The sequence below is a fragment of the Mus musculus genome, chromosome 12 (genome assembly GCF_000001635.26).
Source record: "Mus musculus strain C57BL/6J chromosome 12, GRCm38.p6 C57BL/6J".
In the NCBI taxonomy this organism is placed as follows: domain Eukaryota; kingdom Metazoa; phylum Chordata; class Mammalia; order Rodentia; family Muridae; genus Mus; species Mus musculus.
Genome location: NC_000078.6, coordinates 59,482,590 through 59,554,678, shown reverse-complemented (window position 1 = coordinate 59,554,678; position 72,089 = coordinate 59,482,590). Strand labels below are relative to the sequence as shown.

The 72,089-nt window shown below is 39.0% G+C and overlaps 1 long non-coding RNA gene across 1 annotated transcript; it reads right to left on the bottom strand.

Moving 5' to 3' along the window:
* Positions 1 to 44,089: 44,089 nt before the first annotated feature.
* Positions 44,090 to 65,006, bottom strand: Gm51997. Its single transcript, XR_003950242.1, has 3 exons — positions 64,824 to 65,006; positions 62,621 to 62,806; positions 44,090 to 44,239 (listed from the first exon to the last, which is right to left on the bottom strand). It is a non-coding gene; the product is annotated as a predicted gene, 51997 (long non-coding RNA).
* Positions 65,007 to 72,089: the final 7,083 nt, after the last annotated feature.

Here is a 72,089-nt window from a genome sequence, read left to right as displayed (position 1 = left end):
TCTTCGTATTCACACACACACACACACACACACACACACACACACACACACCATATATAAAGAATACTCTTAAAAGCTGGAGTCGCAGTTCAGTCCTAATATGCACAAGTCCAGAATTCAAACTCTAACGTGACAAAATTTGCATGTTGAGATAAGGGACAACAGAACATGAACTACTTGTTACATAATCTAGAAAAATAAATGTTAGATGCGTTAGACATTTTGATGTTCTTGCCAGTATGCTATTTTAAAGCCTTGCATGTATTAGAGACACATATTTAAGCATTCCTGTGTGAAGTTATGGAATGCCTTGGATTTGCAGTAAGAGCCTCAGATCAGTTTAGCCTTATACACTAAGATGTACTAAAGCCCACATTTCAATGTAGACTGAAAAGATAGGGTAGATACTACAAAGTTTGGGATTTTTAGAACATACTCCATGGTTGATTTGCCCCACTGAATACCGTGTTACTCCTTATGGTCAACAGAATTCAAATATGCTGAATTTCTACTTCCCTCATGTAGAAAACATGCATATTATTGTCACTAACATATAAGTCTCTTTACAGTACAAGTGATTGTTATCAAATTCTACACACACACGGCACCACAGCCTCTCTCTCCTAACTCTATTCACCAAAAACTTAGAACATCTCAAGATAGCTTCAGTCCTGCACCTCCATAAAGGACTCCTGACATTTCTGAGATTCTAAAATAGGAATACACAGTATTGGTTAAACGAATAGTGGGTGTCTGTATCAGAAAATTTGAGGGCAGCTTTACTCCTTGTGTTTCCATCATAAGATTGGTAGCATCACTGTAGGCACTGTGAAGAACAATCTCATTGAAGGCTTGCTCATTTCCTGTCTGCTCTGTTCACTTTCTGTGCACATCTCATATGAGGTGGCAAGTGAGACATCAACAGAAGCAGAGGAGCCTTACATCTGAAGATGCTGCCTCTTGACTTAGTAATTTTCAGGTTGTCACACATGGTGATGGGTTTATAATACTTTTCTTTAAGTCTCATGGACTAAAGCCTGAAATAATAATATAATGAAAGCTTACTTTTGTTCACCAAAATCAGTTACAAAAACATTAAGACCCTGAACTTCTCACAGAAAAGCAATTTGCCATAATATTAACTACCTCCAGTTCAAAAAATCATTACTGTTTAATTACTGATCCTCTACTGAGCATTGATCAAACTTGAGCTGCACTTTCAGGAACTGAAAAATCAATGGAATGTTGATTGTATATTATAATATAAATCATATTTCAAAATATGTCTTCCCTTGGTGATTTCAGAAAAACATCAAGTATGCTCCTAATACACAGTGATCCTATGAGAAAAATACCCAAATATTTTTTCCTTTCTTCAGCAATTTTGAAATACTTATTGTTAAAAGATTCATGGTTTTGACAAAGCTTCTATTCCCCGAATCAAGTAAAAGCTAATAAAGCCTACTTCTTTATAAATACTTCTTTCTCAGAACATTGATTTAGATGTGTAATGTTTACTCAAGTATCATTTTCATCAGGCCCACCCAAACAACCCTACGAATGGAGTAGTATTCAGTCAGGCAAGCTTATATGGTCATTTTGTGTGGATATAATTTTAGAAGCAAAAATTGGGAATTGCTTCTTGTAAATTCTCTCCAATACCAGGTTTCATGCACTGTCTTCCTGACATCTTTACAGGCAGAGGCAGCTTCTATGAAAGAAACAGTCACGCTCATTCTCTTGGCTTGACTCTTTGTTTCCAGCTCTTCCCTTTCCAATATACTAATGATGTATGAGTCCTGGGAAAAAGTTGTTTTTCATGAATCTTAAAGAGCTGAGCTGTGTGGTAAATCACAAGGCTTATTGTAGAATCACCAGGAATGGTCTAGTCTTTCCTTCTTTTATATAGCCTTCTTCACTTTTTCTCTAGCTCAAGATTCAAACCTCTGTCTTACTTAACTTGTACTCTGGTAAACAAGCAGCCACTGCTTTTGTGTGTCATACTACAAAGGAATGAGAGTGGAATAGCTTCAAAAGTCATTCATGCTTGGAGTAGAGGAAGGCTACTGATTTGTTTGAGTTAATTTTATATCCAGTCAATTTGCTGAAGTTGCTTATCAGCTGTAGGAGCTCTCTGGTGGTATTTTGGGGGTCACTTAAGTATATGATCATAAGCCGAGCATGGTGGCGCACACCTTTAATCCCAGCACTTGAGAGGCAGAGGCAGGAGGATTTCTGAGTTCGAGGCCAGCCTGGTCTACAAAGTGAGTTCCAGGACAGCCAGGGCAACCCTTGTCTCAAAAACAAAACAAAACAAAACAAAACAAAACAAAACAAAACAAAACAAAACAAAAAATATATATATGATCATAGCATCTGCAAATAGTGATATTTTGACTTCTTTTCCAATTTGCATCCCTTTAACTTCATTTTTTTGTCTAACTGCTCTGGCTAGAACTTCAAGTATTATATTGAATAGGGAGGGAGAACATGGGCAGCATGGGTCCCTGATTTTAGTGGGATTGCTTCAGATTTCTCTCCATTTTATTTGATGTTGACTACTGGTTTGCTGTATAATACTTTTACTAAGTTTAGGTATGGGCCTTGAATTTCTGATTTTTCTAAGACTCTTAACATGATGAGATGTTGAATTTTGTCAAATGTTTTTTCAGAAGCTAATGAAATGATCATGATTTTTTTTTTCCTTTGAGTTTGTTTATGTAGTAGATTACATTGATGGATTTCAAACTGGCAGTTTCTCAGAAAATTGGACATAGTATTACCTGAGGACCCAGTTATACCATTCCTGGGCTTATACACAAAAGATGCTCCAACATATAACAAGGATACATGCTCAACTATGCTCATAGCAGCCTTATTTATAATAGCCAGGACCTGGAAAGAACCCAGATGTCCTTCAATAGAGAAATGGATACAGAAAATGTGGTACATTTACACAATGGAGTACTCAGCTATTAAAAAAAAATGAATTCATGAAATTTGCAGGCAAATGGATAGAACTAGAAGATATCATCCTGAGTGAGGTAACCCAGTCACAAAAGAACACACACGGTATGCACTCACTGATAAGTGGATATTAGCCCAAAAGCTCTGAATACACAAGATACAATACACAGACCACATGAAGCTCAAGAAGAAGGAAGACCAATGGATGGCTTCTTCAGTCCGTCTTACAAAAGGGAACACCCTCATAGAAGTAGGGGGATAGGGATGAGACAGGAGGTTTCTGGAAGGGGGGAAACTGGGAAAGGGGATAATATTTGAAAAGCAAATGAAGAAAATGTCCAAAAAAGAAAAAGGAAAGAAAAGAAGAGAAGAGAAAAGAAAAGGAGAAAAGAAAAGAAAAGAAAAGAAAAGAAAAGAAAAGAAAAGAAAAGAAAAGAAAGGAAAGGAAAAGAAAAAAAAAGAAAAGAAAAGAAGAGAGCCTTCTGTTTCTATTTTGTGGAACAGTTTGTGAAGAACTGGGATTAGATCTTCTTTGAAGGTCTGATAGAACTCTGCACTAAACGCATCTGGTCCTGGGCTTTTTTTGGTTGGGAGACTATTAATGACTGCTTCTATTTCTTTAGGGGATATAGGACTGTTTAGATCATTAACTTGATCTTGGTTTAAATTTGGAACCCGGTATCTGTCTAGAAACTTGTCCATTTCATCCAGATTCTCCAGTTTTGTGGAGGATAGCCTTTTGTAGAAGGATCTGGTGGTGTTTTGGATTTCTTCAGGATCTGTTGTTATGTCTCCCTTTTCATTTCTGATTTTGTTAATTAGAATGCTTTCCCTGTGTCCTCTAGTGAGTCTGACTAAGGGTTTATCTATCTTGTTGATTTTCTCAAAGAACCAGCTCCTCGATTGGTTGATTCTTTGAATAGTTCTTCTTGTTTCCACTTGGTTGATTTCACCCCTGAGTTTGATTATTTCCTGCCTTCTACTCCTCTTGGGTGAATTTGCTTCCTTTTGTTCTAGAGCTTTTAGGTGTGTTGTCAAGCTGCTAATGTGTGCTTTCTCTAGTTTCTTTTTGGAGGCACTCAGAGCTATGAGTTTCCCTCTTAGAAATGCTTTCATTGTGTCCCATAAGTTTGGGCATGTTGTGGCTTCATTTTCATTAAACTCAAAAAGTCCTTAATTTCTTTCTTTATTCCTTCCTTGACCAAAGTATCATTGAGAAGAGTGTTGTTCAGTTTCCACGTGAATGTTGGCTTTTTATTATTTATTTTGCTGTTGAAGATCAGGCTTAGTCCATGGTGATCTGATAAGATGCATGGGACATTTTCAATATTTTTGAATCTGTTGAGGCTTGTTTTGTGACCAATTATGTGGTCAATTTTGGAGAAGGTACCATGAGGTACTGAGAAGAAGTTATATCCTTTTGTTTTAGGATAAAGTGTTCTGTAGATATCTGTCAGATCCATTTGTTTCATAACTTCTGTTAGTTTCACTGTGTCCCTGTTTAGTTTCTGTTTCCATGATCTGTCCATTGGTGAAAGTGGTGTGTTGAAGTCTCCCACTATTATTTTGTGAGGTGCAATGTGTGCCTTGAGCTTTATTAAAGTTTCTTTAATGAATGTGGCTGCCCTTGTATTTGGAGCATAGATATTCAGAATTGATAGTTCCTCTTGGAGGATTTTACCTTTGATGAGTATGAAGTGCCCTCCTTGTCTTTTTTGATGACTTGAGGTTGGAAGTCGATTTTATTAGATATTAGAATGGCTACTCCAGCTTGTTTCTTTAGACCATTTGCTTGGAAAATTGTTTTCCAGCCTTTCATTCTGAGGTAGTGTCTATCTTTTTCTCTGAGATGAGTTTCCTTTAAGCAGCAAAATGTTGGGTCCTGTTTGTGTAGCCAGTCTGTTAGACTATGTCTTTTAATTGGGGTGTTAAGTCCATTGATATTAAGAGATATTAAGGAAAAGTAATTGTTATTTCCTATTACTTTTGTTGCTAAAGTTGGTATTCTGTTCTTGTGGCTGTCTTCTTTTAGGTTTGTTGAGGGATTACCTTCTTGCTTTTTCTAGGACGTGGTTTCTGTCCTTGTATTGGTTTTTTTTTTTTTTTCTGTTATTATCCTTTGAAGGGCTGGATTCGTGGAGAGATAATGTGTGAATTTGGTTTTGTCGTGGAATACTTTGGTTTCTCCATCTATGGTAATTGAGAGTTTGGCTGGTTATAGTAGCCTGGGCTGGCATTTGTGTTCTCTTAGTGTCTGTATAACATCTGTCCAGGATCTTCTGGCTTTCATAGTCTCTGGTGAAAATCTGGTGTAATTCTGGTAGGCTTGCCTTTATATGTTACTTGACCTTTTTCCCTTACTGCTTTTAGTATTCTATCTTTATTTAGTGCATTTGTTGTTCTGATTATTATGTGTCGGGAGGAATTTCTTTTCTGATCCACTCTATTTGGAGTTCTGTAGGCTTCTTGTATGTTCATGGGCATCTCTTTTTTTATGTTTGGGAAGTTTTCTTCTATAATTTTGTTGAAGATTTTTGCCGGTCATTTGAGTTGAAAATCTTCATTCTCATCTACTCCTATTATCCATAGGTTTGGTCTTCTCATTGTGTCCTGGATTTCCTGGAAGTTTTGAGTTAGGATCTTTTTGCATTTTCCATTTTCTTTGATTATTGTGCCGATGTTCTCTATGGAATCTTCTACACCTGAGATTCTCTCTTCCATCTCTTTTATTCTGTTGCTGATGCTCGCATCTATGGTTCCAGATTTCTTTCCTAGAGTTTCTATCTCCAGCATTGCCTCACTTTGGGTTTTCTTTATTATGTCTACTTCCCTTTTTAGGTCTTGGATGGTTTTATTCAATTCCATCACCTGTTTGGTTGTGTTTTCCTGCAATTCTTTCAGGGATTTTTGTGCTTCCTCTTTAACGTCTTCTACCTGTTTAGCAGTGTTCTCCTGTATTTCTTTAAGTGAATTATTAAAGTCCTTCTTGATGTCCTCTACCATCATCATGAGATATGCTTTTAAATCCGGGTCTAGCTTTCCGGGTGTGTTGGGGTGCCCTGGACTGGGCGAAGTGGGAGTGCTGGGTTCTGATGATGGTGAGTGGTCTTGGTTTCTGTTAGTAAGATTCTTACATTTACCTTTTGCCATCTGGTAATCTCTGGAGTTAGTTGTTATAGTTGTCTCTGTTTAGAGATTGTTCCTCTGGTGATTCTGTTACCCTCTATCAGTAGACCTGGGAGACTAGCTCTCTCCTCTGACTTTCAGTGGTCAGAGCACTCTCTGCAGGCAAGCTCTCCTCTTACAGGGAAGGTGCACAGATATCTGGCGTTCGGACCTCCCTCCTTGCCAAAGATGAAGGCCCAAAACAGGACCTTTTTTCCCAGAAGCTGTGTTGCTTTGGCCTGTCACAGAAACTATTAGCTTCTGTAGTGCACACTCTCACCTGTGCAGACTACTTTTGGCGGAGTCCAGGAACCAAGATGACTCCCATCGATGCTGAGGGAAAGCCCTCCTGGGCCGAGCAGACACCTGTCCTCTGGCCGGGAAGGTGGCCGGATGTCTGGAGCCCGAAAAGGGCGCTGCCTCAGAAGCCAGAGAAGAGGAGAGGAGAGGAGAGGAGAGGAGAGGAGAGGAGAGGAGAGGAGAGGAGAGGAGAGGAGAGGAGAGGAGAGGAGAAGAGAAGAGAAGAGAAGAGAAGAGAAGAGAAGAGAAGAGAAGAGAAGAGAAGAGAAGAGAAGAGAGAAGAGAAACAAAAGATGGTTAGAAAGGAGCCTTGGTAAGCACAGTGTGTTTGAAAAAAAAAAGTCACTCATCTCTGATTGTTGCTTGCTTTTCCTGTCTTTGCAGGTTCTGGCCAGCTAGTTTCATGTCATTTCTATCTCCCTTCTCTTTGTCTTCTATTCTCCTCGCTTTGTCTCCTCAGTAATAAATCCAAGACTCTGTCATGTTTGAAGTCTTTCAGCAATTCCTGATCTTCCAGGCTCTTTAGTTCTGTATACAGTACAGTAAATGTGTCCCACCTTCAGTTCACATTGCATGCATGCCTCTCAGAGCTTTCACTGGTCCCTCCTTACCCACAGGCTTATCTTTGTCCTCTGCCCTCTGGGAATACTTTCATATCTCTGTCTCTTTGCCCCCCCTTTCTCTGTGGGTGTGGGTATATGGGTCATAGTGTATTACTGTGCTGTTATATAACTTATCCTAGTGGATGGCAGAAAGTACTGGTCAATGAGATAAGTTCCTTGAAGATGAGGACTCAGAATTCTTGTATGCACAGCAATTGATGCCTGATGGATGCTGCCGAGCACCTGAAAAGAAATGACATCTCAACATCCATTACCTGTTAAAATATGGGAACTCTCAGCATGAGTCTGTGGCATTTGGACTTCAACTGCTAAGACAGATTTGAAACCTGAAAAAAAAAAAAAAAAACACTCCTAGGAAACAACACAGATCATGCTACTGCTAAGTCTGACATGAAAATATCTGGTCATCCTGAAGGCTGCCCTAACAAGTGTCTGCTTATAGTGGACCAAAAGTGACTCTTTGGAGAAACTAATTAAAGAAGATTGACCTTACGTGCCAGAAGGAGGTGATGGTTATTACAACTTATTCTGTCCACAGCAAAGTCCTTAGACTTGTTCTAGAAACGGAGTGCTACCAACGAAACTTAAAGGGGTGTTCACCCAAAACACTGTCAGTCACATAATCACAGCCACACTTGTTACCCCTTAAGTAGAAACACACACCAAGCATAAGAAAACATGATTTCCCATTTCTCTTCTGACCTAAGTATTATCTTGGTCCTGGTTGAACAGAGGAAACCATTGTAAAAACCACACACTGAAGTCTGTGCCTCAGGACCCCAAAGTCTGCTCAAACCCAGACACAAGCAACAGTAGCACCCAAGAGAGAAGGATGTTGAAAGAACAGGGGACTCTGTGAGGAAATCAAGAGTTCCATCAAGACCATGGTATGTGTGCTCACAGTAGTATTTAAAAAGCCCTGTTTGGGGAGTAACTAATGATGTAAAAAGAGAAGACATCATCTAGATACAAGCACTACAAATAGTACAACGAGCTGAGGAAATAACCAAAATTATATACGCCAAACAGTTTTGCTTTGTTTTTAGTGTATGGTCTGTGGGCATGTGTCTCTGGTGCATGTGCATCTGGGTGTGCAGGTTCACCCATGAGCATACCCTTGGAGACCAGAGAAGAGTGTTGGGTGTCTTCCTCAATTGCTCCCCACCTTAGGTTTTAAAACAGGATCTCTCACTAACCCTCAAGCTCACTACTGTAGCTAGTCTGACTGGCTAGGACTCTGGGGTCCTCCTGTCTCTACTCCTTGTACTGGAATTATGGATGTATGCAGTCATACTGGGTTTTACATGAGCACCAGGGACTTGAACTCCAGTCCTCTTGTTTTCATAACAAGCAGTTATGTCTTGAGACATTTTGCCAGCACTAATTTAAACTTTTGCTCATTAACCAATAACTTACTCTGTCACAGTGATCTTATCAAATACTTCTATTCATAAATGACTTTCAAGAAAACATTTTTTTTCTTAAAGAAAATTTTGGCAGGTACATTAAAAGCAAAGCAAAGTACTTTCTTATATTTGTTATATAAAGATTTAAAATAGTTGAAGTGGAGTAATCATCCTCTTGTAATTGGATCCTTAACTATTTGTGTTTGACAATGATCTTATGTCCATCATATAAAGTGATTTGTAATCATCTGAACATTGTATATTGCAGTTAGTAAATGTAAAATCATTAGCATCTGTGGTGGTTTGAATAAGAATGGCAACCAAAAACTCATATATTTGAATTATTGATCATTAAGGAGTTGCCTTATTAAGACAAGGATTAGGAGGTATGGCCTTGTTGGAGGAAGTTTAGCACTGAGGGTGGGCTTTGGGGTTTCAAATGTTCAAGCCCCACCTAATGTCTCTCTTTCCTGATGCCTGTGGCTCTGTATGTAGAACTCTCAGCTACCTTTCCAGCACCATGTCTGACTGCATGCTGCCCTGCTTCCTGCTATGATGACAATGGACTAAGCCTCTGAACTGAAAGTCAGTAATAATTAAATGTTTTCTTTTGTAAGAGTTGCTATGATCACAGCAAAGAAATTCTAAGACAGCATCTAAAAACACCTCTTGTACAAGCAATAATATTTTTACTGATAAGTTATACCTATCAATGGGTATATCAACCACTCTCCAGACAGGCCCCATACCCATGAGTATTTGACCTATACAAAATGGACTGTGTGGCTTTTGTGTGTGTGTGGTTTTTGGTTTGGCTTGGTTTGGTTTGGAAGGTTTCTTATCCTAGTGGTTTTTTGTTTGTTTTCTATTTTGCTTGTTTTTGAGAGAAACATGAAGTTATGTGGGTAGGGAGGTGAGGAGGATCTGGAAGGAATTACGTGAAGGAAAATAATATGTTAAAAATACATTGTATAAAAAGTTCTTTTTAAAATTAAAAAGGATACTCCCTACATAGATGCTGAAGTATTTAGAATATGTTAAAAATACATTGTATAAAAAATTGTTTTCAAATAAAAAAATATTCCCTACATAGATGCTGAAGTATTTAGAATATTCAGAGTTAAGATTTTCTACATGGAGAACATTCTCAACTCATTTTGCTGTTTACATCTTAACGTTAAATACTCCTCCCTGGTTCTACTGTCTCTCTGCATGCCTTGCAGGATCGCATTCGTCAAAAATGTTTTATTTAAAAAAAAAAATTTCCTGAAATAGGGAGGTAGTTCAGTGGATGAGAGCCCTTGTTCTGCCAACACAAGAGCCTGAGTTTGAATCCTTAGTACAGTGCTAAAAACCAAGTGTGGCTACATGTGCCTGCAACCCCAGCATAAGCAACCAGGGACAGAAGGATCCTAAGAGCATGGTGACCAAACAGCTGAGCTGAAATAGAGTTCACCATTCAGTGAGGGGCCTTTTCTCAAGGTAATAAAGCAAAGAGAAGTAGAAGATATTCTGTATCCTACTCATGTTCACAAGTGCATATATATATATATATATATATATATATATATATATATATATATGTCACACTCGCAAACATACACACACACACACTTTCCCTATTTATGAAGCATTTCACTTCTTATGGATACTACTATATTGTAGTCCCTGTTAATGCATTCTAATAAAGAACATAAATTTATCAAATTAAAATTTTTACTCTAGGGCTAGGCAGATGGCTCAGAATTAAAAGCACATACTGCTTTTCTAGAGGACCTGAGTTCAAGTGCTGGTACCCACATTAGTCTGGTCATAACCACTTGTAATTTCAGCCCCAAGGGATCTGACACCCTCTTCTGGTCTTTGCCAGCACCTGAACGCAACTCTCACACAGTCTCATTGAAATATTCTTCCCACATGTAGAGTTTTCTAAATTCAATTATAAAATTGCAGAATTATATCACATACAACATATGATCTCTTGTTTAGTTTTTCCAGTTTCTGTTATGTAAGATAAGCCATAGAGCCTTCTTGTTTAAGAAAAGGATATATAGACCAGGCAAGAGACAACTGATATTTAAAGCAGTCAACAGTATCAAATACATTGCCCACCACAACTCAAATGGGAAAAAAAAAAGCCACCTGTGTCCACATATGGTTAGTTTTATCAACTCAGAAAGCCATTTTTGAAAGAGAAATGTATTTTACAAGGAGTCTGTAAATGGTTGGGAAAAGAAAATGATCATTGGCCAAGCTTTAAGATGTGAACTTGTCTCCAAGTGAGAACTCTGTTACTTAGAAGAGATATTTTTAAAAGTCAAAGGGAAATACTTCTACATACAGAATATTCTCAATTCTAATTTTGTTGTTTACCTTTCAGTGTCTAAATATTTCATATTTGGTGGCTTCACATACTACCAGATAAGATCAAGGTTAGGTAGGCAAATAAGGTATTGTCCACAAACCCACACACAGGGAGATTTTAATGCCAGTGTGACAATATTTTGCTGCTTTTTTAAAATTAATTTCTATTTTTTACACTCCATATTTTACCCCCCCAAACACCCTCTGACTGTTCCACATCCCATACCTCCTGCCCATGCCTCTGTCTCCAAATGGATGTCCCCATGCCCACCCCACCTGAACTCTAAACTCCCTGGGGCCTTCAGTCTCTTGAGGATTAGGTGCATCATCTCTGAATGAACACAGTCCTGGACATCCTCACTGTATGTGTGTTGGGGGGCCTCATATCAACTGGTATATGCTTTCTGTTTGGGGGTCCAGTGTTTGATAGATGTTGGGGGTACAGATTAATTGAGATTTCTGGTCCTCCCACAGGATCGCCCTTCTCCTCAGCTTCTTTCAGCCTTCCCTAACTCAACATCAGTGGTCAGCTGCTTCTGTCCATTGGTTGGGAGCAAATATCTGCATCTGACTCTTTCAGCTGTTTGTTGGGTCTTTCAGAGGGCAGTCATGATAGGTTCCTTTTTGTGAGTGCTCCATAACCTCAGTAATAGTGTCAAGCATTGGGACCTCCCCTTGAGCTGGATCCCACTTTGGATCTTCATTGGACCTTCTTTTCCTCAGGCTCCAAAAATTCTACCAGAGAACTTCTCCAGCTGATAAAAAACATTAGCACAGTTGCCAGATATCAAATTAACTCAAATGAATCAGTAGCCTTCCTTTATACAAATGATAAACAGGCTGAGAAAGAAATTAGGGAAACAAATCCCTTCACAATAGCCACAAATGCATGTAAAATATAAAATATAAAAATATAAACTATCTTGGAGAAACTCTAACCAAACAACTTAAAGACCTAAATGACAATAACTTCAAGTCTTTGAAGAAAGGAATCAAAGAAGATCTCAGAAAATGGAGAGATCTCCCATGCTCATGGATTGGCAGAATAACATAGTAAAAATGACCATGCTACCAAAGGCAATCTATAGACTCAATGCAATCCCCATCAAAATCCCAACACAATCTTCAAAGACATGGAAAGAGCAATTCTCAAATTCATCTGGAAAGGTAAAAAATCCAGAATAGTGAACACAATTTTTAACAATAAAAGAACAGCTGGGGGAATCACCTTTCTTAACTTTACTATAGAGCAGTAGTGATTTAAAAAAAAAACTGCATGGTTTTTGTACAGAGGCAGACACGTTGATCAATGGAATAGAATTGAAGAGCCAGAAATTAAAACCACACACTTACAGACACTTGATCTTTGACAAAGATGCAAAAATATACAATGGAAAAAAGAAAGCATCTTCAATAAATGGCGATGGTCTAGCAGGCTGTCTGTATTACAAAAATGAAAGAGATCCATATTTGGTACCTTGTACAATGCTCAAGTCCAAGTGGTTCAAGGACCTCAACATAAAACCAAATACACTGAATCTAATAGAAGAGAAAGTGGGAAAAAGCCTTGAACTCATTGGTACGGGCTGGGGGGGGGGGGGTGGATTTCCTAAACAGAACTCCAATAGCTCATGCTCTAAGATGAAGAATTGATAAATGGGACCTCATAAAACTGGAAAGCTTCTGTAAGACAAAGGACATAGTCAATAAGACAAATCGGCAACCTAGAGATTGGGGGAAAAAATCTTCACTAACCCTACACCCAATAGAGTGCTAATATCCAAAAATATATAAAGAACTCAAGAAGTTAATCAACAACAACAACAAAAAAAACTAAACAACCCAATCAAAAAATGGGGTATAGAACTAAACTGAGAATTCACAACTGAGGAATCTTGAATGGCTGAGAAGCACCTAAAGAAATGTTCCAAGTACTTAGTGATCAGAGAAATGCAAATCAAAACGACCCTGAGATTCCACCTTACACCAATCAGAATAGCTAAGATCAAAGCCTCAGGTGACAACACATATTGGAGAGGATGTGAAGAAAGAGGAACAATCGTCCATTGCTGGTGAGATTGCAAACTGCTACAAACCACTCTGGAAACCAATCTGGAGGTTCCTCAGAAAATTGGAAATAGATCTAACTGAAGGCCCAGATATACCACTCTTGAGAATATACTCAAAAGGTACCCCACCATGCCATAGGGGCACGTGTTCCACTATGTTCATAGCGACCTTATTTGTAATAGCCAGAAGCTAAAAGCAACCTAGATGTCCCATGACAGAAGAATGGATACAGAAAATGTGGTTCATTTACATGATGGAATACTGCTCAGCAATCAAGAACGAGAACATCCTGAGTTTTGCAGGCAAATGGATGGAACTAGAAAATATCATCCTGATTGAGGTAACTTAGACCCCAAAGGACAGGCATGGTATATACTCACTAATATGTGGATATTAGCAAAAAAAAAAAAAAAAAAAAAAAAAAAAAGTACAGAATACCCAAGATACAGTCTACAGAACTCAAAAAGGAAATGCCCAAATGAGGATATGAGGATGCTTCAGTTCCACTTAGGAGGGAAAAGAAAGCAATAACAAGTGGGGAGAGAGACAGGGACCTGGGAGGGAAAGTGGATGGGGGATGAGGAGTGAGGGCAGAGAGGGGAACCTGATCTGGTATTGGGTGAGAGTAAAGAACTGAAGCCCTGAGGGCCAGCAGAAAAAATGGAAACAGGTAACCTCGAGAAAGAGGTTGGGGGACCCTCCAGAATGCACCAGAAACTGGGAGGTGAGAGACTCTCAGGACTCAAAGGAAAGGACCTTAGATGAAATGCCGGACAGTAGGGAGAGAAAACCTATAGAGCCCACCTCCAGCAGGAAGACAGGACATCAAGTGAGGGATGGGGTTGCCATCCCACAGTCATAACTCCGACCCATTGTTGTTCCTATCTGAAAGAATTACAGGGATGGGAATGGAGAAGAACCTGAGGAAAAGAAGGTTTGCTAGTGTTTTAAAATAGATCAGGCATCACTAAGTGGATTCAGGGTGTTTAACACAAAGCACTAATTGACTGGGGAAAGAGGAGAGGGGGGTCTGAAGGGGTGGGATTTAGGGCTGGGCTTATTCTAAACACATCACATGCATGTATAAAATCATCAACAATATATTTTAAAAATAAGGCAACCAAAACAAATTCTAAGCAAGCAAAGACACCAGGATAAAAGCATAAGCTATGATTACAATGTCCATTCACCACAATGACCAACACGCTCTGAAGAAAACTTTAAAAACTGAGGGTCTTAAACCTAGGCAGCTAGTGAGTTTGTTGAGAGCAGACTTGTGAGTGCTTAAATAATTGTTTCCTAATTTTGTCCAGACACAGCTTGAACTAACCAAAACGCATTGCTGAAGTATTTTCTATGTCCCTCTGAAAGGTGAGCACTAAACTAAAGTCAATGTACTTTAAAAGCAAATCCACTAAAGAAAGCAGCTCTCAGAAAAAGCGTTTTTTTTTTAATTCAGCATTTGCAGACTAGTTATATAATGGGAGGATGGTTAAAATTCCTTAATACTTGGATCTACACAAATCCTCCTCTTCCTAAGGGAAAATATAAACTGAAAGCCTTTCCCTTTCATGCAGAGAATAAAAGCATCAATCTAGTCTGAGGGAAGCAAATATTGTCCTAGAATTAAAATACATAGCCTTTGGATCTTGTGAGTGCCTCTGGTCTTGGTTATCTCTTGGTTCCTTTGCCTTTGATGATCCTCCAAAAATAGAGGGTACATGCAAGGACCTCAATGTACAGAGCTCCCCACAGATCCCTACCCACCTGGCAGCAGACAGCCTTTTTTGTAGGAATAGTCACACTCTTCCCCCACAATTTAGCAAGACTTATCATGAAATGTGACTGTGCAGGACAAGCAGGAGACTCAATTACTTCATCTACCTCCCCTGCTCTGCTTCTGGAGACACTGAGCCACAGGTAGCCTTCTTGAGTAGCATCTATATTATCTGCACAACGAGGCTATCGGCACTGTGGTTGTAAACAATATGCTCAATCCTACTAAATATAAATCCTAATGGATAAGACAAATCACTTGTGAATCCCATTAAGGAAATGGAGTTTCATCTTACTCAAAAAGAAAACATGATAGGGGGTTGGTGGAGTATCCTTGATCTCATATTCAGAAGTAAATGATCCTACATAGCAAAAAATAAAGGCTAGTTCAAATAACCTTAGTGTGTGTGCTTTTCTAGGTGAAAAGGGGGGAAAGGTCATTTTTGTTGGATGTCTAGATTAAGCAGTGAAGAAAAACACCATGAGCTCTTCAAATATGCTTTCATCCTCATCTTACTGGAAGTGACCTGTGTGAACTCCAGTTCACATGCTACTTAACTGAAAGCAGCTTCCCACTTGAAGGGTATTTCCCTATCACTAAATACATCTCAACACACAATCTTCCATTACTGTACCCTGCTATCTCCTCCAATGAAAATCATATAATTGCAGCTGTAGTACACAAAGGGAAACCCTGGGAACACATGTACATATCCAGTATCCGATTTATGACTTGAAATGCTAAAACATCAGATGCAGTTCACGGAGAGAAATTCCTTCCACAAATGGGAGAATCTTCCAGACATCTGATCCAAACGCTGGTCTTAATTTGAGACATTAAGTCATTCTACCTGAAAGAGGTGAATACCATTTACCAGGAAAATGCAGTGTATTCGTATGGTTGCCATTTATCTGTGTGGGTTACTTATAAGCCTGCTCTCATGATCTGCATTTGTCAGGCCTGCTTATCAAAAGGCATTGTGAGAAAAGTTGCTGTGAACACGCTGTTCTAGGAAAGCTTTCATTTAATCAGAGAACAATCCTAGCAAAATAGCTTCAGATGGAGTTCCTAGCTTGACAATCCTTAGATGATAACCCCATCTGTTTACTCACTTGTTCATTTTAAGTAAAATTTTAGTTTAAGTCAACAAACATATATATATATTGAACTTGGGATATTTGCAGTACAACCCCATGGAAGAAGGTAAATACCATAACATAAAGTATAAAGCAGAAATTTTGAATTCAACAGCTTTAGTACTGATAATCTGTCTTTGGTTAAATCATTCTATATTTAACGGGTTCCCCTCAAAACGGCCAATTGTGTCTTATGTTTTCCTTGCTCTCTCAATTTCAGAAATTAGTCTAGGCAAGATCAAAGTCAAAATGGCTCAGTGAAAGAATTCTCTGATGCTCTAGTGCTATGGATTGAATTTAGCATGTTTATTAGAAGCAGCATTCGGCTGGCTAGCACCATAATTTTTAATAGATTTAGCAACTCAAGGAAGTTATCACAACACCGCTTCTCTTGCTTCACTTTTGACTTTGATCGTCAGAAAATAAATTACTGCTTATGAACTCAGACTAATAAACTATAAATTTTGGTATTAAAAGTTCAAATGACTAAAATACAGGTGTGATCCAGTAATAGAATATGTTCATAGCATATGGGCTCAATCTCCAGCACCACTAGTAAAAGGATTTCTTTTACTATTATTTAATCATTATGTATAAATGAATATAATTGCATTTTTGTATTAAGAAAAACTTGTAAAACCTTATTGCAAAGGATACCTCACACTTTAGCTATGGCATATAGAGAAATATGGGACTGACCTGTAACTTCTGCCCCACTGGCTAGATTTTAGACTCTGCTCTGCAGGTTGCTGAAAGATAAAACGCTAAAATGAATATTACAGGGGTAATTGACCACTTTTAAGTTGGACTTGAGGCTCTGGGAGAAAACCCATGCATATTACTGTTAAGACAGGTCAAATGTCCATCACTGGGGATATAACTGACACTAGAGGAAACCCCATACCCTTGTTTGCTAACTGGAAATGCTGTCAAATTGTCTTCTAAACATTTATGTTTATACACATAAATTAGTGGTGCTCCAAACCTTGGTCAGAGAAGCTTCTTCTTATAATGGGATTCAGGCAGTTCAGAGACTCTGGATACCTGGTCAAAGTGTTGAGAATAAGTGAGTGTTGTGTGCTCAACCCTAAATGGAAAGTGTATAACTACTCCCACACCCCCTCAATGCTTATGGAACACCACGGAAGAGGGAACAGGAACACTGTGAAAGCCAGCAGACAAAGACTAACTCTATGAGATGCTATCACTATGACATGACATCACTGTTTTACCCGTGAACCCACAACAGCTATGATTACCCTCACAAGACCTGCAAAGGTTAAGCCAGTCAACAATCCATCATGGAGGAGAGAGGAGCATGTGGCCCCATACTCACCTGAGGAGCTACTGGAAATGTATGGCTTCTGGGCGATAAGGAGTTTTCTTCAAAGGTGTGCCATTGAATTGAATTGATTGTGCCCATATCCAGAACTGGGAGAGAGTAAGATCTGTGATCTTAAATTGACACTTTTGTGATAATTTATCAGAGCAGCCATCAGAAGCTAGTGTAGATCCATATGCTACAAAAGGTACTAACAAGCTCAAGGACCAAGACTGTACATTTTATAGAGAGCTGCTATAATTTAAATGTCTGCAAGTGAAGAAATTCTTAGATCATTTATACTATGGAATCCTGAAATCGTTTACATATAAACATCTGAAATCATACTCACAATTACTCCAGCTCATTTTTTTTTCTCAAAAAAAATAAAATGCTATAGAAAGTGTTGAATAAGGGTCCCCAATGAAGGAGTTAGAGAAAGTACTCAAGGAGCTAAAGGGGTCTGCAACCCTATAGGAGGAACAATATGAACTAACCAGTACTCCCCACCCCAGAGCTGTGTCTCTAGTTGAATATGTAGCAGAGGATGGTCTAGTCATCCATCAATGGGAGGAGAGGCCCTTGGTATTTCGAAGATCATATGCCCCAGTACAGGGGAATGCCAGGGCCAGGAAGCGGGAGTGGGTAGGTTGGGGAGCAGGGTCAGGGGAAGGTATAGGGGGATTTGGAGATAGCATTTGAAATGTAATTAAAGAAAATATCTAGTAAAAAAAAAGAAAAAAAAGAAAGTGTTGAATATTTCTCTACATAAGCCATCTCAATTCCATTCTTTCTTCTTCCTCCCACACTAAATGCTACCTTCAAACACTTGGGTATTAATTTCACATGCAGCTTTATTAATGATTTTAGACTCTGCTCTGCAGGTTGCTGAAAGAGAAAACGCTAAAATAAATATTACAGGGGTAATCGACCACTTTTGAGTTGGACTTGAGGCTCTGGGAGAAAAACCCATGCATAGTACTATTAAGACAGGTCAAATGTCCATCACCGGGGATGTAACTGACACATCTTGTGTGTCTGTATCACTCTATGTATTCACATCTGAACTGAGTTTGCTCCCAACATTATTTCTGAGGATTAGCCACTTCGGCTTTAGTTCACTTGTTTCACTCCTCTGTGATATTTTTGGTAAAACACAACAAAACAAAAATCTGTAATGCACTGTTATCATTCTATTGAACAATGCTTTTGTCCCCACCAATAACTTGCTATTCATAATAAGGACACAATAAACATCAGGATGAATGTTTTCTGATGCACAGGTTCACAGATCTACAGTAAAGACACAGAAGCGAAATGTGTGTATTAGACCACAACGCCTTTAACATTGCTAGATGTTGTCATGCTGTTCTACAAGGCAACTAAGATTGCTTTGAAATTCCCCTCAGAATTAAATACAATAAATTTGCATAAAGATGCTGCATTGGTCTCAGTGAGTTGAGCATCATCAGAAATTTCTCTGCCGTTAAGCTATCACCCCTGAGCTATCTTTCTGGTTCTAGTTAAAGCATTTTTAAATTATATATAGCAGTATCTGCTAAAGAGCTCTGATTTAAAGATAAAAAATTTATTTGGTTTTATAAGAAGCAACCCTTATGAGGCTCTGAAAATGTAAAAAATATTTCCCTTGAATTTACTGACAACTGGCCTAAAACAGATTACCAATATCAAAGTTAAGCTATGTTCCAGAGGGAGGTTGTTCGTCACTTTCAATGGTGATGAATTAAAAGAGCAAGAATAAGACCTGGATGTCCTCAGTACCAGAGCACTTTTATAGTATGTGCAAGGCCATGGGTTCAGTCCCCAGCACTACAAAAGTAATATAAGCAATGATGTAATCATCTTTGTCAGTATCGTGTCTGAAGTAAAACTTGTGTAAATCTTACAATTAATAACCATTGTAACTTCTATATTACAGATGAATAATTTGTCACACATAAAGATAAATAGTTTACTCAAAGTTACACAGAGGAGGAATCCAGAACTGCAGTCCATAAACATTTCAAAAAACCACCAGCTTTCTTTGCTTCCTGACAGCAATATGTTTCCTTCGACAGATAACACTTTAGAATTTGGTAACAGTTTAGAAATTTTTACTGAACAAGTAAAATAAATTATAACTTTAAAACTAAATTAAATAAGTGATATTAAATTTAAAATATGATAAATTATGTAAGTAAAGAGAAACTTTAAAAATAAGAAACCTAGAAAGAGGAGTCATTTTATTCTGTCAATTTTCTCAGCAGCTGGACAAATACAAGATTTCCCTTAGCCCAGAAAACAAATGAAGTTGTTCAGCATTTTCTCAAGGTCATAACAGAAACACACAAGAAGCTGTGATCACTTCATACTCAACTATCCACAAACAAAACTCTAGGAGGTTTATTGAGAATAACTTCAAGACATTCATAACTTCTAAGGTTGGTCAGAAGACCAAGAAGCTGCCAAGCCTCTACAGTACTGAAATTGAATCTTTGGATATAAAAACAAACTTCATTTGTAAAGGGATCTGTGCATCCCAGACTGGATGCCCACAACACAAATCTATATTCTTGCTGCCATGGAAATGAGAAAGAAGTCTAAGTTGATCCTGACAAGCCAAACTTCAATGTCAACCAGGACTCTGTCCTTTCTACAGGAGGGATAAAGACACTGTGTGTGGTGATTATTCTTGGTTATCGGTTGATTATATCTAGATTAACTAAAACCCAATGTCTATACACACCTATGCACGTTTGTTTTTCTTAATTAAATCACTTGAAGTGGGAAATCCACTTCTAATCAGGATCCCTGATATGGGAAGATACACCTTTAATCCAGATATTTTGAGTGGGAACACTCACTTTTCATCTGGGTCACACCTTCTGGTGGCAGCCTATATAAAAGGCATGGAAGAAGCCTGCCCTCTATGCTTCTTTGCTCTCACTCTTGCTAGCAAGTACTTCACTGGCAGTAGAGCCTACTTCTTTATGACTTCAGTGTATACTGAAGACTGGTGAAACATCTAACCTTGAAAACTAAACAACTATTGGACCCATGGACATTCATTTGATAGGCAGTCACTATTGGAAGCCATTCTAATAAGTCAGGATAGGAACTCTGAATAGGGCCATTATGGCCTTTAACATAATTGACTGGTGCTGGGAGCCAACCTGTAAACTTAACTTCTATTTTCCTCCTCATTGGTGCCTGTTCGGAAATGAAGTGCCAGGGGCAGGTCTGTAACCTGGAGGTGTAGATTTGTTGGGGAGTAACTAGAAACTGGTGCTAAACACTGGCTTGTTAGGGAATAACCTGGAAACTGATAGTGGATGCTGGTTTATTAATTAGCTTGAGTTCAACCTTAGGTCAGGTTCTCTAAGATGGAGCCTGAACCCGAAAGATCTGGTCTCTTACCTTTTTGTGAAATAAAAAGCTGATGACCCAAAGCTGGGGCAGTAAGTATGGGAGCAGGACTTCTGGGCAGAGAAAGTCACAAGCAAATGTGACAGACTCAGGAGTCTCAGAAAGGCAGACAGGAGGGAGATGGATGGAGCTGGAAGCAGGCAGTGAGAACCATGTGGGGAGACAAAATGGCATATACCAGGTTAAGTTAGTAGCTAGCTGACTAACCCCAGCAAAAAGCCAACAAACTGTAAACAGTGTAGAAGCCTCCATGTCTTAATTAAACCTGGGGTGAGGTGAACAAAAGTACCACAATAATAAAGGAATGTGATTGTGTATCAGCGACAACGGGGTGGACTTGTGGCAGCTATAATTTGTCAACTTTACTACATCTAGAATTAACTAAACCCAAAATGTGGGCACACCTGTGAGGGAGGTTTTTCTTAATTAAATCACTTGAAGTGGAAAGATCCATTTCTAATCAGTTTCATTGAGGTAGGAAGATACCCTTTAATCCAGATCTTTTGAAAGCCTCCTTTATTCTGGGCCACTCCTTCTGATAGCAACCAATATAAAGGACATGGAAGAAAGAAGCTTTATTTCTCTGCCTGCTTTCTCTCACTCTTGCTAGCAAGTCCATTCCTTCACCGGCAGTAGAGCCTACTTCTCCATGACTTTAGTGTATACTGAAGACCACTTAGACATCCAGCTTTTCAGACTGAACAACTACTGAGTTCATGGACCTTCGTTTGGTAGACTGTACCTGTTGGAAGTCATCCTAACAAATCTCTTTTACATAGAGAGAGAACCCTGACTGCCACATTACCTTTTTCAGCCTCTTGAAACCACTTCAGTTCCTCATCTCTTGTGCCATACCATCCTTAACACATCTATGGATACTGAAGTCATTCAAACTCAGGCCTGGATCAGCCCGTATCTCTTGTTCCTCTTACCCAATTAGCATCCCTGTGATTACATAGGTCTCATAGGTAATACAGGATACTTTCCTAGTATCAAGTTTTCCTGATTTCACAACAATATTAATTGTCTTTTGTCATATATACTGTATCATCATATTCACAATTCCTGGAGATTGGGACATGGGTAAATTTAAGAAGCCATTGCACCATATAGACACTATTTTAACTTCCTTGGATAAATGTACTAAATATAGGACAGTATCTCCCCCTCAAGTAAAATCAAATGTTAGATGAATAATTTTGTCCTTTGAACACCACTTTTTTTTAAAAACTAAATAAATTTTTTTCTTATGAATGTTCTTCCATAGCCACAAAATATAAGGAGCTATAAAAGGTGTAAGGAACATATAATTCTGCTGCTTTCTGATTTCATCCGGCAAAATATCAATCCTCTTGACAAATTAGTGTAGACAAATTGGTCATTTTAGCATTTTGCTTTCTGGTTTACCATGTTTAAGAATGTTTACCATGTTTACGAATCTGTTTAGAAGCCAATTTTTAGATAAATAATTTTTTGTTCTTGTAGTTTTTTTCCTTTGTTCTGAGAATGCATATACATTTAAACAACAACAAAAAAATCACACACATAGATTTTATAAAATACTTTACTTTCCCTTACTACTAACAATATTTTAAAACTCTTTAAAAGGCTAAATAAATGCATATGTTAAAACTGTAGAATTTCTTTCTCATTACTCCAAGTGAAAGGCTATAATTTCATATCTTGCCAAGTTAATATAATTTTCATCAACTGAAGTACACAGTTCAATCTCAAAGCCTTGAAAATAAATGAAACGATAAAGAAATGAACAGGCAGATCAATCCATCTGATCCTGGAAATTCATCAGAATGTCTAATTCTGTCCTTTGACATTAGCCTTTATTGACTTGGTCATCTGAACAAATGAGTTTCTACTCTCACACCTTCAATTTCATGCTTCACTATTTCCAGAACTAAATTTCTTTAATATTAAGCACATCCTTAGTATTTGCTCCAGTGGGGAGAAAATCCATTTTATAACAATCTTAACCTTAAAATTATTCTTTTATAAAATCTTTGGAAAGACCTTTAAAAAAATCTATTTCTATGGACCTGTTCAAACATGTCTGTAATAATACCATATTTATCAAGTTCTCAAAACTGGGACACATTTTTTTTCTCTAGTAAAAATATTTACCCTTTGTTTCCATAAGAAATATCTTTTCTAGTTTAGGAGATTTATTGCTACAAATACATCTATAAATTTAGGTCAATAATGTGGGTTTGAATAAACATGAATGCAAAAATACTTCAACCAAATTCTTATTTCATTATATACCTAGTATGACAAAAAGATTTCAAAATATAAAGTTTTATGGGTTTTATGACATTACAACTCATTTTACAATATCCTAAAAAATTAATATCATTTCTTAGGCTTTTATCTCAATACTCCAAAGATTAATGACTGTTTACAAAGACTGCCTTGTAAAACTAAAACATGTTCCATTAGATTAACAGCTATTGTGTTAATAGTACCATTATCCTTTCTTTTAATATGAAGGATAATAAAATATAGATTTAGGAATATTATAGTATAGCTGAGAGGAAAGTTAGCCGCTCTGTCTTGGAAGAAATCGTAAAGATTTCAACTGCATCAGACAATGAAACTTTCAACATATTTTATAGTATTCTTCTTCTAGGAGTGCCTACTGGGAAGTCACTTCTCATAAAGAATTATCTTTCATGGAATATTCATAAGATATAAGACTCACAGCATTTTCTCTACATGTAGGTATATTCCATGACTGTAGTTGAGGACTATTTACAAAATATATACAATATTTCCTAATTCAACCAATGTATATATTGTTTTTAATTATCTTGCCTTTTCCCAACTGTTCATTCATGAACCCAAGACCAGAATATAAAGTCTGGCAGTTGAATTTTAAAAGACACATATCCTTCTGTGATATCACTTGGGCCAATAAATGACTTGAACGTTCATTTAGATTTATGTGCCCTAATCACCATAGTGACTGTCAACAGAGTGATAAAAGGAATTGTGATAAAGATCAGGCCTTAGAAGAGGACAGCAGCATATTTAGCTACTTACACCATAACTGCAGAAGGACAGCAACATATCGCTTCAAGTTTGTGTTTCTTGCTACAAAAGTCAATGCTAAAATATAAAATGCTGCCTTGTTCCTAACAGGGACAGAAGATGAAATATTTAGGTTAGTGAATGTTGACAAAAATATTATACTGAAAAGCTAAGAATATAATCAATATAATCAAATATAAATATGCACTAATTCATCCATAATGAATTTATTTCATCAAATATTTGCGTGGAAATTATTTTTGTGAGATTGTGTCAGTACCTCGGAGGACACAAAGCAAAGGAAACAACCATGGTCTTAGGTACGGGAAGTGAAACCATTACTGCATTGTGGAGACATGACAGGATTTGTGTTATGAGTGTTAAATGAGTGAGCACGGTGGAAACACACAGCCAAACACTTAAGACAGAAACTGCCAAATGATAAAGGGCAAAGAAAAAAATTTTAAGAAGTTGGAGACAATGAATCTGCAATGTCATTTGATAAAGTACTAAGAAATAAATGATTAAAATAAAGGTACTTACCTAATATTGAAATGAGAGTTAAAAAGCCATTCAGTGCAGGAGAAAAAGTATGTGTCAATACGTTTTGCATAGGAGCAGGGAGAGAATCCTGTGTCAGTGATTGAAGGATAAAAGGCAAAGGAAACAATCATGTTCTTAGATACAGGAAATGAAACTGGATGCTTTATACCTTAGGTATGGCATGGAGAGTATAAATCCTTCCTTACTCCTGACACCTGTTATGTTACTGGGATGAGAAACATTTTGAAGAAGCTGCTAAGAAATAAAAAGAAGGAAAGGTGGTTCGGGGGTAGAGCAATCCCTAACTGGATAACATCTGAGGCAACTCGACTGTTAGAGTTTTAAATGTTTTTCAATCATTTGAGATGACTTTTGGCTTCTTATTGCCCCATAGGCTTTGTCTCCTCAAATATCCTTGATAGAACCTCAGATCTCAGCCTCTGATTCTTTCAGTTTGCTCATGTATATGACTCAATCCTGCCTGATGTACAATTCACATCATGTTGTTGAGCATATTTTCTGCTTTCCTGACCTCCTTCACTGAATGTCTTCAGACAAGATTTTATGCATTGATGGAATAATCCACATACCCTATTTACACTCTCTTGACTGCCTACCAGGGATACACAAGCTTTAGACATTACAAAGTCACTCAGTCATCTTCAAGGTTGACTCTAGAGCAGTATGCCCCAACTATTTATGGAAGAGCAACCCATCCCCTACTTAGTCTATATGCTTTTTAAATCATTTGAGATGAATTCTCAAATGAATTCTCAGTATGTGGGTTGTGACCCGTTCAGGGTTTAACAGCCCTTACACAGGGGTTGCCTTATACCATCTTTATATCAGATATTTTCACTATAGCTCATAATAGTAGGAAAATTACAAAGTAACAATGAAATAATTTTATGATTGGGTCATTGCAACATGAGGAACTGTATTAAGGGGTCACAGCATCGGGAAAGCTGAGAACCATTGCCCTAGAGAATCTCACAATCAGGTTTTGTAAATGGCAAATTTTTAATCTCATGTTTTAAATAAGCTTACTATTTTGTGCTTGGTAATACTGTTAGCTATCATTGCTACTAAGGACTACAAATTACAAACTGGACACAACAGCAGGCCCTTAGGCAATTGTGCTGACTGGTTAATGGGTTGAAAGTCTTACCTTTAGTGTCACCTCTTCCCAAGGATTTTCATTTTAATTTTTCAGAGTTGTTTCTCTATAGTATGAATTTGTCTACCCCAGTCTCACTAAAACCTTTAGTAAATCCTAGTTTACATAATCTGGGTCTCAGACATGACATGATACATGTTTTGTTTCTAATGCCATTGTTGTTGAAAGAATTTCATCTTACAATGGAAATAAATGGGAACAAATTCTTCATGAACCAAATCCAGGATTGGGATCAATCTTAAAATGCTAGCCTGTGGTTTGTAGTGCAACTCCAAGGTAGAGTGTATAGTTAGCATGTGTGCAAAACTCCCAGTCATAATGACAGTAACAAAAAAGTGCCTGCCCCAAATATGTTCTAAAATAATATGCTTCTAATAAATAAACATATTCCATCATCAATCACATTTCCAAGAGGCAAACATGGTCCCTTCAACTGCATAATTTTATAAGATTTCTATATAATCTCATAATTTTATAATTCTATATAATTGTTTTAATGGGACAGTCACAAAATAAAAACTATGCAAAGGATAGTCATGATGGTGAAAAGGTAAAGAACATTGCCAGGAAAAAACACAGGTTTTCTTTACAAAGAGAGGATGTATGATAAGAGCAATATTTATGCTCTGATAGTTGAAGGATCGTCATGTGGATGAACAAATGTGACAATTCTCTTCTGCTCCAGATGGCATACAGAGATTAAATTTTATATGAAGTTATATCTTAGCTTAATATAAGACAGTACATTAAAATAATGTTTGTCCAACTATAAAAGGGGCTTATGTAAAAGTAAAGTTTTGTAAAGTATTGATAAAGTTTGCCAAGTTTGTGTTCCAGCAACAAAAAGAGAAAAAAAAAAATCTCAGTAGTTCATCAAAGTTTCTTATTTACACTATCTGCCCAACACAGGTTCCCTCCCCCAAACAAAACATACTCATGGTAGCACTCTGAGACCCAAGATGACAGAGATTGTACCATCATATAATATTGCTATTTGAATACAGGTCTCCAGGGCTGCCAGGTCAGGGAAACATAATTTGGATCAAAATGAACTCAAGTGCTTCTGCCTGGAATGCATTCCTATCATTTGTACTTAAATCTTATCAGCCAAAGCATCCAAGAACATGTTTAACGTTAAGGAGATGGGGCACATCATAACCAAGTACCTGGAAGGAGAAAGATGACAGGATTCTTAGTGACTACTTGTAACGTTTACACAACTCTGTAGGATTTAAGCCAAGTTGAAATAACACTAGATATTTTGGGGGAAAAAAAGATTAGATTTTTTTTTTAGCTCTTTAATTCTAGGATTATAGAATTCTAGCTTATCACGTAGGTCCTTTAAGATGGAGGATGTTGCAGTCAAATAAATAACTCTGGAGTGTTGAAATGCCTCATAGGAAAATCACTATGCTCAATATTTGAAGGTACTGAGCTGAGCTTACAAAGATCTTGGCTTGCAAGAGCAAAATATTGACAGGTCAACAGCTCTAACTCTGTTTGATAAGCCTGCCATGCTCCATCTTTCTCAAATATTTACGTTTGGCTTCTGCATAAGAGTTGTTGATTTTCAGTAGAGGCTGCGATGAATGACAGTTGATAACTGTTCTCTGTGTTGCATAGAATTTACTTGCAAGGTTTCCAGCTATTTTTCCATCTCCCACAGTAAACGTGTAAGCTGAGTTAAACAGGTGGCTTTAAATGCTGTCAGCTGTATTCTAGTGGCTTGATTGTGTCTTTCACTATGTAAAAGCCGCTTCTTATAGGTTATGTTATTTATATTAGTCTCCTGATTCATATTACTGCAGATATTGCTTAAATTGAGAGCAATTACCCAGCTCATTTTTGCTCATTTTAAACCTGCTGTGGCCTCAATATTTTTTCTAAATTATGGATCAAATAAGGACAGCTAACCATTTTCTGCATGGTAGAGCTGTATAGGTACCCTAGAAGTTACTTTAGAGATGACCTAATTCACCCAGTTGTCTTACATGTAAAAGGTAATAATGTTGGACATCTATTGATAGTGTTTTATGTTCTTGTCACTCAGCTAATGGTTTCTTGTGTAGTATCTCAATTACTCTCTCCAGCCCAGTAGAGTAAGCATTGTCATTATTATTGTGAGCCTCCACGGGGACTAGGACACCTACTGTCATGTGGACATCCAAAATGATCTCCTCTCTCCTAGTTTCAAATTTCAACTCTAGTTATAACTGTCACCTACACATGGGGGGGGGGGTGGAAGTGAGCCAATAAGGAATCCCAACAGGAAAAAAAATATTTTTCTGGGTTCTAAGAAGCTCTGAAAATCCATTTGCAAATCCTCTTGTCGGCAAGAATGTGGATAAATGGGCCCATACCTTTAAACCATGTGACATGGTGGAAGAGACAAAAATCAGGGAGTTAGCAATGAGAGCTTGTCTCCTAGTAATGTCAGAAGCTGTACCCATAAAGCCTCACTAACGCAACTGCCCAAACATGAGCTGAACAACGATGACATCAGGACACATGCCAAAGTGATGGGGGAAAACCCATGATGCCTCAACCCTATACAGAGAACTACAGGCAATTACGGAATGCCAAGAAGAGGAGAAGTAGTCCTCCCCATAGAAAAGCGCACCAACTGGGTTATTCCAGATCATATAGTCAGCCATGAAAACACACATATGAGTAACATTATACATACTGATCAGATTATATTTAGGAAGATATAAATATAGATACAGATACAGAGAGAGAGAGAGAGATGCCTGCAATAGCAATTATTGAAAAAAGAAATCACAAATGTGAAAGAGAGAAGAGGGGTGTACAGGAGGATTTGGAGGAAGGAAAGGGAAAGGAGAAATGTAATTATACTATAATCTCAAAAGTTAGAAAATTGTAACATTTTGAGATACTGAGCTAAGTTTTGGGGTTTTGGAACTGCTTCAGTTTATCATAGTTCTTATGTATTAAATGAAAGGAAATGACAAGATATTAATATAGTCTAAGAGAAAAATTATGTAGTACAATTTATTCGTGGAACAAAATGTAAAGCTTCCAGAAGCCCTGAAATGTTACCTAACCCAGGAAAACAAAAAACAAATACTGAACCTATTAAGCAGTGAGATCTGAAAACCTACAATTATTTCTAGGTTCTTTTCTATAGCACTTTCTTGGGTTTTTTTATATCAATAATGCTTATCTGTTAGTGAGAGATTTGTGATTTATATAATTTTCAATTTTATTAATATTTTAGATATTGTTTAATTTTCTACTTCAATCAAATTACATTTTATAATACCAACAAGGAGATTTAACCCATTTGTTTATTTTTTTTCATAAACTGAAATCAGGAAAATTGGGGGAAAAGGAACCTTGTTCGATCCCATCCCTGAACCTGAAAATATATCTGTGGAGTTTATTTAACAAACTGTTGCACACTGGGATGAAGAGATGAAAGCATGAAGACCTGAGTTCAAATCCTTAGAACCCCCCACCCAAAATTGTGCCTAGTTGTTCATGGCTATAACCCAATGGAGGGAGGCAGAAACAGGAGGATTTCTGGGGCTTGATGTGAAGCAGCCTAACAGCAGGCTCAGTAGAAGACCTCTGATCTCTAGTACATTCACAGACACACACACACACACACACACACACACACACACACACACACACACACGTTATACATGCCAAGAAGTGAAGACACTTCTCCTACCAACATCTACTCTTTGATAGAGAGTTTCTGTCAACACACCTCATACAGGCTGTGATACAGTCCTTTGGTACCCAATCCCCCAAAGTCCAGTCTCTATCCTGAGAGAAACCTGTGCCTGGTTCTGCAGCAATTCTACATTAAAGACTTCCTTCCAAACACCATGATAGGAGTCTCCACCACCAAAGCATCTACAGGTGTAAGGTGTTGGAAACTCCACCTCCGCCCTAGTGCTCTGAGGGCAAATGGGGAGGGGGATGCAGTATGACAAGTACTTCAAATGACAGCTCTGCACTCTAATTCTCTAGCAGAAACAAAGGAGACAAGTCTATGGTAAGTATGGATAAGATATGGACACATTGTGGGGTAAGGGTTTTGGCAGGCTACGCTGAAGATATAACCTTTATTCCTCTCACAATTTCTCTGGGAAAATCTGTCCAACTCAAAACAATGAACCTACAAATGATCCTTAGGGGCATAACTCATCTGGAAGCTGGAGGCTGCGTTCACAAGCATCTTCTGCCTGTCAGGCCCAATAGATCAGAGCAGGGAACAGCACTGATTTACAGCCTTGGCCCTGTTGCCAAATTCATAATTCATAATCCTAATTCATAGTCTTTATCCTTAAATTGAGAGCTATAATATGTCTGCCCCAGATACAAGGTGGTTTCTAATGAGCATGGCCATTTTTGAATGAGTGCCTTTCAAAATCGACAGTACTAGTTCATTTACTCCACCATATTATGCATTCTGAGTTCATAGTATTGAATGTAGGAACTGTTTATAGGAATATGATTTCTGCGATTAGTGCAAGTACCCCAAAAGAAACATTATAAGCTCCGTCTTTACTCGGTTTCCTTGTTTATCTTGACCTATATATGATTTTCAGAATATTGGCATTGCCCAAAATCTTTCTAAATTTAAGGGTGTTAATTGAACATATTACAATGCGCATGTTAGCTGTACATTTTAGAATGCCTCAGAGCTGCTCTTAAGACATGAAAAATTGATTTCTGCAACACTGGGTGCAATAACAGGGTGGTACAAGCGCTTAAGACAAATGTCCAAAAATTAAAAACAAAGGTGGAAGGATACAGCGAGTCCCTTTCATGCTCATCTAGTGTATTATTTTGAAATCCACTCACAGATGAGATGGTAGACAGATCTATAAATGATAAGAGATATGCAGTGATACACATATACTCTTTGTTTCTCAAATACTCTTAAATGACTTGGATTAAATCATTGACAAATATTCATTCATATTTGAACAAGATTCACATTTCCAACTTTCTTTCTTTTTTTTTTTTTTTTCTTTTTTTTTTTTATTGGTTTTTCGAGACAGGGTTTCTCTGTGTAGTCCTGGCTGTCCTGGAACTCACTCTATAGACCAGGCTGGCCTCGAACTCAGAAATCCACCTGCCTCTGCCTCCCGAGTACTGGGATTAAAGGCGTGCGCCACCACCGCCCGGCTATTTCCAACTTTCTTAAAATTAAGCTTTGCCATATATTTTGATGAAAGCGGTGAGGGAAGAAAACCAAAGAGCCTCATGACTCTCAGGGAAAACAATGTTGACTATTTATAATCCCTTCTGGTTTGGTCTGATAAGTACTGAGCTGGTATTACAGCAGAGTACAGCCGGCATCTCACTCCTCTAACATGTTCCTCTCACCACAGACTCGTTTACTTTTATGTTAGAACAAGTGCATTTTGTACACCCTGTCCCTTCAAACCTGAGTAAAATAAGCAGGTATTTGTCCCTTGAAAAAGGACACGCTCACCTAAAGCAGCCATTGTTTTTCCAGTGTTTGCAAGTGAGAACAATGGAGGATAAAAAAATGCCTGGCTTGCCTGTGGCCATGATGAGGAAGGGGCATAGCATGGAGGACTCAAATTCAAGGGTGTTGGCCCCAAACTCTGCTCTCTACACTGTGCCCAACTGACACACAAGCCCCCAGTGCACCTTTACATTTCCTCTTTCAGTAAAACATAGTGCAGAAAACTCTTGTTTTGAAGTAAATCAAAATTGAAACGAAACAATAACCAGGTGTCCCTGTGGCTAAATCAGTTAAAGGGCCTGACTCATAACAGGAAATCCTGGGTTTAATTCCCAGTAGGACCTTCTGCCTTAAGCAGCTAACTCACTTTCCAGTTCTCTCCCTTGTAACACTCAGGCCCTTTACTTCTCAACATTGCTTCAATAAACAGAAGAAAAGAAACAAAACAACAAACTACTTCAGTGCAGCATTATCTTTGGCCTCAAATATAGACTTGCGTGCAAAAGCAGCAATCCTCTGCTTTTCTCTTGCCTTTACCCAGACTTAGTCCAATGTTGCAGCAGTTTTCAAGCTGAAGTATAAGCACAAAGCCTTTCCAATGTGCCCAAAGGCTTAAGGAAACACAGAGTTAACGTTTCCAGATCTCAGACTCATTCTTGAAGCTGCTCAAACTGTAGAATCTGGGATCTAAGAGTCTTTCCTTTCACTGTTCAAGTGCCCACCCGCATTACACACACAAACACACACACACACACACACACACACACACACACGCAGGCATACCCCCCCCCCATGCTATAATTTGGGAAATTATTCCCGGATGTCAAGGAGAGGGGCACATCTAGAATATCACTTTCCGGAAGGAAATTCTTAGAAGTGAGACCAAATCAACTTGAGGAAGATATATTTGAGAGGAACTTGTTTCAACCATGGTACCAACTGTCTACTCATCTGCATCTTGGGTGAGCCACCTATTTACCAACTAACACCAGTCACTCAGTCACCTATCCACCTACTAATCTGTCTTAGAACAGAGGTGTTAATCAGATGTATGAATTTTAGGATGAAATCAGATATTTTCTGGTGGAAAGTAGCCATGATTTGGGTGAGCAGTTTCACAATGAGGCCTGATTATCTGAAGGACCAGATTTATAAATTGAGCTAAATCTATACCCCAAGACTTGGATAAAACTGCATTTAGCTTATGTATATTATATAAGATAAGCAGTGAGATATGCTGAAAATATTTTATATGTTAACGTTTTTATCTCAAGTTCAAAATATGTGAGCAGACAGCAGATTTTTTTATGAGTTTAAGACAGTTTTTGATGAGAACAAAGACTTGTTAACAAGTGCCTGATGCATTGCACACCCCCGCCTCTCTAGCCTGGTCCTTAGCACAGCCCCCTCTGCAGCCTGGTCCTTTGCACAGTCCCCTCTCCAGCCTGGTCCTTTACACAGTCCCCTCTCCAGGGTTCTCAGCTACTTCTCCATTGCATTCCACTCACACTCAGCCAGGAAATGTCCACCATGCCTGCTCTCTCCTCACTTAGGCTCAGATCTTGGGCACTTGTGGAAGAAAGAAGAGCGTTGGCACCATGGTTTCCTGGCATTCAATGTGGACTGGGGTGCCTGATGCTGTTTTCTTCCCTCCTCCTCCTCCCTCATCTTTCTTGTTTTCCACAGTGGCCATCTCTCACATTTGTCAAGCCTCCCACACCTCCTCTTACCAACAGCCTACAACATCTTCATCCAGACCACATTTGTCTTGCCTAAATTCAGTCCCTTCTATAATACAACTGCTCTTGGTACCCTACGCCTCTTTCCCCAAGAGGTCTTTTTTTTCCTAATCCCACCTCCATTCCTCTATGCCTCCTACTCCATCTTCAAGCTCTTGTTCCCATCTGCAGTTGGAAATACTTCGGTTTCACACATTAAAATGAACATATACACCAGGAGCACATGTGCCTTCCTGCTGGTTGCTTACCTGCCTGGAACCATCTCCTTGTTCTCCTGACCTCTCCCTCCAGTGTGCTCACTTGTACCCTAGTCTCCTTTTTACCAGTGTTGTTGTTGCTCTTATCACCCAAAGTTGCTGGCTGCAAGACGGGGCATTCTCTTTATAAAATAATATTTTTCAGGGCTGGAGAGATGATTTAGAAGTTAAGAGTGAATGCTTCTCTTACAGACGTTAAGAGTTTAGTGCCCAATAACCACATCATATGGCTCACAAATGCCTCTAACTCCACTCTAGAGAATCCCACATCCTCATCTGGCCTCCATGGGTACCTGCATGTACATTCACACACACACACACACACACATACACACGTGCACACGCAGGAGAGACAGAGACTGACAAGAGAAATTGATAAATACATATTACAAAGAATGCCTTTCCTACATTTCCTTGCACAATCTCTGCCCCTCCCCCATCATTATACTTAAATGTAGGACATATGTCACATTCACAGTCTTGATAGACTTCTTATCTCATCAGCCCACTCTGTCTCCCTGGATTCTGCCTCCTGTTTATTTGTTTAAAAAGTACCATCTGTCTCTAAAGATCATGTTGTAAGAACTGTCAGTATATACTCTAGGCAACTGGATCAATCTCCATCATTTTTGTTTCTACCCTTAGGCTGATAACGTGGAAATATGCATATTTCACTCAGACCTTGTTTGCAAGCTTCTGACTTACACATTTGACTGTCTCCTTGAGAATTTATTTTGATTAGCCTACAGGTACCCGAAGTTTAACATACCTAAAGCTAATGTCTACCTCATCTCAAGGGCACTGTACATCACCAATTTAGACTGAACCTACTGTTACCCTGAACCTCCCTCTAGTCTTGAATCTTCATCTGTTTTCCACAGTACAACCAGAACAAGAATTGCAAACCACAGAAAAACTGTCATTCATTCTGCAGCAATATGGTTGGAAAACCTTCTGCAGGCTCCTATCACCGGGTGCTCCCTTTTCATTTGTTCAGTTGCCATATTAGTTAGACCCTAAGTGCACAGTCTTAAGTCCCTGGCCTGGCTTTCATGACCCGGCTTCCCTTGGCCTTGCTCCCGGTGTCCATCTCACCTCTCCCCACCCCTAGTCTGCTTCTGAAGTGATTTGAGCTCCCAGCCCTTGCCACTCCCCTCCCTCTGCTTCTTTTGTCTTTTATCAATCAAAAACTTTAATGCAATGTTGTAAGGTCCAATTATGATGCCTTAAACCACATGCAACATTTTTACAAATTTCCCACTCTTCCTCCTACTCCTACCACTCTCTGCCTTCAACTTGGCCATTCCTCCTACTTAACACACAGGTTGCAAATCAAATGTTACTGATCCTTGAAAACTTTTACTAGCATCACAATGAGTCTTATTTTTACCTTTATCCATCCATGATGCACTGTACTTGGTATTGTATTGCACTTGCGCTGTGTTGTCTCTTAAATATTCATTAGTTACAATCATTTTTAAGTCATTGGTTTCATTATGCGGTTTCATACATGCTTATTCTCATGATCAGCCTTCTCCCACTTCCCATGCTTCCTCACCACAATGTTCTCCTGTGTTTTCATGACATAGATTTCATTACCTGCTTCTCCCAAAACACACCATGGTACTTTTCTAGTTTCATGATTATATCCAGTATATATATTATGTGTGTGTATATATATGTGTGTATATATGTGTGTGTATATATATGTGTGTGTATTATATATGTGTATATATATGTGTGTGTATACATATACATTGTATATATGTATATATGCATATATAAATATCATTCCATTGACATCTAACCCTACCCTCATAGACTCTCAGTTCATCCTTTCTCCCTGTTATCCACTGAAATCTGAACAAAGCCAAACAACTTCTGACTTTCCAAATATTATTTTTAACCTCCAAGGAGGAGTTGTTTTATTCAGGTAGAGATATTTTATAAATGTGTTTTTTCCCTCTGTGTGAGAAAACACAAGTTGAAAATAATATTACATTTCTAAAAGCTCGTGCTCCTGATCCCATTCTCTTTCTCGGTGTGCCAGAGGCATGAACTTTTAGACCCCCAGCTGCAGTTAGGAAGATGATTTATTAAACAGACTTAAATGAAAGGCAGCTTGGTGTGGATTCACTTGGATTCACAGTCCATGCCTTGGGGCTGTTTTAGTGCCAACTTCCTAACTAATTCAGAAAAGAGAAAGTTCTCTCATTATTTCGAGTTAAAGAGCTGCACCTACCAGCTCTTGTCTGCATGCGACAGAAGTATCAAACTAAAAATTGAGATTCCGCTGCTCACAGTCCATGTAGATTCTCAACTGTGCCATGGTTCGCATATAAACTGATTGCAAGACCAACCACGAGAACCATTTTCAAGCGAAGCCTCTAGCATTTGAGATATTGAATCCTTTTTTTTTCACAATGGTCCTTCCCTAGTATTATTAGTCAGACCATCTACCAGTTCTCTTTCCAAACTTTCCACACATTTTATAAAATCAACTTTAAAATTAAAATAGAAAAATATAAATGTCTCAGTGAACTTTATGGAGAAACCCTAGCTGTATAAACACACAGAGAAGAAAGAAATCACCTGAGTGGCTGTCTCAATTATTTCTCAGAGTAGGCATGTGAGAGGCCTGTCTAGGAGCTGGTTAGGCTGATAGGGCATACCTTAGACCTAAAGCATCCATAGATCTTGAAAATGCAGGAGGTCATCTTCTAGCCATGTTGTAACTAGCAAGGATGGTCTCATTGACAGTGGGCTTTTCCAGTTGGACCTGGTTAACGTGTACTGAGCTCAGTGCTCTGCTTGACTCCATTGACTGTGTGAGGGGACCACTCAGCCTAAGCAGACTGAGCACAATGACTTGCAATCTGATATACAAGAATGTCTTTCTTCTGTTAGGAAGTTTACCTTGGATGGAAAACTGTCTTTACCCAAAGTTCCCATGACTCTCTTCCAGTCCAAAGTTCCATGTGGGTAGGTCTGAATTTATTTCAGGGATTTTTTTAATGGATTTTTCTCTTTATCTTAAGAAAAGACAATTCCAAATATGAAAATACAGCTATTGTTAAACCTAAGAGTCAAATAAGTATCAATAATAGAGCATTAATAGCAAAATTAGTAACTGTAAATGTGCATATTGAAAATTGGATCAAGACACCAGCCACTGTACAGTTTTAATTACGGTTAAGCATATGTAGGCTTCCAGAACAAATGGGTATTGCTCAGGGTGTTGCTAGGATCTTTGTATTTAACAGAGAATGAAGAAAAGTGGCGGTAAGTTTTAAAACACAGGCGGACTTCAGCAGAACTATATGAGTTTCTATTAAAATTAAATAAGAAGGATGCAAGCTCACATCATTTGTGAACTTCATAGCAAGTAGCAAAAATGGTATAAAAATATGCTGTGCATAAAAACAAACCATTAGTAACAAAAACATTTCCATACAGTAGTTTTAATTTTCAAAGTGTTCTTTCATGTCTTTTGCAGTATACATTAACTACATACTACAAAAAGGAGAAAAGAAAGAAAATGAATTGATATAAATAATTTAAATAAAGGGGGATGATCGACACTTATCTATTTTTCTTGTCACTTAAATATCAAAGCGTCCTATGCATTAATTATGCCTTAAGTGGAAATAAATCAAAGGTGGTGTTTTTATATACTCATTTATAGTCATCAGAGTTTAGGCAAATGAAGGAGTAGGAAGGGGCTACAAGTACAACCCAAAGATAATGTGACTCTTGCATCTGAATAACAGATGCAGAATAATCAACACCCACCTCAAAGATATAGGCATTCTTTGAGAATATAGAAGTGTTCCTCCTGTTATTTGGCAAAGGGTGATTAAAATTACAAGTAGAATTAAGGTTAGTAAACAGTTCACTTTCCAATGGGGGAAATGAGTCTCAATTATCCAGTGAGTTCAGTGTTGTCACAAGAGTTCTTCATTATCCAAGAAGCACTGGGGAGACAGCTCAACTGGCTGAGTGCTTTCTTGGCTGATATCACACACACATACACATAAACACACACACGTTGTGTCACTCCTATGTATGTTTTCAGGGCCAACCATTTGGTATTGGATAGCCAGTTGGTATACTTAGAGGAACAGGGAGTTTGCTATGAGATTGTCTCCTAGAAATCTCACAAGCTGCATTTATAAAGTCTTAGCAACAAGACTGCTAAAACCTGGTCTGGACAAAGACAACAGTAGACATGCAAAGAGGATAGGGAAAAGACTATGAGGCTTCAACTCTATACAAAGAATTACAGGCAGCAAAGAAATGCTGAGAGTGGGGAAGTAGGCCTTGGGTTTTTTGATTTCCGTTGGCTGGTGATCCAAAGAATTTTTCCTCATTGAATTGGTGAGATTTAGTGATTTCCAAATCATATCTGTATTTTCCAGTAGTTGCCTGTTATTGTTTCTGTGTATAGTATGTATGGCTCCTACAGCTGTACCTCATTGGGCATCTTGTTTGTTTGTTTGTTTGTTATTTTTAGATAGGGTCTTGCTATGTGGACAAGGCTAGCCTCCAAATCATAATCCTTCTGCCACGGCTTCCTGAATAACTAGACTAATATACCACTCTCCTGTCTGCCTGCACAGCCTCTTAAAGCCTTTGTCAATGATAGTGAAGAATCCAAATATACTACCTTGGAAAGAAACCAAGTAAAATCACTAAGTGAATAGAGTTAAACAGGAGGCCTATTGTCCTGGTTGGTTTTTGACAACTTGGTACAAGCTAAAGTTATTTGGGAAGAGGAACCATAACTGAAAAAATGACTCCTGTAAGAAAGTTTGTGGAGGCATCTTCTTGATTAATGATTGGTGTGGAAGGGCCCAGCTCACTGTGGGTGGTACCTCACATGGACTTGTGGTCCTGGTGGTATAAGAAAGCAGACTAAGCAAGTTATGATAAACAAACCAGTAAGCATTCTTCTCCATGGTTTCTTCTTCAGTTCCTTCCTCTAGGTTCTTGTCTTAAATTTCTCATCTGCCATTTCTATGTGATGTAGTGTGATATGAAATTTGTAAGGTTAAATATATCCTGCTTTTGGGTACAGTGTTTTATCACAGCTGTAGGAACTCTAAGGCATTGATTCTAAAACAACTTCACATGTTATATTTTGAACTTTATGTTTTAAAGGCAACCATTATCTGCTATCATATCTTTTAATATTTACCTGGAACTTCTTATTTTCAGTTACCAGACAGTACATTTGATATGAGAAATAAACAGGAATAATGGTAGAACCATGTCAGTATTACTTGGCTAACTTTCAGAGATCATAAACATCTTAGCAAAGTCCATTTGTTCATCACAGTGTTAGGGTAGGTTCACAGTCTTTATGCAGCTGAAGAATAGCTGCGTTCTCAGAGGTGGTTTATATTTTGTCATCAAAAATAATCCACACAAAATTTTCATTATATTATATGAAACAGTAAAATACAACAGAACAAAACAAATAAACAGAAATCAATCCCAACAAAAACAAAGTTATAGCCACAACAAGATAAAACAACAACAACAACAATCCATCTACATTTAGACACCTTCTTCATTTGAGAGCTGTTTTTTATTTGAGGTCATTTTACAGAAAAATATAAACATATAATGTCTCCTCTTTTATACAGTGCAGAGTTACAGGTTACTTTCGGTTTGCTTCATGTGATTTGTCCACACTTTAGATGTTATTCTCATTTGGACACTGGTCACATTTTGTTATTTTAACATAGAGCCCTTTGTGTTCTTTTTATTTTGCTTTTTGACGTTCTTTATATTTCTCACTTTTTATTTTTTATCACTTACATACTTTTAGCTTTTCTAATAGTCCAACAGTAATATATCAAGAGAGTATGCTATGCTCTATGAGGGATATTGTACCCCATTTTCCACTTTACTTTTATACACTGTACAACTTAGCTTTACAGTCAATCTGTATTAGTCAGCTTTCTGTTACTATGGCAAAATACCAGAGGCAGCTAAGTCTGAGTGAGAAGAGGATTATTTTGCTTGTGGTTTCTTCTCAAGATCAAGTAGTCCTACATCCCTCTGTGTCAGTGAGGTCAACAATTGTGACAGAATGTGTGACAATAGAAATTAACCATGATGTAACTTAGAAACAGAGAATAGAAGACAGACAGTGGCCTTATTCCTTTTGGGGGTCGACTTTGAATGACTGAAGGACTTTTTACACAGTACCATCCACTGTATGCTCAATCACTCTTTAGCAGTACCATCCTGGAGAGCAAATCTTTGGCATGTGAACCTGGGTGATGCTCATCCAAACCATAGCAGCTCTGTAGTGTGCATTCCCATTAGTGGCTATGATTTCTATCATAGACAGGGTATTATTTATCTAGCATTCATAAATTCATTTGCTTCTGTCCTCTACCTATAGTTTACCCAAAATTTATTTTTGTCTTCCTTCCTTTGCACCATAACATTTTGAATTTATCTCTATTTGCCTTTTGGAGACCCTTGCCAAGCAAGTTGTACGGTGAAATGATTTACTGTGGCTTTAAGAGATTACTTTCAACTTAGTAGCAAATCCCCAACCTTGAACCCTTCAGTTCTGGAAGTCCAGTGTTGGAATGAGCTTTGTAGAGCTGGGGACTGGGCTGTGGTCCTTTCTGAAGGGTCCAGAACAGTTCATGTTCTTGCCATTTCTAGCTGCTGCCGAATACCTATGTTCTTTGTTTTGGTTTCCCTTTTCGTGTATCACATGGACAGGCCAATCTTCTTCCCTCTTGGACTTTGCAAAAATGGTATAAAAATGTGTTGTGCATAAAAACAAACCATTAGTAACAAAAACATTTCCATACAGTAGTTTTAATTTTCAAAGTGTTCTTCATGTCTCTTACATTATAGATTAGCTACATACTACAAAAAGGAGAAAAGAAAGAAAATGAATCTGATATAAACATACATAGGCGTGACACAATGTGTGTGTGTGCATGTGTGCATGCATGTGTGTGCAAAACAAAGAACCCATGAATTTAAAAGGGACCTAGGAGAGGTACCTAAGAAGGTTTGTAAAAGCAAAAGGGAAAGGAAAATGATATAATTTCAGAACTGGAAGAAAAGAATGCCATGTTCTGAGAAGGCTGTCATTTAATTCTAGTTGACCAACATTTGTATGCCACAGCTCACCATCTCCCAAGCAGGTATAATTCTTTTGTCTCAACTTTAACTTGTACCCATATTCTCATTCTGTTTTCTAGGTGTCAGTTCCATGTCCAACCAATTTTCTACATTAATCCTTACATATTAGATACCATTTATCACATCCTCCTACTGAGTAATATCTTTCTTTAAAAACTAAGAAGTATATATGAGAGTGTGTGTGCTTGTCTTTTATCTTGATCTTTCCTACATATCATGCTGACTATCTATTTTTTTCATCAAATACTGCATTAAGTACCAAATGCTCCCAGGCAAGCAGACAGGAAAATTGTCATCAGGAAGCCTAAATTCTAGTGCGACAGAAGACAAAGAAGTAACAATAAATAAGACTAAAAATACTGAAATGTAAATGCAGTATTGAGTGAATATTTTTATGATTTGTAATATCTATAAAGCACAAAGATTATGTATAAAAAAGCAACCTGAAAGGGTAATTTTTTTTAAATATAAGATAAAAGCTCCACAGGTGGAAAGAATAAGACCTCTCCAAACCCCACAAGTTAATACCATAAAGTATTCATGGGAGAGAAGGCAAGTGGGAGAAATGGCACTGGAGAGACAGACAGGTCCAAGGGCATGACATGGGATTTGCATTCAGAATGCAATAGTTTTCCATGTGACAACTGTAAGCAGGAAAGACATGCAATCAATTTGATATCATTTAACATCTCAACACTCATCAATGCTACAATGGGACTTCTCACCTTCAAGATCTTTCTTAACATTTTGGCTGGATTCATCATTGCTGTAGAGATACAGATGGAGGCCCAGACAAGGACAGAAACAGATAATTGAGGAACCTCTTGGAAGGAGAAGTGATGGAGACTCAACTAAATACAGTCATGGAAGAAATTGTGACGTATGCACATATTAAGCATGGGAGTTGAGAAAATACAGATAGGGGTGTGTTCCAGGAGTCACGGACAGTGAGAGAAGGTGGAGAATGAGGGATGAACACCAAGCTTTTCATTAGAACCAACGGACATCTCATATCTCTTGAGGACCAAGACACTACATGAGAAGAGTGGATATCCAAGAAGTCCTACTAGGATAGGAATTGTGTACAGATCTGGAGAAGAGGGCTAGCCTAAAGATATAACATGTATAAACTCTAAAGTCATGGGTATGAGGAAGACAACTTAGGGAGCTCAGAGAGAAGCTTGGGGAAGCTCAGTACTGAGCATCCATCACTCAAAGAGAAAACGATGAGAATCATCAGTGGAGAAAAGAAAAAAGGTCAGAGAAGATGTACACGAAGGAAGGGAGAACACATTTGTCAATATTTATTGAGAAATAGAGCAGGCTGAGAATGAACTGACCTCATATAGAACTGATATTACGCCAAGCACAGTGGTCAGAGAAGAGTAAAAGTAGAAGATGTAAATTACTTTAGGAATTGGAATAAGATGGGAAGTGAAAACAAGGTTTATAGAAAACAAAACATCATTTAATTTGCTAGTGGGCTGAAGAGATGGCTCAATGATGAAGAGCACTGACTTCTCTTCCTGAGGACCCAGAGTTCAATTTCCTAACCTTCATATGGCAGCTCACAACTGCCTTCTTTCAGGTTTCTGATACTGTTCTGGGCCCAATGGGCCCCAGGCATGTACACGGTACGCAGACACACATCCAAGCAAATGCTTATACATGAAAGAACCCAGATGGCCCTCAACAGAGGAATGGATATAGAAAATGTGGTACATTTATACAATGGAGTACTACTCAGCTATTAAAAAGAATGAATTTATGAAATTCCTAGGCAAATGGATGGACCTGGAGGGCATCATCCTGAGTGAGGTAACACAATCACAAAAGAACTCACACAATATGTACTCACTGATAAGTGGATATTACCCCAGAAATTTAGAATACCCAAGATATAAGATACAATTTGCTAAACACATGAAACTCAAGAAGAACGAAGACCAAAGTGTGGACACTTTGCCCCTTCTTAGAATTGGGAACAAAACAACCATGGAAGGAGTTACAGAGACACAGTTTGGAGCTGAGACGAAAGGATAGACCATCTAGAGACTGCCATATCTGGGGATCCATCCCATAATCAGCTTCCAAACGCTGACAGCATTGCATACATTAGCAAGATTTTGCTGAAAGGACCCAGATATGGCTGTCTCTTGTGAGACTATGCCGGGGCCTGGCAAACACAGAAGTGGATGCTCACAGTCAGCTATTGGATGGATCACAGGGCCCCCAAGGGAGGAGCTAGAGAAAGTACCCAAGGAGCTGAAGGTATCTGCAATCCTATAGGTGGAACAACAATATGAACTAACCAATACCCACCCCCACCCCCCACCCCCGATCTCGTGTCTCTAGCTGCATATGAATCAGAAGATGGCCTAGTTGGTCATCAATGGAAAGAGAGGCCCATTGGTCATGCAAACTTTATATGCCTCAGTGTAGGGGAACGCCAGGGCCAAGAAGTGGGAGTGGGTGGATAGAGGAGTGGGTGGGGGAGCATGTGGGGGGCTTTTGGGATAGCATTGGAAATGTAAATGAAATAAATACCCAATTAAAAAATAAATAAATAAATAGAAACTAATAAAATAATTTTGTTTAAAAAGAAAAAAGAAAAAGTTTGCTGGAGAAGGGGAGGAGCAAAGAATGCAGATTCTAATTAGAAAGGGTTTGAAGTCAAAGAAGAATCATTGCCCTCCCTCCCCCACCCCTCCACCCCCACTGCTAGATGAACACATGGATATCTAAGAATTAAAAGGCAGTGACTGAAGCAAGCCCGTTGAGCCTACTCCAGAGGTGACACACTCTTCATTTGAAGGCTGAGCTCCTGCAATGGTGCCCTGGGGCTTCTGCAGGTTCCTTCCTTACCACAGAAGTTACTCAAACTTAATCCATTTTATGAAGAAGGGCTTAAAATAAGATGTCATTTGAAAGATAATTGATCAAAGAAGAACAAAAGGTAACGGAGAAATCTTAGCATATCAGCTTATTAAATGTCAGAGTACCTGACGAAGCCATATATAGTGAGTACTCTTAATTATGCCCTACAATGGCTCCTCAGGCAGAACGTGATGATGAATTGTGCCAGCTGCACAGGCTCAGGATGCTAAACAAGTTTGTCATTGTTTCCCAGGCTCTTGGCAGTGACAAATTAAGTCACTTCTTTTACTAAATCCTTCAGGAACTTCAATATGATCAAACCTTGATTTTTTTCAATAATTTTAATTAATATATTCCATAGTCAATAAGACTGATAAACTTGAGACACCTCAAACCTGTTTTAATAAAACTGACTCACAAAATAGTAAGGCAAGAAGCCCGAATACAGACCTTGACAGCTGTGCAGACTAACTCTGTGTATTCAGTAAACATTGGTTCTCACAAAGAGGTTCCCTGAGTTTGTAGATATGCAAAATAAGACTTGAACATTGTTGTTAATTAAGAAAATAAAATTCAAGGACACAGCTTATTTTTTATGTGAGTGAAAACAGGTGGAGCAACGTGAAAGAGTCATCATTTCATGAGAAATCTGTTACTGAATTAATCACAAGAAAATGTTTTCCGAAGGAATTTTCAGAAAGGGCGTGATGATATTTATAACCTCCAGTAACGTACTTAAATATGCATTTTGTGTTGATTAAGAAGCTTGGTTCTGTTCTCCGTACTCGTCATCTGCCGCTCTTTCCTTTACCATAGGTTAACTCTCATTTGTGCTGGACACATTTGTTGTGAAAAACTGTCGTCTGTACTGGAGGGTTCTTAACAGTGTCCTTAGGCTCTACTGACATTCTAGATGCTGCTAGCAACGCTTCTCTGTCACCAGTTTCAACAATCAAAAGTGTCAGGGCCAGTGAAGTGGCTCTAAGGATAAAGGAACCACACCAGACAACCTGAGTTCGATCCCTGAGACCTCATGGTGGGTGGAGTGAGTTGGTTCCTTCAGTTGTCCTCTGACATCCATTTGTCCTCTGACATCCATTCCACACTGTGACACACACACACACACACACACTGTGCATGCCAGCTCGTGTGAGAGACAGAGATAGAGACAGAGAGAGTACATTTCAATAACCTGTAATGATAAATTCTTCTAAATGTCTTCAGACGTTTTTACCCAAGGGGTTGCAATTGCTGCACTCTGAGCTAATGATGTAAAACATTGAGCCGTTACTTCTTCTTGTTCTCAGCTGCTGTTTTCATAGTTCTCAAGGAGGCACTTGGACTCTCATTGAACAGACGAGGGTATGGTGACATTCGGACCAGCTGCTCCAGTAATTCTAATAGAGAGGAGGAAGTAAAAACATCTCTGATGTAACTAAATAGCATGACAACTGGCCCAATACATGCAAATAATGTCCAAAGCCCAGAACAGTTCTGCTGCCTTGTAACTGAAACCTGATCATAAAGAGAGCTATTGACCTTCATGTGAGGAAATGGCAAATAAGAGCACTTTTTGAAAATACTGTTATATCCAAGTCCTTCTATTAAAATCAGCAGTCTGGCAAGGCTACATGAAAAACCTTGTCAAGACATTAAAGGCAGGCAGCTCATGTTTGGCTGTGTCCATTTTACATGTTGTTGTGTATTACGATACTAGCTCTAAACTGAAATGTCAGTGAGAAAAAAATACCAAAAGGACAATGTTTTGAGGTAGAGCTAAGCTGCCACCTAGAGAAAATAGAAATGACGGCACCCCGGCCATCTCTATGTATTGCAAGGAAAACATTGGTCTATTGTCTTGTAACTCAAAGGCCCCAAAACCATGTGAAACATCTACACATCATATTCTTAAGCTATATGGATCCGTTTTAACTATGATTTTGAATTTTTTGAATACAATAGGCTAACACAGTCTTTTAGAAGTTGAAAACAATTCCTATCACTGCTGAACAAAAGCAGAGGATCTCTACGGAGGACACTGTACCGTGACCACTGCAAAACAGCCACGGTCCAGTGTTAAGGTTTTCATTTCCAGGTAGAAAAATCTGTTCCTGTGAGTGAGTGAGACCAAGTGATAGATGTTTTTCAGTGTTTATCACCTTTCCAATAACAATCAGTCCTTTGAATGAAGTCAGGTTTACAACATTATGGCTGGTAAAACCCAGTAGAATCCTTAAGTTGGGGGAAGAGAAGGTTGCTTATACAGCCCAGTGGGAATAAATGGTGCGACTCAAAAGTCTAAAAATAACTTGAGTTTGAGCTAAAGCATGCAGCACATCCAAAATTCCTGGGGCTATATGAGCCTCCTTTTCTAAATGTAATAGTATAATTGAACACTCATTAGGTTCTCCAGACCATAAACCATTGCCTGGTTAAGGTAGGCATTTGGGAAGCTAAATGACCTCTCTTAGGCCATGAGGGTCCCATTTAGTAAATTACTACTTCAGTGCACTGCATGACACCCTTGTGGCCTGGTAGTGGATTCCAAAAGAGCTTAATTTACACACTGGGAGAATCTGGTGCTCATTAGGAGAACGAAGGATGCCTGCTCAAATATCCACATAGAACAGAAAGTATCATGCCCACCCAAAAGGAAAGTGGCTTGGAGAGTCAGATGTCACTGTCCCAGAACAGTAGACCTGCGTGATGAAGCCTACAGCTGCCTAATTACAAGACATGAGATTTCACCTTGAGATTTTGAGTTGCTTATTTATTTTGCCTGTTTCTTAATAGTGCTTTTTGGCAGTTTTGCACAAACAGTGATAGGTTCACTGGATCCAAAGGGTTTTTAAGTGGGGTAGGTACACTTCAAAGATAAGTGTTTGCATGCACCTGTACCAGTCAGTGAATAAAATCAAATTATTTAGGGATGACATGTCTCTTTTTCTCTTGATTTTATTACGTATTTCAACAATTTGCAATGTTTTGTCAAGAGTTTGCCTTCCAGAATTCATCAGAAAGCATCTGCTCTTACATTCAAATTTATCTAAAAATAACACATTTCTTTCCAACAATACCAGAAATTATATGTACTTTACTCAAAGCCTCACCTGTGAAACACATCATTGTCTGGTACCTTTCTTATAAGAACCATTATTTGAAGATAAAACAATGCCTTGGTGTGGAGGGGCATCTAGAATGAAAATTCTATGATAATTAGGTCATACATATCTTTGTTTTCCTTTTTTGGAAAATAGATATTTTTCTCACATAATATATCCTGATTATATTTTCCCACCCCCCCCCATTCCTCCTATTTCCTCCCCACATCCTCTACCATTAACATGATATGATATAACAAAAACTAACAGATCAGAATAGGACGAAACACACAAAAGGAAAAGAGCCCAAGAAAAGGCTCAAGAAACAGAAATACACTCATTCACACACTTTGGAATCCCATAAAAACACTAAACTGGAAGCCATAAATATGCAAAGAACCTTTAGGGTAAAAAGAGAGAAGAAAAAAATATGTAAGTAAAATATGATTAAACTATATAGGGACAGAGAAGGGCCTGACGAGTACAGAACATCCAGAGATGCCCTTGGGTTGGTTTTTCTCTTTGCTATCTACTGCGGGGCATACAGCCTATGCATTAGGATAGTTTGTTTCCCCAGTAAGAGTCCCTTGTAGAAAACTAAATTTTCCTTTGCAAGTTGCTATCAATTGAAGACTGCTTAGGGGTTAAGGATGGGGTCGGGGTGTCCTCTTGCCCTTTCAGCTCCAAAATCCCACTGTTGTATGTCCTGTGCATGCTACCTCTGTCTCTGTGAGTTCCTATGAACCTTGATCATGTTGATTTAGAAGACCATTTTCTTGGTGTCTTCCATCCACTCTGGCTCTTAAATTCTTTCTGCCTCCTCTTCTACAGGGTTTCCTTAGCCCTGAGAGGAGAGATTTGATAGAGACATCCCAATTAGGGTTGGGTTGAGTTAGGGTCTCTTATTCTCTACATAATGTTGAGCTGTGGGTCTCTGTATTTGTTCCCATCTGTTGAAGAAGGAAGCTTCTCTAGTAATAGCTAAGCAAGCTATTGATATATGGTGTTGCAAATAGCTCTGGGGCTATTTGTAATTTGATGCTAATTCCCTTCTTCTGTGAGGGGATGCAAACAAGGAATGAGTCAGCACTCAGGTAAACTCCTGTAAACCTTTCCACCTTAATTTGTAAAATAAAGGCGAGAGCTGGTGTTTGGACAAAGGAAGGGAAGGTGGAGCTAAAAGTTGGAAAGAGAAAGGATGCAAAGAACTCAATTAGATAAAACCCAATCCCAGTACTGGAAGCTTCATTTGGTGACAAAAGATAGCCAGTTGGAACTCTGCCTCCCCCATTATTTGGAGATTTCCTTTAGATTTTATATATATATATTAGAAAACCTCTACTATATTAGGTTTCTATGTTGTCTCTCAAATGCTCCTTAATTTTAGTTCTCTCTCTCTCTCTCTCTCTCTCTCTCTCTCTCTCTCTCTCTCTCTCTCTCTCTCTCCCCACCCCTCTCTTTCTTCTCTCCTCAATCCCTTCTTCCCTCACCTTCCTGTTCAAGGCCTCTATTCATTCATAACTATTTTTCTATTTCTTTTTCTTACAATATCTACTTGTGCCCCCTCCCCAGTCCATTATTCTATACCTAATCCCTGTAGTTTGATCAATTGTAGCTTGGTTATCATTGACTTAGCAGCTAATATCCACATCAAAATGAATACACACTATATTTATATTTCTGGGTCTAGGATACCCCACTTAAGGTGAATTTTTTTCTTGTTCTGTCTATTTACCTATAAATTTCGAAACATCATGCGAGTCTGAGTAATACTCAAATGTGTAAATATATCCTTTTTATATATTCTTCTTTTGATGGACATAATTTAGGTTGCTTCCAGTTTCTGGTTATTATGAATAGAGAAGTAAGGCTCATGGTTGATCAAGTGCCTCTGTTAGGATGAAGTGTCTATTGGGTTTCTGCCCAAAGAAGTATAGCTGGATCTTGAGAGAGACTGATTTCCATCTTCCAGAGTAACTGCCACACTCTTTTTCACAGTGGCTGTATAAGTTTGCATTCCCACCAGCAATCAATAAGTGTTCATCTTACTCCACATCCTCACCAACATGAGGATCATTTTTGAAGTTTACCTTAGCCTTCCTGATGTGTGTCAGATGAACTTTCAAAGTAGTTTGGTTTGAATTTTCCTGATAACGAAGGATGATGAACATTTAAGTATTTCTCAGACATAAGTTTTCTCTCTTGAGAATTCTATTTAAATCTGTACTGAATTTTTTAATTGGGTTGTCTTCTTGGTATCTAGATTTTTATGCTACTTATATATTTTGGATGTTAGCCCTCTATCAGATGTGTATAATGGGGAAAAAACTTTTCCCGTTCTGTAGATTACCATTTTGTCTGAATGATGGTGTTCTTTGCCACACAGAAAGTTTTTAGTTTCATGAGATCCCATTTATTAATTGTTGATCTTAGTGTATGGGCTAGTGGTATTCTGCTCAGAGAGCCTTTTCTTGTGCCAATGCATTCAAGGCTATTCCCATTTGCACTTCTATTGGGTTCAGTGTATCTGTTTTTATGTTGAGGTCTTCAGTCTACTTGGAGCTAAGTTTTATTCAGGGTAATAAGAATGGCTCTATTCAGATTCTTCTCCTGCAACCATCTAATTTGACCATTACCCCTTGTTGACAATATTGGTGCTGGAGCGATGGCTCAGCAGATAAAAGCACAGACTGCTCTTCCAGAGGTCCTTAGTTTAATTCCCAGCAACTACATGGTGGCTCACAACCGTCTGTAATGGGATCTGATGCTCTCTTCTAGCATATCAGGGACGCATATATATTAAATAAATAAATCTTTAAAAAGAAAAGAAAATATTGTCCTTTTCCAGTGTGTGTTTCTGGCTTCTTCATCAAAAATTAAGTGTCTGCAAGTATGTGGATGTAGGTTCCCAGGAAGTGCCTGCTGAAGTTGGGGTCTGGGATAAAGCAAGGAGTTGGGGAAAGGAAGTATAGAGGGGAAGATGTGTATGATGCACTAGAGATGGGGGCAGGGAAGGAGTGAAGGCCACAGCAGTTGATCTGCTACAGAGCTGAGGATGAGATTAGAGGACTGGATTTAGGGGAGAGAAGGGAGGGGTGAAGATCTGTAGTTAGACTGTCTGCTTCCCTGGCCTGCATGGCAGGCATGTTCTCAGGAAAGGCCTGCTGATATTGGAGGTTGGAATATTGGGATGGGAGTGGGGATAGGTTGGAGGAGAAGGTCTAAGTGATCTGTTGGAGTTGGGGGTCAGAGAGAAGGGGAGATCAGAACCTGGGAGATGTACAGCTAGGAACCTGGGGATAAGTCTGGGGATTAGATTTGGAGGAGACAAGGGATAGATGAAGACCTGCAGATCAAACAAAAGCAAACACTAGGCTCTATGAAGGTTTTATCTCAGCCTAGAGGGAAGCTCAAGGTTTCTTTTGTTCTGAGAATTCTGTGTCAGCACCTACAGAATTTGAAATGGAAATATAAATGGCATTCCTATATCTCTTAACCTAAACCAGAGCACGGGCGCAAGCAGTAATTTTATGATTAAAGTCTCCCCTGCATTGCTGTGCAACTAATATCATTTTACATGTCTCTCTTTAAACATTGCCTCCTAATGATAGCTTATACATTCATATAAATCTCAAATGATAGCTATTTATATCAGGAAATTTTATCTTCTGCCTTGGAGCTATGCATTTGCCTAATTCCAGATGATGTGAAACAGAACCACTCTTTATACAGTAAACATGTTGAACTTTTCCAGCACATATTTTGAGTAAAAAAATATATGACATTTTGAGACCCGAGAAAAGACCTTAGTCAGGGAGAATAAATTTCCCATGTATTTCAGAAGTCAAGGTCAATAATATACAAGAAACTCTTTTTTTTTTTTTTTCCATTTTTTATTAGGTATTTAGCTCATTTACATTTCCAATGCTATACCAAAAGTCCCCCATACCCACCCACCCCCACTCCCCTACCTGCCCACTCCCCCTTTTTGGCCCTGGCGTTCCCCTGTTCTGGGGCATATAAAGTTTGTGTGTCCAATGGGCCTCTCTTTCCAGTGATGGCCGACTAGGCCATCTTTTGATACATATGCAGCTAGAGTCAAGAGCTCCGGGGTACTGGTTAGTTCATAATGTTGATCCACCTATAGGGTTGCAGATCCCTTTAGCTCCTTGGCTACTTTCTCTAGCTCCTCCATTGGGAGCCCTGTGATCCATCCATTAGCTGACTGTGGGCATCCACTTCTGTGTTTGCTAGGCCCCGGCATAGTCTCACAAGAGACAGCTACATCTGGGTCCTTTCGATAAAATCTTGCTAGTGTATGCAATGGTGTCAGCGTTTGGATGCTGATTATGGGGTGGATCCCTGGATAAGGCAGTCTCTACATGGTCCACCCTTTAATCTCAGCTCCAAACTTTGTCTCTGTAACTCCTTCCAAGGGTGATTTGTTCCCACTTCTAAGGAGGGGCATAGTGTCCACACTTCAGTCTTCATTTTTCTTGAGTTTCATGTCTTTAGGAAATTGTAACTTATATCTTGGGTATCCTAGGTTTTGGGCTAATATCCACTTATCAGTGAGTACATATTGTGTGAGTTCCTTTGTGAATGTGTTACCTCACTCAGGATGATGCCCTCCAGGTCCATCCATTTGGCTAGGAATTTCATAAATTCATTCTTTTTAATAGCTGAGTAGTACTCCATTGTGTAGATGTACCACATTTTCTGTATCCATTCCTCTGTTGAGGGGCATCTGGGTTCTTTCCAGCTTCTGGCTATTATAAATAAGGCTGCTATGAACATAGTGGAGCATGTGTCCTTCTTACCAGTTGGGGCATCTTCTGGATATATGCCCAGGAGAGGTATTGCTGGATCCTCCGGTAGTACTATGTCCAATTTTCTGAGGAACCGCCAGACGGATTTCCAGAGTGGTTGTACAAGCCTGCAATCCCACCAACAATGGAGGAGTGTTCCTCTTTCTCCACATCCTCGCCAGCATCTGCTGTCACCTGAATTTTTGATCTTAGACATTCTGACTGGTGTGAGGTGGAATCTTAGGGTTGTTTTGATTTGCATTTCCCTGATGATTAAGGATGTTGAACATTTTTTCAGGTGCTTCTCTGCCATTCGGTATTCCTCAGGTGAGAATTCTTTGTTCAGTTCTGAGCCCCATTTTTTAATGGGGTTGTTTGATTTTCTGAAGTCCACCTTCTTGAGTTCTTTATATATGTTGGATATTAGTCCCCTATCTGATTTAGGATAGGTAAAGATCCTTTCCCAATCTGTTGGTGGTCTCTTTGTCTTATTGACGGTGTCTTTTGCCTTGCAGAAACTTTGGAGTTTCATTAGGTCCCATTTGTCAATTCTCGATCTTACAGCACAAGCCATTGCTGTTCTGTTCAGGAATTTTTCCCCTGTGCCCATATCTTCAAGGCTTTTCCCCACTTTCTCCTCTATAAGTTTCAGTGTCTCTGGTTTTATGTGAAGTTCTTTGATCCATTTAGATTTGACCTTAGTACAAGGAGATAAGTATGGATCGATTCGCATTCTTCTACATGATAACAACCAGTTGTGCCAGCACCATTTGTTGAAAATGCTGTCTTTCTTCCACTGGATGGTTTTAGCTCCCTTGTCGAAGATCAAGTGACCATAGGTGTGTGGGTTCATTTCTGGGTCTTCAATTCTATTCCATTGGTCTACTTGTCTGTCTCTATACCAGTACCATGCAGTTTTTACCACAATTGCTCTGTAGTAAAGCTTTAGGTCCGGCATGGTGATTCCACCAGAGGTTCTTTTATCCTTGAGAAGAGTTTTTGCTATCCTAGGTTTTTTGTTATTCCAGATGAATTTGCAAATTGCTCCTTCTAATTCGTTGAAGAATTGAGTTGGAATTTTGATGGGGATTGCATTGAATCTGTAGATTGCTTTTGGCAAGATAGCCATTTTTACAATATTGATCCTGCCAATCCATGAGCATGGGAGATCTTTCCATCTTCTGAGATCTTCTTTAATTTCTTTCTTCAGAGACTTGAAGTTTTTATCATACAGATCTTTCACTTCCTTAGTTAGAGTCACGCCGAGATATTTTATATTATTTGTGACTATTGAGAAGGGTGTTGTTTCCCTAATTTCTTTCTCAGCCTGTTTATTCTTTGTGTAGAGAAAGGCCATTGACTTGTTTGAGTTAATTTTATATCCAGCTACTTCACCGAAGCTGTTTATCAGGTTTAGGAGTTCTCTGGTGGAATTTTTAGGGTCACTTATATATACTATCATATCATCTGCAAAAAGTGATATTTTGAGTTCCTCCTTTCCAATTTGTATCCCCTTGATCTCCTTTTGTTGTCGAATTGCTCTGGCTAATACTTCAAGTACTATGTTGAAAAGGTAGGGAGAAAGTGGGCAGCCTTGTCTAGTCCCTGATTTTAGTGGGATTGCTTCCAGCTTCTCTCCATTTACTTTGATGTTGGCTACTGGTTTGCTGTAGATTGCTTTTATCATGTTTAGGTATGGGCCTTGAATTCCTGATCTTTCCAGAACTTTTATCATGAATGGGTGTTGGATCTTGTCAAATGCTTTTTCTGCATCCAACGAGATGATCATGTGGTTTTTGTCTTTGAGTTTGTTTATATAGTGGATTACATTGATGGATTTTCGTATATTAAACCATCCCTGCATTCCTGGAATAAAACCTACTTGGTCAGGATGGATGATTGCTTTAATGTGTTCTTGGATTCGGTTAGCGAGAATTTTATTGAGGATTTTTGCATCGATATTCATAAGAGAAATTGGTCTGAAGTTCTCTATCTTTGTTGGATCTTTCTGTGGTTTAGGTATCAGAGTAATAGTGGCTTCATAAAATGAGTTGGGTAGAGTACTTTCTACTTCTATCTTGTGAAAAAGTTTGTGCAGAACTGGAATTAGATCTTCTTTGAAGGTCTGATAGAACTCTGCACTAAACCCGTCTGGTCCTGGGCTTTTTTTGGCTGGGAGACTATTTATAACTGCTTCTATTTCTTTAGGGGATATGGGACTGTTTAGAAGGTCAACTTGATCCTGATTCAACTTTGGTACCTGGTATCTGTCCAGAAATTTGTCCATTTCGTCCAGGTTTTCCAGTTTTGTTGAGTATAGCCTTTTGTAGAAGGATCTGATGGTGTTTTGGATTTCTTCAGGATCTGTTGTTATGTCTCCCTTTTCAGTTCTGATTTTGTTAATTAGGATTTTGTCTCTGTGCCCTCTAGTGAGTCTAGCTAAGGGTTTATCTATCTTGTTGATTTTCTCAAAGAACCAACTCCTCGTTTGGTTAATTCTTTGAATAGTTCTTCTTGTTTCCACTTGGTTGATTTCACCCCTGAGTTTGATTATTTCCTGCCGTCTACTCCTCTTGGGTGAATTTGCTTCCTTTTTTTCTAGAGCTTTTAGATGTGTTGTCAAGCTGCTAGTATGTGCTCTCTCCCGTTTCTTCATGGAGGCACTCAGAGCTATGAGTTTCCCTCTTAGAAATGCTTTCATTGTGTCCCAAAGGTTTGGGTACGTTGTGGCTTCATTTTCATTAAACTCTAAAAAGTCTTTAATTTCTTTCTTTATTCCTTCCTTGACCAAGGTATCATTGAGAAGAGTGTTGTTCAGTTTCCACGTGAGTGTTGGCTTTCTGTTATTTTTTTTGTTATTGAAGATCAGCCTTAGTGCATGGTGATCTGATAGGATACATGGGACAATTTCAATATTTTTGAATCTGTTGAGGCCTGTTTTGTGACCTATTATGTGGTCAATTTTGGAGAAGGTACCATGAGGTGCTGAGAAGAAGGTATATCCTTTTGTTTTAGGATAAAATGTTCTGTAGATATCTGTCAGATCCATTTGTTTCATCACTTCTGTTAGTTTCAGTGTGTCCCTGTTTAGTTTCTGTTTCCATGATCTGTCCATTGGTGAAAGTGGTGTGTTGAAGTCTCCCACTATTATTGTGTGAGGTGCAATGTGTGCTTTGAGCTTTATTAAAGTTTCTTTAATGAATGTGGCTGCCCTTGTATTTGGCGCATAGATATTCAGAATTGAGAGTTCCTCTTGGAGGATTTTACCTTTGATGAGAACAAAGTGCCCCTCCTTGTCTTTTTTGATGACTTTGGGTTGGAAGTCAATCTTATCAGATATTAGGATGGCTACTCCAGCTTGTTTCTTCAGTCCATTTGCTTGGAAAATTGTTTTCCAGCCTTTTATTCTGAGGTAGTGTCTATCTTTTTCTCTGAGATGTGTCTCCTGTAAACAGCAAAATGTTGGGTCTTGTTTGTGTAGCCAGTTTGTTAGTCTATGTCTTTTTATTGGGGAGTTGAGACCATTGATGTTAAGAGATATTAAGGAAAAGTAATTGTTGCTTCCTGTTATTTTTGTTGTTAAAGTTGGCATTCTGTTCTTGTGGCTGTCTTCTTTTAGGTTTGTTGAGGTTTTACCTTCTTGTTTTTTCTAGGGCATTGTTCCCGTTCTTGTATTGGTTTTTTTCTGTTATTACCCTTTGAAGGGCTGGATTCGTGGAGAGATAATGTGAGAATTTGGTTTTGTCGTGGAATACTTTGGTTTCTCCATCTATGGTAATTGAGAGTTTGGCTGGGTATAGTAGCCTGGGCTGGAATTTGTGTTCTTTTAGTGTCTGTATAACATCTGTCCAGGCTCTTCTGGCTTTCATAGTCTCTGGTGAAAAATCTGGTGTAATTCTGATAGGCTTGCCTTTGTATGTTACTTGACCTTTTTCCCTTACCGCTTTTAGTATTCTATCTTTATTTAGTGCATTTGTTGTTCTGATTATTATGTGTCGGGAGGAATTTCTTTTCTGGTCCAGTCTATTTGGAGTTCTGTAGGCTTCTTGTATGTTCATAGGTATCTCTTTCTTTATATTTGGGAAGTTTTCTTCAATAATTTTGTTGAAGATGTTTGCTGGTCCTTTGAGTTGAAAATCTTCATTCTCATCCACTCCTATTATCCGTAGGTTTGGTCTTCTCATTGTGTCCTGGATTTCCTGGATATTTTGAGTTAGGATCTTTTTGCATTTTCCATTTTCTTTGATTGTTGTGCCGATGTTCTCTATGGAATCTTCTGCACCTGAGATTCTCTCTTCCATCTCTTGTATTCTGTTGCTGATGCTCAAATCTATGGTTCCAGATTTCTTTCCTAGGGTTTCTATCTCCAGTGTTGCCTCACTTTGAGTTTTCTTTATTGTTTCTACTTCCCTTTTTAGGTCTAGTATGGTTTTGTTCATTTCCATCACCTGTTTGTATGTTTTTTCCTCTTTTTCTGTAAGGACTTCTACCTGTTTGATTGTGTTTTCCTGTTTTTCTTTAAGGACTTGTAACTCTTTGGCAGTGTTCTCCTGTATTTCTTTAAGTGATTTATTAAAGTCCTTCTTGATGTCCTCTACCATCATCATGAGATATGCTTTTAAATCTAGGTCTAGGTTTTCGGGTGTGTTGGGGTGCCCTGGACTGGGCGAAGTGGGAGTACTGGGTTCTGATGATGGTGAGTGGTCTTGGTTCCTGTTAGTAGGATTCCTACGTTTACCTTTCGCCATCTGGTAATCTCTGGAGTTAGTAGTTATAGTTGACTCTGTTTAGAGATTGTTCTTCTGGTGATTCTGTTACCTTCTCTCAGCAGACCTGGGAGACAGATTCTCTCCTCTGAGTTTCAGTGCTCAGAGCACTCTCTGCTGGCAAGCTCTCTTACAGGGAAGGTGCGCAGATATCTTGTTTTTGGACCTCCTCCTGGTCGAAGAAGAAGGCCCAAAACAGGGCCTCTCTCAGAAGCTGTGTTGCTTTGGCAGTTCCCAGAAGCTGTCAGCTTCTGTGGTGCAGACTCTCACCTGTGCAGACTAAAATCCTAAGTTCCAGGGAGTCCTGGAACCAAGATGGTGACCGCTGCTCCTGAGGCCAAGGCCGTCTCCCGAGCCAGGCGGACACCTGTCCTCTGGTCCGGATGGTGGCCGGTTATCTGCGGCCCGCCCAGGCTGCTGCCTCAGCGGCTCTGTGCTTCTGCCCGTCCCAGAAGCTGTCCGGTTCTCTGGCGCACCCTCTAACCTGTTCAGACTAATTTCCTAGGTCCCGCGGAGTCCCGGAACCCAGATGGCGACCGCTGCTGCTGAGGCTGACGTCGCCTCCCAAGCCAGGCGGACACCTGTCCTCTGGTCCGGATGGTGGCCGGTTATCTGCGGCCCGCCCAGGCTGCTGCCTCAGCGGCTCTGTGCTTCCGTACAAGAAACTCTTAGTCTAAAATATTCTCAGGGTCATTTCAGTAATGTTAAGAAAATCAGTATTATAACAACCATGTTTTAAAGCACAGTGAACAGACTTATGGGGGAATCAGAGCAATCGCAGGACTCCCCAATAGTAGAATAAGCTGTCATCAAAAGAAGTGGTATAGAACCAATGTGGTGGACTGTGATCTCAGAACTCAGGAAGCTGAGACAGGAGGATCACAAGTTTGAAGCCAGCCTGGATTACAGAGACACCTTTTGTGATATAGATGACTAAAGAGAGATTATATTTATCTAGTGATTAATCTATGTTCCAGAAACTACACAAGTTATTTTGCATGTGTTTTCGTTCATGTAAATTTCGTTCATACAACCCCTCTTCAGGACTACATCAAATACCTCAGTTTGGTGAGTTTCATAAACAGTAACTACCCCAAATTCTAGTGCTAATTTCAAAAGAGCTAGGGGAGCGCTGGAAAAGAGACCTATTTTAAAAAATAAGAGTGGGAAGGGGTTGTGAACAGGACATGAAGTGAAGCCCAAGGTTTATAAAACAAAAGTCAAGGAGCCCCTTTCTTTGCCACAGAGCTGAGGAGATGTTAAAGAGCTGTGAGGGTACCTTAAGAGCTTAAGTTTAGAATCAAATGAAAGCCACTGAGGAAGTTTAGCTATGAGAGAAAGATGACCAAATGTGATGTCTAATCAGTGGTTCTGGCTCTGGACACCAAAGGAACTGGAGAACAGTAAGAAATAATGACAGTGAGAAATTATTTAAAGAACTGTAAGCTGGTGAAAAGATAAGGGTGGCCTAAATCAAGATGGCAGAAGTGGCAATAAGGAGAAATTGGGGCATTTAAGAGGTAATTAAAAGTTATCATGCATGAAGTTTTTGTTTAGGATTGGATATAAAACACTAGGAAGGAAGAAGTTTGATGGGTAACTCCTACTGCCTCAGCTCATGAAGCAAGACATTCTTAATGATTCGGAAGAGTGTGATGGGGGAACATACAGAGGATGAGAAGGTCAATGGGGAAAAATGATGAGTTCAGCTATAGAGATGCTGATGTTGAGGTGCCTAACAAGATGCATCCAAGAGGAGATATCGAGAGATTTGAATATATTGGTATGAAGATCAGACGAGATGCACACTGGAGAGTAAATCAGCATATAAATGGTTATTGAGGCAGTGAAAATAAATGAGAACGCCTGACATCCTGCTTAGTTTAAGAACATCTGAGCACCTAGGAGACAGCCCAAAAGAGCAGTGAAGCTTAAGTGTCACAAACAGGAGAAAGATTAAAAAAAAAAAGTTGTATGGGAAAAGGAAATTCAGTAATTATTGTACCAGAAGCCAAAGGAACACAGTGTTTCAGAAAAATTAACAACCTTTTGACTGGTTATTTTTTTCACTACACTTAATAAAACAAATGCTTGTTAAATCTAGTCTGGGTGTAGTGAGAGACCCAAGGACTAGAGTTTTATTGTGGATTCAGTAATAAAGAATGGAGAAAAAAAACTAGAAACTACATTTATAACTAATCTTTAAAGAATTACTGTACGGTGGCCACTGACATATAAAACAGGTTTGAAACAAAGGGTTTGGGGTTTATTTATAGTGTTTTATATAGGTAGAAAAGCTTGGTACACTTTAACAAATGGGGAAATTCTTAAAGACACTCAAGGACAAAGAATATTAATAGAAAAGAAGGATAGGACACAGCCCAATGTGGCAGTTTTCTGTGTGAACCTAACCAAGACTCAGGATATTTACTCAAACACTACAGATTCAATGCGATTACCAACAAGATCCACAGAGAAGAGGGAATATATAGTACTTGTCAGAGACTAGGCTATATCTCTTAATCCTTTCCAGTTCCATCAATTCACCAGCAAATTCAATGACTTTACTTGTCTTTATGGATGGATAAAATTCCATTGTATATGTGTCACATTTTTTTTTATTATCCATTCATCAGTTGATGGGCATCTAGGCTGATTACATTTCCTTGCTATTGTGAAAAGAACAGACTAGAACTCCTGCATGTAGGCATCTCTGGTAGCGCTTGGAATCCATTGAGTGTAAGATGGAATCTTAAAGTTGTTCTAATGTATTTATCTCCTTTGTTCAGTGACATGACTGTTGTCCCCAGTGCAAAGCATTCCAACATATTCACAAGCACAGTAAGAAAATAGCGAATGACATCACTTCTGGCTAGAGGACATCTGGGAAAGCTTAGATGGGGGGAGGGGGGGAGTGCAAGTAAATTTAAAGAATGTCACCATGCTTTAGTGGCTAAGTTTTCATGCATCCTTTCATTCCTTTATTCTTTCATTTTTTTAAATATAACAAAGTAAAGTATACCTTGTTTAGTCATCACTAAAGATGCTTCCTTCTATGACAAATGGGAGCAAATATAGAGATCCAAAGCTAGACATTACTCAAAGAATGAGAGACCTTGGAATTACTTGGGATTTGTCCATCAAATCCCTCCCCCTCCGAGCTCAGAGAACTCTCTAGATGGCCTTCTCTTCATAAAATTGCAGAGGACTATGATGCCATCACAAGAGTCAGCAAAAGAAGATGGCAGGGTGAAAAGATAGATTGGTCTTCATTAAATTGGACTAGTTCTGCCTTCGAGCATTTAGACCTGCAGTACAAGAAGTACTCTTTGACACTAAGCCACATGCTGATACGTTTTCACATTACTTTCAGCCTTTGGTAGGTAAGAGGTATCACAAACATCTTCTCCTATTTAGTAGTAGAATTTAATACCTCTTCATTCTTGGTCAGTGGAACACAAAGGGAAGGAAGCCTGTGATATTAGATCACAAGAAGTCTTGTGGCTGAAGCGCTGCTATCCTTGAGAACCCTATACTACAGGAAAGCCAGGCTATATGGACAGGAAGTGCACAGGTCCTTAGATGACCATTAGCCAATTTCAAATGAATGCTACATAAGTAAGTCCAACAAGCAAAGTGGCTTCATTCAAGACTTCTTCAGTAGAGGACATCAATGGCACTGAATCCTTAAGAGGGCCACAGCTGCTGCAGATGTAAGCCAATGTGCAATAAAAGAGTGTGTGGATGGAAAAGAAACGTGATGAAATTGGTTAGTTATCAAAGAAGGAGAATTCTTAGTAAACCATCTTGATAGAATTCTTGTGGAAGTGTCACTTATACCTGCTGGGAGAGGAAAAATCAATTTTCTCTAGTATAGTGACACTGGATATATCAACCACTCCAGGACAGACTTCAGGTTCACGAGTAGTTGAGAAACATATCTGAACTCTACCTTTGTGTACATGTGCTTTTATTTGGTTAGTTTCGTGTTTGGTTTGGTTTGGTTTGGTTTGGTTTGCATGTGGTTTTATAATGTCTTGGTTTTGAAGCTGTTTGGTTTTTTTTTTTCTTTTTTAGAAGGAACTCAAGGTTTAGTAGGGAGGGAGGGGGAGGGGGAGAAAATCTGGAAGGACTTGGGAATTGAAGACTATGATCAAAATATGTGAATATGTGTATGTCTAATTTTTAAATAATAAAAGGATAATAAAAAGGGAAAAAAGAATGTCACAATGCAAGCTTAGAATAGATGCTCTAGCTTTCAGGCTATATAAAAAAAATTAAAAGAAAAAATATTTTTTCCAAGCTTGGCAAAGGTTTTAACTTATTAGGAGTAAAGTAATCCCAGAAAGAAGTGAAGGCAGAGATGGAAGGAAGGGTTGGATTTAGAGAAAAGATGAAAACACACAGGGCATTTGACTTGAAGAGAACTCTGGGTTTCACCATGTGCCTAAAGGCTACACAGGAACTAATGGCAACTAATGGATTCTGAGAGTAGGAGAAATATGAATGTATATATACAATAACATTTGGTGAAAACTGAGGCCATGAATCTGAAGAAGACTGAGGAGGGGGTATATGGAAGAGCTTGAAGAGAAAAAAGGGAAGGGAGAGATATTATATCAAATTACAACCCCAAAAAGGGTAGAGGGGATTTGAAAGAGTAAAACAAAAGAATGATACCTCCAGCCCTGTTTTTATTCTCCAAGATTTTAGATTATCCAGAATGATTTGTGCTTCAATATGAATATTAAGATTTTTTTCAATTGTTTCATAGATAACAAATGTTTGATGACTGAATATTAACAACTCTATTTGTTCCCTGAATTGCCATGCCTAGAAAGACCATTTACACTCAGCATATACTCCTAGAATAATATTCTTTTTCCTTCATTTTCTGAAAATTTGGATCACTTTTTTTTCACAGCCAAAAAATATTCAAATTATAACTATGACACAAGAGAACACATATCTGAGTCTCAATGATTAGCAAACTTTTGTCGTCAGTCATGAGGTTCTTCTAGGGAGGAAGGGGAGAGCATTTCCAATGAAAACTGAGATAGAATCAAGCAGTCCACAGAGCAGAAGAGACTTAAAGAAATATAAGCATGACCTTTTAGACAAGATGAATTAAATGCCCTATTGTTTTTATAATTCCCAGTTTGACCAACCTCTTCATTGGGATGTTAGTTTTCAAGAATAACAACAACAAAACAAAAACAACAACAACAAAAAACCTTTAAGAGTAGAATTCAAAACAAACAAACAAAAAAACCTCTAATCAAACATTCAGCTTCCTTAAATGAGGCAAAGATAAAATGGATATAGTTCCTCTTGTTTGAAATTTTGAATAAGGTTTCAATTATCTTTTCAGGAAAAAATGTCAGTAATATTAATATGTTTAGCAAAGAAAAACAGTGCTATTAAATGTTACTATTTATTCTATTCACCAATTTTATCTTAGAAAAGCAACCAACTTCATGATCATATTCTCTCCCCAGCATTCCACGGAACTTTCTAGATACTCTCAATTTATATCATTGTTATACTTAACAGAAAGGAATAACATTGTGGTCTGGTTTTTAATAATTCATAAAGGTCTCATGATATGTTTTGGGACACTTCTCAGCATGTGCTTTGAATGTACTATTTAAATATCTCTCTTTAAAATTAAACCTTCCTCCTTCTTTCTATTTATTTAAAGTTCACTCAGAGAATTCTGCCAGCAATTATCCCATGGCTGTGGTATTTTGTTGCTTAGACAGAAGCCATAAAAGCAAATAATAGCTATTTCCATTCCACACAGCTAATCATGCAGCATTCAGTGGCTCCGTTTGCAGTTTTACTACAGATATTAGAGGAGACCATCTAGTGATGATTTTTATGCATTGTGGTGATGCCTTTCATCTATCGCAGGAGGCGTGGCTCCTGAAAATTTTAGCTGAATTGCATGCATGGCTTCTGGAATCATGACTTTATAATATGAGTGTGTTGGGTGGCTAATTCCACCTCTAACAATACCGTATAAAGACAACAAGCGATTCCCTCCTGTGAAGAGTTTTATTGGGAAGCTTTAGGCCAAATAAAATCAGGATAAAAAATAATCACGCACCCTCCAATCACTGTCACTGGAGAGCTGAGGCTTAGAGGCTTTAAAAAATGATATGTGTTTCCAGGAAGACGTTTTTGTAACTTAGAGGAAAGAATTGGAAAAAAATAAAAGAAAAAAATATTACATCGGAACAGAGAGAAAAAAGGAAAACAGATCGATAAAATGGCTTAAAATGTACACCAGCCATTAATTTCTAATACCCTACAATTTAATGTGTTTCATTGATGAACATTACTAGAGGTCTTTCTTCAAAACCCAAAAGTATAAGTTATATTTGTGCTTCAATAGGCAGTGAATTCTAATATATTTTATCTTTTCCTCCCACTTTTCTCTCCATGTATTAAGTATACATTTATGCATGCATTTTTATAAGACTTAGAAGAGAATATAATGTGTACCGACTCTAAGGAAATAGATGCCTTTGTATCCATGAATGTGTACAGATAGAAGAATAAACTGTGTGCCAATGAACTGACCAAACAAGTTGACACCAAATTCTCCATTCATTGTCGTCCTGCGTGAGAGACTCAGACTGGGTGAGAAATCCATACATACTAGAGACAACTCCCAAAGATACAAACAGAACAAAGGTGCTCACGTATAGCAAAACCTATAAATATACATCATCGCTGTGTGTTCAGATTAGGTGTGAGGAGCCATTTAAGGGATAAACCCCCATGCAAGAACAGCAGAAAGCAGCCGTGCAGGGAGCTCCTATAATACAGTCACCCTTTGCTGTGGTGAGAGTTTTCAGCAGCGATGCAGGCCTTTCGTTCATGCTCCTCTAAGCAGGCAAAAGCTGTGTGAATCACTTGGGCCAGAGGGCACTCTGAGGAAACTATTATGTTAGTGGCCTTCAATTAACCTGTAAGTGTAGATATGCTTTCTTCCCACATTGACGCTGATCCTGGACACGGACTGCCTAATGAGATTAGCAATATGAGCAAACCAAGGGTTCCCGAGCCCGGGAACCGTCTCCTTCAAACACTCTTACCTGTGATGCGAGGGAAGCTTAGCTGTTCTACTGCAGAGAGGACCAGGTAGAGTAAAGCCTACAGGGTGAACCACCATGTAGAGAGGCCATGTAGAGATGAGAGAGCATGTGGAGAGCTAAGATACCCCAGCAGAGATCCCAGCGAAAAGTCCTCATCACCGGTTGAGAAAGAAGCAGCCACTTAACCTGCAAAAAAAAAAAAAAAAGTAAAAAAAAAAAACAGCCAATCATTGGTGTTTAAACCAGTATCCCCCAACCCCCTAGTCGGCCATCTGTGCATATGTATCAGAAGATGGCCTAGTCGGCCATCGGTGGAAAGAGAGGCCCCTTGGTCTTGCAAACTTTATATGCCTCAGTACAGGGGAGGGTATGGGGGACTTTGGGGATAGCATTGGAAATGTAAATGAAGAAAAAACCTAATAATAATAATAATAACAATAGCAATAATAATAATAATAAAAAGGCTTGCCTGTCATGCAACCATGAACTGGATATTAGAGGCAGGCAATAAAAGACTTCCTTAAGAAGAAAGGGCAGAGCCCGGTGTGGTCTGGGTGTGGTGGCACATACCTTTAATCCCAGCACTTGGGAGGCAGAGGCAGGCAGATCTCTGAGTTTGAGGCCAGCCTGGTCTACAAAGTGAGTTCCAGGACAGCCAGGGCTACAGAGAAACCCTATCTTGAAAAAAATAAAATAAAAAGAAGAAGAAGAAGAAGAAGAAGAAGAAGAAGAAGAAGAAGAAGAAGAAGAAGAAGAAGAAGAAGAAGAAGAAGAAGAAGAAGAAGAAGAAGAAGAAAAAGAAGAAGAAAGGGCAGGAGGCTAGGAAAGCAGCCATGTGGGTGACAAGATGTCTCTGAAAGCAGTGGTCTTTACTGTAACAAGCCTGATTACTGCAGTGCCGAGCCCAGACCAACTCCTGAGAGTTACTGTAGTGGTTTAAATGAGAATGTCTCCACCAACTTGTATATTTGGATACTTATCCTCTAGTAGATGGTGGTTTTAGTGAGTGGCTTGGGGGGAGGGGGGTGTGGCCTTGCTGAAGGAAATGCTTGAGATCTCATAGCCTCTACCAGCTTGCAATTCCTTCTTTCTTGGTATTTATGGTAAAAGATCCTGCCAACATGCCTGCTTCCCTGCCACGCACCATTATAGACTCTCCCTCTGAAGCCATACACCAATTCTTCTTTCTATAAGTCGCCACGGTCATGGGTTTTATCACATCAGCAGAAAAGTAACTAATATAGTTATCGTCTGACCTCCATACACACTGCACAGACCGACACATTCTCAACCTCTCTCTCTCTCTCTCACGCACACGCACACACACACACACACACACACACACACACACACACACACACGCACATACAAAACCATGTCTGCATATGCACCTGAAAACTTCTTTGAAAAGAAGAGTTCACCCGCAGAAAGAGTACCCAAGGCAGAGGAAGCAGGAATTACAAAGATCCTGGCGTAGGCCTGGGCCTGGCATATTTAAGGAACTCCAAAGAGGCCAGTGACACTGAGTAGGGTGAGTGAAGAAGAGAATGTTAAGAGATGGAATCAGTAGTTACAGGGGCCAGATTGGGTTAGGTTTGTAAAGGCTGAGAGAAAGGCCCTGGAGAACTCAGTGCATTTATCAATGTCACTGGATCATTACCTGTTCCGCCTCTGAGTGTTGGGGTCATGGTGCTAGAGAGCCGTCAATGACCAGGACTTTTGTTTGTAAATGGAAAGAGGGGGAGACAGAAGAGAAACAGGACCCCAAAGAACCTGAAAGAGCGACACTGAGAGGCTTCATTCTGTTATCCCTGGCCATCGGGAAGGACAAACAAAGACGCAAACCTCTCACCACCTCTAAACTAAAATGTTCCTTTGTTTCTTCAACCTTTCCCTTCCCTACTGATCATTTGCCACAACTTTGCGTTCCTGTGCGTTATATTGGCGTGAGAAAGCTCACTGCTCTTTTACTGTAATTTAATTTCCTGAAAGCTTTGTCCATACAAAACAAAGCGCTTCATGAGCCTTACACACATTCGCAGATCTTGCCAGACCACCACAGTCTGCGCTCTAAGTGTGTATCAATATATTTACAGGGAAAAAAAAATCACTGTTAAATTTAAAAAGGAACTCATCAAAAACACACCATGTACTTCCCAAATATAGTACTTTACAGATTGAGGCTGGGGAGCGATTGGCTCACCACCGAAATCACTTCCCCACCGCCGGCCTAAATGACAGTGCAGCCAGCCAGAAGGCACGGAGCAAAGACCGTTATCACGTTAAATAAACGTCCGAGAAGCAATCCTCTATGAGTGCAGAGCCACATGCGTCAACGTAGAGTTGGCACACAAATGATGACAACATGAGAGGACTCTGTCAGGCCTTGAAGAGAACACTTACTAAAGGGAGACACTGATCTGGCAAAGAGGGGGAGGGTTATAACTGAAACGCTACAACTGGTCAACCTGTCAGCTTATACTGAATCAGGGATGTCTTCCCGTTCTGGGATGACTATGTAAGAAATAACAGTTCCATAGACCTTCCTGTTTAACACATTGTCTTTGTAGTCAGAAAACAGAAATGTTTCCTCCCATCATAGTAAAATCCCCTTATGTCATCTTTCATAGGCTGGATCAGATGGAAAACTTCAAACTACTTCACTGCTTTAGAAGAGACTTTAGCTAACTTGTCTCTCCCAGCAATGAAACCAAGTGGTCTTTCCCATCCTGTGTTATTCCTTATGTTCTAATTAATAAGATATTTCAATTCCCAGCAATCTGGTATTTGGTGCCTACACTGGGCATTTCTCTCCTGCCAGGAGCTCCCAATTTTCTGCAGTAGGGCCCACTTGGAATAGATTTTTTTAAGTCTAAACCTCGTATTTATTATTTCTCTCAATGTTTCTTGCTATTTTTTATTTTTATTTTTAATATTTTGTACTATTTTAGTTTTCATTTCAAATCATTCACTTCCAAACTCTTGAAGCCTAACATCTAAACTGTGATTCTCATTTTAAGACAACTGACAAAAATGCCTCGAGTCTGAAGCCACTATTTCAGTCCTCTGCATCTGCTCTCTAGACCCACACTTGAGCTTTCAAGTCTGAGGCACTAACTCCTGAAGACTCCAGTAAATTGCTTCCCTGCTTAACTGAAGAGCTAAGACCTGGGGGGTCTGGAGTGCATGTCTTTGTTCACAAGAATTGTAATCTTTTAGTGTCCAGATCTAAGTCCTGGGGCCCTGTTCAAAGCTTATTGGCATTGGTCTTTCTGGCTGTGTGGTCAGAATGTTCAGACAAGCATCCCAATTCAACTTGAATAAATAAGGGTTTGAGGTGCCTTGCTCCTTTGAGAATCTGATGAGCTCAGCAAACCTGCCACCCTGTGATGAGCGCAAGGAAGGACAGCATGGACCTGCTCCGTGTGTATATATCTTGGAAAGCTGGCAGAGATCTGTCAAAGAACACTGGCCCCTGAATATCTGAACCATATGAAAACCTGTTGTACTAATCTGTTTCACTAATCAATCTAAGAAAACTCAGTGTGGGAAAACACCACACCCTCTTGCCTGTTCTGCTCTTCTACACTATTCTATTCTGTTGAGAAGAATTGTTGACAGTTTATGTCTTTTATCTCAACCTCGAAATGAAGTGTGTTTCTTCTTATCCAATTCACACAAGTGCTATGAAGCTGAAATTGCTTTAAAAGCATTAAAAGAAGGATATCATATAAATGCAAATAACAGGAGGTTTGATAAAAAGAATAGTTACATGCAAGTACACCGTGCTACCCTATCCAAATGAACAGCTTGAGGTTTCCTGGCTACTGTCACTCAAGATAAATCCGAGGATGAGGGCCAGGGAATGAAATCTTCTGGAATTATTTGTGCTCGAGCTGCAGGCCTATGTGCTTATGCTGCTATGTAATAGTCACCCAGAGAGGCAAAGAGATCTGTGAGAAATCCCACAGATCATTTAAGTCCTCGAGGCCTGCTGCCCGCACCTAATGAGGAAAAAGGGGTGGTATTGCTGATGGAGAAAATTCCCCCAACTTCCTGTTCAACCTTAATGAGGAGTCTAGGAGCATCTGGAAGGAAGGCTTAGGTTGCTGCAGCTTTTAAACCCTTAGCACAAACATCTATCTTCATATTGCAACCTCTGGCATTTACCATTTACTGTTTTAATTTCTCAGGTTCTCACAACTACCATGTGCCCCCAACCCCACCCCTGCATTCTAGTGGTGAATCTAAGGAAACACTATATAAAATGGTGATGGTGTAGCAAGATACATAGTTGGGTTTTTTTTTCCTAGACACTTCTGCTTTTCTCTGAAGCTGCTACAGTTTATCTGATAGCTAACATAGCCTCTAGGTCAGTAGTAATTGCAGGAGCATCTGAATAAAATGTTCATATAGCCAGTGAGTGTTTCAGGGCCTTTGTGTAGTAGTTTGCTAACAAAAGATAAGGAGAATATCCAAAGATGAGAGCCACACCCACCCGCCTTCAGAACAGCAACCTCCATTGCCTTCTGCCTAAGTTCTAGACTATTTGGCTCAGATCTCCAACAGTTGTACAGTGCAGAAGCACATCATTGATCATGCATGATGCATCTGAAATCTTATCTTGCTTAGTAGGCATATTGCTCTCTTTCTAGCTAGTGTCATTATAACTCATGTGGTTAGCATTCTCTTGTTTGAAGAGCCAGGCATATAGAATTGTTTGTTTTGTTTTTAGAAAACCCATAAAGAGGAGCAATTGATCCTCGTGGACTTAAATAGAAGGCGTTGGTCAAATACAAAAAAGTTGAGACATATTCCAAAACTATCCAAAGGAAATGAGAGAAAGCTCCTGCTTTTGAATAGTTTAGATGCCATAAACCCACCACTTTATCTTGCTTTCCTCCACAGCTCCCTGTAGGAGGGAACATGAAGCCAAATGTAAGAGCCTGCCAGGCCCAAGATCATGCTCCAGAGTCAGGTGCCACCGTGTGAAGCTGCTAGGCCTAAAATAGAGAGAATTTTAATGAGGAAAATGGGGACCAGTTTGTAACTGTAGTCTCTTTCTGCCATAGTAGGCAAAATTTCCAGATAGCCTAGCATTTATCAAAACCAAAAATCTCACAACCACAGCAGGACACACGATCAAAAGAAGACAACTGGAGATTCATATTTGAACTACTTTTCCTATACATCAAATCACAAACTTTGAACTTACAGAACTTTCATGATATATATCTGAGTAGAAGGCTCACAGAACTAAGACGATTCAATTTTTTAATCTCATCGAATAGACCTCATATAGATAAGACTGAAAAACAGTTCAAAAATCTACATTCGATTGGTTACATCAGTACAATTCTTCCATCCAAATACCATTGAAAATACCACATCTGCATAAGATATTTGCAATGAATGCTAGAACTTTCTTAGAAACATTATATTGCCATTTTAGAACAACAGATTCCTGCCAACACTCAGGTCTCCCAGTTGATGAGAAGTCGAATTCATGACAGGACTGTGGAATCTCGCCCTTTCATGTTCAAAAATGTTTCTAATATTGTCCGAGCATGAAAATGAAGCTTTAAAAAAAAATGACCAGTGATTCGTTTTCCACCTGATCCACATAAAGTCCATTTCTCATCGAGGACTCTTGGAAGAGCCCGCCTCTGATTGCAACTCTGCTCTGCTCATCAGTGTCTGATGGATGTTTTCGCTCAAAATAAGCTGTCCTTTGCTGATTGCTGCAGGCTGCTCAGTCTGTCAATTGTGAAAATACAGCATTTCACAGCCAGGCCACATTGCTTATTGTAATCCGAATCAGATGCAAACACACTCCAGAGATATGCTAGCTCTCGGCTCTATTTGCTCCACTGCAGCGTTCATTGCAGCAGTGAGCTGGGGTGTCCTTAGAACAAAATGCCATGGGTTAGAGATCAAATCACTCACTCGGGTTGAGTTAAAATCTTCCCCTCACTCGGAGAATAAGCCTCTCACTTTTCCTGAAAGAAGTACAAAGGCAGGCTGCACTGCCTTTTAAAATACAAAGAGGTGGAATCTGACATTTTTGATGAGAATACAGGAAACTAGAGACTAAAGATTTTCATCCCTGACAGCAACTCTAAATGTCATGGGCTTACTGCTTGTCAATCAAAGGGATGTTGGTTAAAAGTATGACTGTGTATGTCATGAAACAGTGAGAGCTGAGTGATTAAACAGAAGACCCTGAGATGCTTCCAGAAGTGGAATGAAGAACTTAATGATCATTTAAACACAACTATATGGCATCCATATGTATGTGTGCTGGATATCCATTTTAAACGTTTATCCCAACCACAAAAAAAGAAGTTTGCTGGCACAATGGATGACTGTTTGTTATTAATGAGGACTAGGTCCTTACACAGAAGAAAAACCCAAAAGGGAGCAACAAAATCTCAGGAGAGATAAGGAGTATATGTCTCTTAACAGGTAAGAAACGTGGAGGTAAGCAGCCCATAGCTGAACTAATAGATGACACACACCACGATCTTGGAATCAAGCTCTCCCTTCTCTTTCCTCTCTCCTCTCTCATCCAGTTGTAGAGTGTCACCGTCAAAGTTTTCTCAGGGTTTAAGTGACTGCTGGATCCCTGGCTATTACATCCATGTTTCCAGATATCAAGACTTGAGAAACAAGGAAGGAAACATCGGCATCTCTTTTCAAAGAGACTTCCAAGCAGTCTCACCAGCCACATCCCTTTACATTCCATCTGTACGTGGAAACTTCATCATCTATATATACCTAATAGAACACAATACAATCAAAAACAATATTCAAAACCATAAGAAACACAGGGAAACTTAAGAACTGTTTTTAATAAAATAGAAGGACATTGTACTTATTAGAAAACTAATAATGACTTCCGGAACACAGTGTCCTTACCCCCCATATCTGCCCGGACATATTTACAAATGACTTTGGGCAAATCACTTAAATCTCGGTGCTCTTCAATTTCTTCGACTAATGTAGTAATGTTCATGTTAATCAGCATGAAGTATTCATCCCACAATATATGTGTGCCTATATATTCACAAGGAAAACTATCATGTTGGATATAACAAACACAATTTTTGTCAATTCTGTATGAAAAAAACCCTAAAATATCTATCTTGTGTAATGAAAGGTTTCATATGATGGCAAGTGTGCAGGGTGTGTAGGCTCCCAGTTGATAGCATCCTCCTCCTGTACACTAGCAGAAGCTATGCCACTTCCTCAGCCTGCCCACTCCCTTAGGGACCACACGAGGTTGGTTATCCTACACCTAATCCAATGATGCCTTCCTCTAAGTACCACCCACCTTATTCTAGTCTGAGCTACAGGAACCTTGACAGGCATGATAACTTCACCCCCAGTGGATGTGGTAATGAGGAGGCTGATTACATAGGGAGAATCAGGGAGATGAGAGCAAGCGTGTCAGGGTTAATATTGATTGCCAGTTTGACAACATCTAGTGTCACTAATACAGAGAGTGATAGCAAAGAGGTTTGTCAAAATAGGGTGTGGGAAATGGGTTTGTTTCTTCCAAAAGGACTAAACATTTTTGTTTTGTTCTGTTTTCCAAAGACAGCAGCGATTTGGATTTCTCACAGTTTCTACTGTCTACAGAGCTGAACATCCTTCCAGATTGTCAGTACTGCAGCAGGACCCAGTGAGAGTTTGAGAGATACTGGAGGACTCATCATCACTGTAAGCCACATGTAAATGCAAGTGCTGCTGGTTATTCTCTGTGTGCTGTGTGGAAGATGGGGGCTTGCCCATCAGTTCCTGCTAACACAGCCCATGTCTCCTGGAGGCAGACACTGGAATGAGTTTGCAATGAAAAACTTTCACAATAGAAGACGTAGAAGCAAGACTGGGCAGAGTTAAGTTGTAAATCTGGCTATACAAAATTAACAGAGTTCTGGGGTAAATATAACCTAAAAGATTTTTGTATGCACTCTGAGATGCCCTGGTCTCTATGGAGTTCTAGAATAAGTATTATCTAAGGAGCTTCCATCTTCAGACTGAGATATGTTGGTGTCTATGAAGTTATGGAGCAAGTGTTATCTAAGGGACATTGCATCTTCAGATAGAGATTCCCTAATCTATGTAGAGTTACGGAGCCAGTGTTATCTAAAGGAAAATCCATCTTCAAGCTGAGATTCCCTGGTTTCTATTGCCTTTCAGCTCACATCCATTGTGATCTAATGACCGCAGATGAGGTCCCCACCATGACTGTGCAGCAAGATCTGCCTCGAAGGGGCATCGTGCACCAGACATCTACACACCTGCCACAGGCAGCAGCAGCAAGATGTTTCTACTTCCCAGGCAGGCTCTGCAGCTCATACACTGACTTCTTATCACAGATAGATTTGACACAGAAATCACTGTATTTCCCTCCTGGACTCACATATCAAAGATTGACTGCTTAATTGATAGCAGGCTTGAAATGCTGTATAAACAACTCAATTAAGATTGGAAAGATTGGAGAGTCAGCCCTCCTCTATCAGCCTTCTTGGTATAAAGATCAATGTATATAAATAAGGATTTTTCAATTAAAAAAAAAAAAGATTAGAATGTACTTCATAATCAATAGTGAGAAGTCTAAATGTAAGAACTGTGGAAGGAAATGATGCTTTAGAAGATTTCCAATATTTTCTAAGCCTTGCTTTCCTGGGAGGTAAAGTGTTTTAGTGCACACATTCTAATTTTCAGTTCTACTGAGATGCTGTCATTCTCTACTTAAAATGTTCAGTGGTAAGTTAGATTTCCCAAATTTTCAGGATAACCTAGCGATCTCTACATATGTCCTTCCGTGGGAATACCCTCTAAAAAAGGCCAGGAACCTTTCTACACTTCCAAAGAAGCACAATATGCCACAAAGGTTTTAATACATAGAAATAAAATCATCCTTACATCACAAATACGACGTAATCTGACTTGTAATCAAGTGCAATTCAACCGAGGTCTAAAATACACATCCAATCAACCTCTCATCCAATCAATTTCTGTTTGCAACGGGCAAAACCCATTACAGAGAACACAAACAATCCAAATGCAGAAAACAAGCGATCCTGAGATGTTCAGTCCCATCCCAACTGATAAAGCAGCAATACAACTCCCGCACCTAAGATTCAGGAGTAATTGCAGAAGAAAGGGAAGAAGGATTCTAAGAACGTGAAGAACGGGAAGTTTGCTGTGTCTCCTAAAAGTGACAAAGGCTTCACCCATGAAATCTAATCAACATGGCTGCTGCCTAAACAAGACCTGGACAATGATGATATTAATGGACATGCTAACATGAAAAGGAGTCTGGGAGGTGTGTGTGCGTGTGTGTGTGTGTGCGTGTGTGTGTGTGTGTGTGCGTGCGTGTGTGTGTGTGTGTGTGTGTGTGTGTGTGTGTGTGTGTGTGTGTGTAAAGCAACAATTAAGGAGAAAAAGGCCACAAATTTGA